Source organism: Wolffia australiana, chromosome 19, assembly GCF_029677425.1.
Source record: "Wolffia australiana isolate 7733 chromosome 19, ASM2967742v1".
Taxonomy (NCBI): Eukaryota; Viridiplantae; Streptophyta; class Magnoliopsida; order Alismatales; family Araceae; genus Wolffia; species Wolffia australiana.
Genome location: NC_135853.1, coordinates 1,284,972 through 1,356,038, shown reverse-complemented (window position 1 = coordinate 1,356,038; position 71,067 = coordinate 1,284,972). Strand labels below are relative to the sequence as shown.

Here is a 71,067-nt window from a genome sequence, read left to right as displayed (position 1 = left end):
CAAGAATGAATTCAACTCCATGTGAATTTCATATGCATGAATGAAATTTAATGCTGATTCATCATCATTTTATGTTGTTGTGATTGAAATAATGTATGTTATCATTTTGTGCTCATTTCCATACTCCATACATTTTTTGTTTACTCTTTAAGGTTAGAAAATATAAATTATTAAAAATGAAATAAACTAAAATAGGATATATTCCTGAGTGATTTGGATTTTTTAAGTTGTTTGGGTTTTCAAGAATTTGGAATTTATGGCATAAATGAATTATTTTATTGGATATGGAATAAGTATTCTAAATGATAACGCTTCATTCAAAGTTGTGCAGGAGTTTTGGATTGGCAATGTGGAATTGAGGGTTGTATTGGCCAATTGAGGATCAAGGGAGTGCTTTAGCACATCATTGGAGGGGGCTGATAATGTGTAACGACAGGTCGGGATAGAACGACCATTCCAGCATCAATTGGGCGAGTGAAATGCAAGTGGATGCCAGTGCTACTGCAATGAGAAAATTGATGAGAAGTACAAGCCCCGCGACAGACACTGGCGACCAGTAATTCATGGTAAGAGGGACCTAGGAATGCCACTAGGCTCCCAATGACCTGTTCGTCGGGTTGAAGACTGACATTGCGAGCACGGCCACTGCCGCTAGTGCGTGCACCCTTCACAAGTTCAACCACAGACATACGATAGAAATACCCCTATCTATCTAACCTAACCCTAGCGGAGGAGACGGATTCGGGAGGCAATGAAGGAAATAACAAGCGCCTAAATAGGGAGAGGTGTGAGCATACTAGAATAGATGCAATTTGATCGTCCATGATAGTGACAACGGGAGCCAGCATGCGACCCATTGGTGGCACAGATGGCAGGCAGAGTGGCTTGCGTAACGTTGGCATAGACCGTGTGCGGCAGCAGCGCAGACAGTGCACGTAGGGCTGGGAGTGATGGTGCGCAAGATGGCATGTATATCAGTGTGAGCAGTTGAGCAAGCTATGGCTTTGGTAGTGGCATGGCCAGCGGCTCGTGTGACAGCTAGACGGTGAAAAAAGTGATGGTGCCAAAGGCGGTGAGGCGGCTAATGGGGCGGCGATTATGGCACCAACCCAAAGACGACGGAACAACGTGGGGGGAACATGTGAGAATGGCACAGAGGACGGCGTTCGAATTGGCACAGTGGTGACACGGGCGGCACCAACCGAGTGGTGGAATGATGCACCGTGACGTAGCGGGCGATGTGTGGAGGCGGCGGCGAGTGACGCGAGCCGCACCAACCAAGCAGTGGTACGATGCACATTGACATAGAGGGTGATGTGCAGCAGCGGCAGTGCGCAGGGCGGGCGGTGATGGTGCATTTGGCACGGGTGAATGTGCATGGTGGTGAGGATAGCACAATTGGCATGGGTAGCGACCAAGAACATAGCAACATAGATGATGATGGCAGTGGCAGCTACGGCAATGGTGTCAACGGTACAAGCATGGCGATAAGGCGGAACGGCAGTCGCGGTGTGAGTGACGTGCGGGTGGGCATAGGTGATGGCGACGTGGGCACGATGGGCTTGAGCTGCGACCAAGACCGTAGTGGTAGTTACTGTGGTGATGGCGGCTGTCGTGGCAGCATCGGCATCAGCGACAATAGTGGCAGTGGTAAAGGCGCTACAAGTTGGCAGCTGCAGCAGTTGGCAGAGGTGCACGGGCACATGGGTGGTCATGCAACGATGACGTCGAGTTTGCTATGGCCGGCGTGGGGGGGGGGCATAACACATCTGGGGCGGCGACGGCGGCCATGGTGACTACAGCAGCAGCAGTGGGGTAAGTGGTGGTAGTGGGTTAGGGTTTTACAAAGGATGCCCCTTTCTCATAATGGCAAAATCATAAATATGACTTAAAAACTAAAAATAAAATGAAATGAACTAGACAAAAGTAATGTTTTTCTCTTCTCTTTTTTTATCCAAGGGGGGGGACCCCCCCCCCCCCCCCCTCTTTGCATAGAGGGTAAATATGGGCCCCCTAATGAAATAAGGAGAAAGCCCGCATATAAGGGTCCTAAGGGCCCCCCTAGAAGGAAGAAGCCCACACATCTGCCCAAACACATCGACCCAACTACATGAACACATGGGCCCTAATACATAGGCCCGACACACTAATGAACGCATTGTCCCACATACAAGGCCTAAAAATGAAAAGAGGTCATAAAAGCACGACGAAGATAGCGTCAACCTCTGGGGGTTCATTGACTAAGCTGAATAAATGAAGGCCGGGTCTTTCACCTCGGCCCTGGCTCCTCGAGATAATTGAGACCGTCTTCGAAGCTAGATGGTCCCCATCATCTGAAGGGTCAATTAGATGGGATATACCTGGATATATCATCGCTTTTTTGCTTAAGAGTACATAAAATTCTTGTTCTTTGATGGTTATCAAAACGCAAATCCATTTTTAAATAAATGTAATCTACCTCTCTCTTTCCCACTCCCATTTTTCCAGTGGTAGACTTCAAATTATTTTGGAGTGTCCAAAATTTTGTGGTGGGCTAGACCATGTTTTTAGATCACATATCTGGACAGATGTTTTAAAACAAATAAAACATGAATTAAACAAATATTAAAGGATCTATTTCTCTTAAAACCAAGGGCAGTGACTTCTAAAATGACATGTGTATGAATCAGATCCATGACTTCTTGGCTCCTTGAGTGATATAAATTGAGTTGTTCATATGTCCAACCTCTAAATGTATCAACACAATGCTTGACATGTCAAAACTCCTCCATTTTGACGAGCCCCGTTACCACTCCATTACCATTGCCAAGGGGAGAAAGTTAGGGCCCTAAAAAAACTAGGGCAAAGGAATTTTGTTCAGAGCCTTCCCCTATTTATACAAAGTAGGATTTTTTTCATAGAAACCAATAAACTTTAAATGTAAGCTTCTCTTATTGATCCTCTATCTTACGACGTCCAAAAGATCATTTGTGTGCGACCCTCTAGGGCCATGAATCAATTTAGCTAATTATTCTACTAGCCCAATAACCTTATGACCTTATAAATTAATTTTCTATATCATCATAAAAATCAAGTAATGAGAAATCAATTTAACCAAAATGATAGGTTGAGATTCTAGCATGTGGAATGCCAAGCTATACCCCATGCTCTATGAGATATAAAGGAATGTATTTAACCACTCGTGCAATCTTTCTATCATATTTTATCAGGAATCACATAGTTTCTCATCATCTTAATGCTCCAAGCATGAGTTAGGGTATGGTCAATTTTCAAACCCTAATTAGTCATCTAAGTTAGTATTCATTATTGGGAAATCATCAAAAAACTCTTATTTGATATTCCATTTCCTTGGAGAAGGACTTAACTACATTATTTTTCATTAAATTATCTCATCTTATACCAAAGGGAGATGATCACATATTTAACACTTAATCACCTTCATGAATTTCTTGTTGCACTCGAACTATGACTTTTCAAACTTCCTTGATTAGGAACTCTTAGGTAATAGTCAAGGCACAACATTCCATCTAGAGGAAGTCTTCAGCATCTCAGGTAAAATGATTTCTTACACAACCGTGATGTCAAACAACATGATTCATAGTTTGGTAGAATGCCATTCATGGATTTGAACATACCAACTTAGTGAACTTTTCCACTTAAGGACATTCGCTATCTATCCATAGTGTCTCCAATCATGGCTACAAAATCTTACAAACTCATCATATGAGTGACACCAGATCTAACTATCATATCCAGATATTTTGATATCCTTAAAAAGTATCCTTTTGAATGAGAATATTTCTAACACATGCTTAAACAAAAGTGAACTATGTATTATGATCTTATTGCACTTCAAAAAGACTGATCATGTATTTATGGATTTTATTATGAGGATCGCATGAGCACGATAATAAAAACTATATTATTAACTTTAAAGAAGTCTTGGAATGTTTGATTGGCTTGACAAACAGATATATTTCCCTCATCTAATGCATATTACATTGATATTGATGGATTTTATGTGGTTGTCAAGCCAAATCACACCACCATGTTTATTTAAGTTCATTGAAGAAAATATTACATTCATTATTATTCTATTGTGGTGTTTATAATTAAGTACATGAATATGTGCAATGAAATAGTGAATTACAATGAGATCATAATGTAGAGATCATTAGTTTTTAAGCATGTATTCTAAATATTCCAATTTGATGGATAATCAAGATGGACATTGAATTATCTTGATAGACTAATACTAACTGATACTACTAATATGATAAGTATAGCTGATCTTGTGGCTATTAATGTGACAACACTAAGGATATATAGTCGGTGCATTTGAGAGAAAGAGTTCACCAAATTGATCCATATGAATCCCCCAATGATATTATACCTTAACGTCAATTAGGTTGATTCATGTCATGGTTGTATAAATGATCCACTGACATGAGACACGAAGGACATCTCGTGAATGAATGACTACATTTTAACTACGACTTGTGAGCCTCTAATCATGGGATTCAAGCAAGTCATACCTTGGGTCTACTAATAAGCTCACAAATATATTGAGTGGTCAAGATGGATCATCTGCCCTCGGTATAAAAATAAATTGATTCAAGGAAGAAAATGCAGAGAATCTCTGGCCAAGGTAGTGAGGATATTGGAGAAGGCATTCTCGAATTATCCCTATTACACATCAATACTAATCAAATGACAAAATAGGGTTTGGTGATCAACCATACCCTAAGTCGTTCAAGAGTCTCACGCGGATGATGGATTATATATATACGGTAACGGATGATGGTAAAGGTTCCATGAGAGAGTTCAAACACTACTCGGTATTTTCTAGAGCATGAGGTGTAGCTTGGAACCCCACGGGCTGGAAACTTAACCCATCGATTGGGTTTAATCAGTCCTTTGTTAATTAATCTATATGTTGGTATAGTTAATTAATAAGGTTTGTCAATAATTTTTATTGGGCCAGTAAAGTTATTAACTAGTATGATACATGGGCATAGAGGGTCACATGCATAAGATCATAGAGGCATTGGTGAATATATTTTAGTTTATAAGAAAAAACTTAAGTAAAATATAAATAGGTAAGGGGCACTCACTTCAAGCACCCAGGCCGGCCATAATTGAGAGCCCCCCTTTCTCCACTTTATCTCTTCTCCACTCAACCAACGAGATTGTCTTTATGGCGAGAAGATCTTCAAGATTTTTAAGGAGAGTTGAAGAAGAAAAGGTGGATATCAAAGAGGAACGTGATCGCATGGGTACTTGTAGAGTCCGGGGACCTGAATGATTCAGAACGATCTCAAAATTTTCAGGTCAAAGGTGGAACAAGTTCCCCACAATGTACATATGATGTATTGTTTCATAGGTCCATTGAGAATCGGTAACACCTTTATGCATCATGGAAACCATGTTTTCCATGGATGAACCAAGGCACATAACCCATCAGATATAGCATAAAATCACATTACTTAGTGACGATACTTTGCTCCGTGATCAATTATCATTCAGAACTTAGCTACACACTGGTTTGATACATGGATTTTAGATGATTAAAAGAGCTTGATCACTATTTCTCACAACTTTTTGGTTTGATCCCATCACTTGTCCAAAACTCTTCCATAGTAAAAATGCATAAAATTATTCCTGTTTTATCTGATCTCACTTTGGATATCCCTTGTCCCATTGTTATAAATGATGTCTAATTTTATAAAGCCATTTCAAATTCTAAATTTCATTCCACTGGTAATCAAAAAGCAACTATCATAGTGTTTTCTAATGCATTCACTTGATGTGATTGTCAATAGATTGGTACTAATCTGTTTTCGGTTAAACTTTACCTTATAAAGTATTTTTATGTTTTTAAGCCTAAAATAGGTGTTTAATATTTTTTTAAGTATGAAATATTTTTCCAACAGATTTTCACAAAAATGATTTAATATTCTGTACATAAATTTTTCATTTTAAATAGGATAATATAGAATATAATTAACTATTTGAACCCATGACCTTTTTCCAATTATACATGTTTAAAAATATTTTTTCAAATAAAAAATAAGGTTTAAAGACAGGTTTTTGGCATGTGTTTGTAGTAACATATTCACTTAAACCCATTTTTATGATTTCAAGCCAAACAAGAATCAATCATTGTGTGTTTCGAATCTATACTTTTTATTTGGTTATGGAAAGTAAACGGGAACACTTTGAGAAAAATAATAGAAAAAAATATTATTATTTTTTAAATGATCCGCTTCATATGTTTCACTAAACAAAATCCCATTTAAATATGAATTGACCTTTTGAGCACATTTTCTAAATACATAATTTGACTAAACTTTTAAACCCATTACATTTAAAAATGAATTTAACTTATGAGTAGTTGAGCTAAATTAATTTCTAAAATATCTAAAGGTATTCAGGAGAGAAAAAATAAAAATATCTGCTCAAGCATTCTCTTTTGAATTTCCTGAAATTATCCTTTTTGTGAAGTGGTAAATTACCAAAATGTAATATATTATAAATCTTTCATCTGATTATTTAGCATAAAGATGTTATTTAATATCTGAATAAATATATGAAGTTATTGTGTAAATGCAGGAATAAAATATTAACAAATCTAGAACCACGGACTTAAATTTATTAATATATGTGTTATAGTCATACAGGTATAGGGAAGATAGGTGAGAAACTAGATATAAATAAAGGGATAATGATACATAGGGCATATTGATCAGTATTTTAAAAGATAAGGATAAGGTAATTGTAAGTGTATACAGATGATATGTATTTATGAAATAAGATAATAGATATAAAAAATAATATATTTATTTTATGACTATAATTTCTAAAATAAGATATAGTGAGAGATAATTAATAGCACACATATATAGGGTTATTTATGATCAAATTTACATATTTTATACATGTTATCAACCTTAAATGATTAAATCTATTTTTTAAGTTATATAATATTTTTTGGATTTAATGGTATTTTAAGGATTTTTTCAACATCATACTTTTAAATAAATTAAGTTTCTGGTTTGAAAAAATTTTCCCCACTTTTTGACCTTATATTTATGGAGATACAAATTTTTTAAGTCAAAATATATATTTACTATATTATTCTAAGATAGTATTCAATTGATGATAACTCAATTTTGCCTTAAATTGTGCATCCCCATGTGTTGCAATTCAATTTCATTGAAGGGCGACCAATCAAATGCATTCACAATGATTACCACGATAATCATTGTAAAAGGATGCAATGATGGTAGCATTAATCGTGATGTCATAATGCACTAATCATTAACTCACAGTTTTGAATTTATAATTATCAAGAGCAACAAAGAACAATAAAAAAAGAAAATATTTAAATCACAATAATTGTAATAAAAAAAGAGAGAAAGTTCAAAATTTCAGCAGTAGACGTAGTGAGCGTGTGTACGACTGCAATTGATAAAAAAAAATAGAGATCCTGACGACATTGATGTGGAATCTTTGGGGAATATTTTCCCTTAATTGATGTTAATGAGGAGAGGGAAATAATGGATGGCTAGGACTGCTCCATGTTCAAAGCTTGATATCTGACTATCCAGAAGATTGATTGTCAAAATCTTTTCACTTGAAGGGATGCTTTGCCTTCATCCACTCTTTCTATCCATACCCTCTGATATAGAATTAGAGACATGTATGAGTGTCAAAATAATTCTTAATTGTGCTTTGACTCATTTGAAAGATAGTGAGTTTCTGAGATCCATTAAGCCTATTGTTGGTGTCTTCAGTGTGTGGGAAGAGGCAACAAAGAAGAGGTTATGCTTACCTGCAATCACAAATCACCATGATCCTGGCAGAATATAAGGTTCTAAATTAAGTCTCCTCACCTTATGTTGTTATCCCTGAACATCGTTGTTAGTTTTGATCAATTTTGCCTTCATATCGCTTCACGTCCACACACTCTCTGGTCACGTCTTCCCATTTTCACCTTACTATCTTGCCATTACCTCCCTCATTCAACTTTTTCTATATGTCACTTCAGTGCATTACTCTTGTTCTTGTCATCTCATCGTTACTCTCGCTCAATTCTCTAAAATATTAATTATTAACATCCACTATCTACTATAACCATCTTAATTATAGTGCTAATTATCATTGTATCACTTTGGATTTTATCATCATTCTATTCTGTATTTTATATGTATCTCATCTCATCATACTAAGTAGATGCATTATTTCAATTTCTGTAATACACAAAATAATGATAATGCCATGTATACCCAAATTTGAAAAAAATTGTATATACAAGGGCACATACTTTTTGGGATGACATACCATGGAAAGTATGGCTAAAGACTTTAAATCCAGTTTTATTTTGGAAGGAAACCCAGAACTGACATTCCCTTATTTGTTCTTTTTTTCTTCAGGAAGCATCTATTTAAGAGTTTTATTGTGTGTCAGTTTTTTTTGAAGTAATAGTTTGAGAACTTAATAGGGGAGATACCAGAATATAGATCACAAATGAGAAGAGCTCTAACACTGAGATTTCACCTCCTTTTCTTCATATAATGTGAACACGGAACAATGCATGCATCCTTTATGTGACTAAGCCATCTTCACCATACTTTGGATGCATTAGTTAATATGCATTTTTCAAGTTAGGGAGGTTTAGAAAAATGCCTGAAAACTTATGTTTTTTCAAAATTACCTTCATAAGGAAATAAACTTAGCCTTTAAGTTTCTATGTAATGTAAAGACAGTGCTTGGTTAATGAAGTCTAGGATTTATATATTTATTGAGGGTGAATTCTGAATATGAAAGGGGGATAATAAGGAGAAACATGCTCATATATATTTTATATTCTCCACACACTTCGGCTTATTTTATATTCTCCACACATGTATAAATGAAACCCCACACAGTTTGAAAAACGTAGAGTGTGTGCCACTCCTTTGGCTTGTAATATTACTGACAAAGTGAAGCTTCTTTGGCTCCTACGCCATTCAAAACTTTCTTTTAGGAAGGAATAGGTGGTCAATCTAACAAGTAGATATGTGTGTTAGATAAGTATTATTCATAATCTATAAATTCTACATATTTCAATTCCTTTTTCCATTTGAAGAAGGAAGAAAATAATCAATCATTAATGATAAACATACATCCTCTAAACCACTTGGAAAATATAGTCATGTTTTAGGAGAGATTTTTGGCCATGTCTTTTAGCCATTGTACTTTTAGTTTTTCATACAAGAAAAAACACTTGTTCCATATTGAGTACAATCCGTACTGTGATAACAGAAGCTTAAATCTGCTTAAATTTATTTTAATTTATATTAATTTCTTATACTATGAAATGCCTTCAGATGCATACTAAAGATCATGAAGTGATCTGAAATTTACACTTGGGGTAAAGCCTAGATATTATGCCTTCAACATAGACCCTGAAATCACGAGACGTTGATGTCATTTCCCATGAATTCCAACTCTTAAATGTATTCAAATGTCTTATTGGTCTTATTATGTGTTTTATTTGCTAAATTTCTAACAGCCTGAAAATCATTCGAGCAGGGTAGTCCACCTAAGGTCCATATATATCATGTATTTACATATCAGTCATCGTTATTTTATGCATATGAGTGATTTCCATAATGCATGTTGTCATTTTTAATATGTATTTGCATTATTTGTGCATACATATCGATCCAATTTTTATTATTTAATAAAAAAATTTAATAAGTAAATAAAAATATTATGTTTGAAAAAACCCAAATTAGTCTATAAATTTCTGTCACTCATTATGATAGATAGATAGAGAGATAGATAGATAGATAGAGAGATAGATAGATAGAGAGATAGATATATAGATAGATAGAGAGATAGAGAGATAGATAGAGAGATAGATAGATCGATAGATCGATAGATAGATAGACAGCTTCGCTCTTTAAACACTAAAATTTCCCAGGACAGACTAGCAAGACCAATTTCAATTACCATGCTGACTCAATTTGATTAAGAGGGTAAGAGACTTTCTGTTTATCCTAGGTAGATAGAAATATATACTCTTTGAACATTAAAACTACCACGGACAGAATATGAAGACTGATCCAAAGACTATGCTGACTTAATCTGATTAAGAGGAGAAGAGACTAAAAAATATGCCTAATGGGTAACTGAAACACTTTCCTTCATCATAGAGCACACAAAATTTAAACATGCCTAGCTTGATCCTTAAGATGTTATAAGATGCCGCACAGATATTCTCAGTAAAAATATTTACATCTGATTAGAAGGAGATCCATTTAGAGTAGATATAGCAATATATCAGGAACATCAGGACAAGCAATCTTAATGTGGTTATGACACTCATGAAAGATAGGGTTGCCTATACTAATGACAAGTGTGTAATATAAGTGGTGCATATACCGATGGAAATATATGTGGCTAGAGACCAATCATACATTCCACATCTCAGTTCTTCTCCATTAATACATTCTACATTATCTAACTATGTGAATTATGATTAGATCATAATACAGAGAACATTAGTTACTCAGAATGCATTCAAAATATGCATATTCCAAGAATACTCAAGAAGGAGATCAAAGTATCATGATCGAATAATACTATCTTGCGTCACTCATATGATGAGTATTGCCGAATCCATAATCATTAGTGTGGATAAACCAAGTGATGGATAACCATCCTGAAGCCCGTCAACATGCATTTTTATTACCTTATATGATTTTATTTACATGTTTATTTGTGTTAAACTACTCATATTTGCATGTTATCAAGCTTAAAATGATTGAATCTATTTTAAGAACGCTGTTCTGAATTTTCTGGCTTTTTGGAGAATTTGCTGACAATAGATTCTAAAAGAATATCCTTTTTTGAGATAGAACATGATTTTTCTAGAATTTTTCTACATTAAATTTGGAATGTATATTTTTATAAGTCAAAATATGTATTTATTTGTACTTTTTGGGATTTAATTTTATTTAATATGAATTTTAGAAGATTTTTTCTAGCCCTTTTATCTCACGCTGCCACATGTTACTGTTCAATTTGTCGAACAACAACAAATCACAAATAGTGCTGATGATTTGCGACAGCCAATCATTTACTCATTTAATGATTGGCGTCAGCCAATCGTTTAGTCGACCACTCATGGCATTGCGATTAACAAAGCCGTGATTGCACTTATCACTAACGACTCCATTTTAGGGTTTTTCTGGCGCAGGGGCGACGTAGACCAATAAAAAGGACTTTTTTGCAATAAATGCTTGCTTGGACTGAGGCGCAAAAAGACAAAAACTGACCTTTTCCTTCTCTCTCTCTCTTCGAAGGCAATAATTTGGGGGGGGGGCACGTGGCGTAATGACATGGTGTCACGTGTACATGTGGCGCGCGTGTGTCAGCTGCCAGTTGGACAAATATAAGAAAGAGTTGACATGGTGCATGCTGATGCGACACTACTTCAATTGCGAGAAGAATAAAGTGAACCTTTTTAAGTAATATAAATAGAATGATTCTTTTCTTGTCTTTTTCCCCTACAAGTACATGAGACGACTCCAAAAAGCATGTGCACAGAAGATGAGAAGACATGTAATCTCAACGATTTAACAGTTAAATGGAAACGTTAAATGAGGAAGCATCAAAGACAATGACAAGGAGAGAGAAAAAAATCAAAGGCTAGAATTTCTCCAAGTTCAAATGGAAATTCTGACAATCTACAGCTCTGATGGAGCTGAAATTTTTGACACTGCTTCGTTTTCCCCTCCTCTTTCCATCCATACCCTCTAATCTATAAAAAAAGGCCTGAATCACTTGTGAAATTCATCTTGAATTTGCTTCCTACTTGTGTGAGCTGATTGAAAGATACGGAGTTTTGAGATCCATCAAGTGTGTTCTTTATGCCTTGGGTGTGTGGGTAGAAGCATTGGAGACGAGGGGGAGGTTACCTGCACCCGCAAATCACTGTGATCCTGGCAGAACATAAGGATCTAAGTTAAGCATCTTGGCCTTATGTTGTTTCTTTTCCCGATATCATAGGTAACTTAATTAGGGTTTATCATTGTCTTTTCATTTATCATTTCACTTACCTCCGTCCCCATTATTCTTGTCTCTATCTTTACCATCATACCATTTGTGCATTTGATCACTATTGTTCCGTCATGGCCTCTACCTTATTCTCATAACACTTCGCGTAATTCTAATTATATTTCCTCAATTTCATTAACTCGCCTATTCTACTCTCATATTTATCTCTTCTCATACTGATAATCACTATAGTGAGAAAATTACATCTTTAATCTGTGTTCCCTATGGAGACGATCCGTACTCATCACTAACTAAACATTCTTAAGTAAGTACGATTAAATACATTTTTACTGAATAATATCAACTACCAAAAATGAAGTAAAACCCTTAAATTGAGATTATCAAAGCCCAAGCCCGAGTTTGTGAGTAGTCGCATTGTGGAGCCCGAGCTGACACGAAGAACCCATGCTTCAAGCATCAGGCTTAATAGTGGGCCTGGATGGTTTATTTTTGTTTATGCAATTGTGTTTTATGGTTTTAGGGAGGCCCCCCTATTTTGGGCCTCCCATGTTTTTTACGTGTTTGTAGGATGGATTTGGGCTGTTAGGGGGATGTCCTTGCCACTTGGACATTTCCCCCTAATTTGGCCCATTAGGGCAACCTTCCCTATTCTATATAAGGGAAGTAGTGCCCCATTCAACCTTACGAATTCCATTGATGAAAATCTGAGTTTGAGAAACCACTTTTCTTTGTTAGGGTTCCCACCCTTCTCCATCGCCATGGAGAATTATCTTATTGCTTTCTGGAGTACCCATGAGGAAGATGGTCGTCGGACAACTCGCTACTGCCATGCTCTCCACTACTGAAGAAATTGTCCCCGCCAGAAAAATAGCCACTGCCACTCGCCACTCGCCGCTGCCTTCTCTCCTCGTATTACACTAGTGTAGCCTACCTCATCTGAGCCGCATTTGTCTGGCCGACCACCACTGCCGTTTTCGCACTCACGGCCCTCGTCGTTGCAACTACCCCAGTCTGAGCTTGCCGCCAGTCCTTGGCATCGCCCAATCGCAATTGCACCCCTTTGCAGCCACCGTCCATGCATCGTCACTCGCAGCCACTCCAACTGTAGCCATTTCCCTCGTGATCGCTGCCCGCGCCCCCGTCAACGTAGCCACCCCGATTGGAGTCGTCATTCCCAGTCGTCAATCCGCCCCAACGCCACTAATTCCGTTCATGGACTCTGTCCATGCACCTGATGGAAGTATATGTGGCCAGAAAGCCAATCACACATTCCACATCTCGTTCCATATTCATTAATACAACATATTCATTATAATGCACGTGTGATGCTTATGATGAAGTCCATAAATACATGATCGGACTTAGTGAATTATGATGAGATCGTAATACAGAGATCATTAGTCTTTGAGCATGTGTTCTAAACATTCCTATTTGAAGGATATGCGAGAAGGACATCGAAGTATAATGATTGAATTGCATTATCTAGCCTCACTCATATGATGAGTATGGCCAGTCCTATAGCCATTAGTGTGGAGACACTAAGGATAGATAGTTGGTGCTCTTTAGTGGAAAGAGTTCATTGAATTGATCCATACGAATCCCTGAATGGTATTATACCGAACTTTCAATCAGGTCGATTCACATCATGGTTGTGTAAGCGTTTCTTAAACCTGAGACACCAAAGACGTCTTGTGGATGGACGGTTGTACTTTGACTATGGCCAACGACTCTCTAATCATGGAATTCTACACGGTCTTAGTTTGGGCACATCAAGAAGTTTACGAAGATGATTGAGTTGTCAAGATGGGATCGTCCACCCTTGGTATGAGAGGTGACAACTCAAGGAAGACAATGCGATGAAGTCCTTTGCCAAGGCAGTGAAATATCAGAGAAGAATTCTCCGATGATTTTTGAATGCATCAATACTAACTCGGATGACCGATTAGGGTTTGACAGTTGACCATACCCTAAGTCATCCAAGGAGCGTCAAGTGGATAAGGGATTATATGTACGCAGTAATTGATGATGAACAGGTTCCATGAGTGAGTCGATACACACTCTGTTGTATCTTCTAGAACACGAGGTGTAGCTTGGCCCCCCACGTGTTGGAGACTCGACCCATTGATTGGGTTAAATCGATCTGACATTAATTAATTTATATGATAACGTAGTTAATTAATTTGGAAGGCCAATAAATGCTATTGGGCCTCTAGAGTCGTTAACTAGACGGATAAATGGGCCTAGAGGGTCACACGCAAATAATCTTTTGGACGTCGAAAGATATACTTAAGTTTTGGGGTTTTTTATGAAAAATACCCACTTAGTATAAATAGGGGAAGGTCTTGAACGAAATGCACCTAGGCTAGAATTATTCAGGGGCCTTCCTCTTCTTCTCCACTCTCCCAACACCCCTCTCCATGCCCAATGCGATTGGAATGGTATAACGGCGACGGTGGAGGTAGAACGGGGCTTGTTAATGAGAAGGAGGAGATTTGACGTGCCGAGGATTGTGTGGATACGTCTAGAGGCTGCACACTTGAGCGTCTCAACTCGTCTCGCTCTAGGATCGAAAAAATCATGGATGTGATCCGTGCAAAGGTACTTTGTTTTGTAGTTTTAATGATGTCATTTTGATTTCGTTCAAGGTTTCCGCTGTGGAATGTTTTGTTTTGTTCATCCATGTCAAGGCCTTTAGACCCCAACAATGCCACCTATAGCAATCGCTCCCAGATATCACTCTTGCGGTCGTTGCCCTTGTGCCTGCCAATAAAGCTGCCATTTCACGACTACTACTCAGGCGTCGGATGCCATAGCTGCCCCGAGTAAGTCTCCGGTGGCCGCTCATTCCTAGGCTGCCACCTCCTACACCCAGAGGTTTGTGATCGTTTCTCGCACACCAATCATCGTATACATCCCTATGTGGTCTGATAAGCCTAAAAATGATGTGTAAATACGTCGTCGATTGGGCGTTTAGACCTATACAATAAAATTTATAAATACCCTTAATCACTAAATACAGTGTATAGAGCAAGCAAGGGGTCGAACCACAAGGAGGCAGCAAGCGAGAATTTTTATCCAATTTTTAATAAATTAATTCTAGAATGAATTAATTTTGTATTCAATAAACCTTAATTATACTTAATGATGTTTTTAATTAATCAAAATTAAGTAAAAACTTAATTTTGACTTTAAATATTTTCGGTCAAAACACTCAAGATACTATAGTTTTAATTATCAGATCAGATTAATTTGGATTACTAATTTCCCAATTATTTTATAATTTTAAAAGATTTTTTATGAATTAAAATTGGGATTTAATAATCAAAAAGGGGGTTTTGAAATTGGATTTCAAGACGGACGAATTTTATGATGAAATATTATATTTAGATTTTTTATATATTGAATTGAATTTCCAAACAATCAATTTTGAAATCTAGAGAGAGCAAATAGACAAATTAACCTAGAGAAAGAAAGTGAAGAATTTGGGGGAAAAGTGAAATCCGACCCAAATTGAAAAATCTAAAAATGCAGAATTGTTCGAAATTTATTTAAAACTAAATATTAAAAATCAGATCTCAAATTGGACTCAAATTGCAATGCTAATTTTATTCAAATCAACTTCTACAGTATGTAGATTTTGCCCATGCCAAGGCATTTTAGAATCTCTAAAGAAGAAGTTCAAAATACAAATCAGAAACTTACAACTTTGAATGCAGAATCATGATCTGTCGACTTCCAAAGCAACTCATGTGTCCTTCTTGGCCAAATTTTCAGCCCAATCAAACGCCTAGATCTCAAGATATCAAGGTTTTATTGATGATTAATCCAGGCCGTTAGATCTTTTATTTCTCTTCAAAATATCTCATAAAATGCCCTTTTATGATTGGTCGACACTTTTATTTTCGTTTTCCCCCCTTCTCAGATCACGTTTTGACACATTTTGTGCACTTCAAAGGGTCGCAATCATCGCGAAATGATTGCCTCATTTGAATGAACAAGAGAACGCTATGTTGCCCTGTTTTAATAAAAAAACAGAAAAAGACAAAACACACTTTTGTTCGCATTTATAAACCGTAGAGTTGATTTCTGCGTACATTTAATGCACGCGGCGTATCGACTGCAGCTTTCATTATTTAAACTGTGCCGCAATTTTTTTGTTTTGTTTTATATTTAATGCATGTGTGTCGATTGACGCATGCATTAAATGCACGCGGCTTACCGACTGAGCGGACGAGGAATATTCTCGTTTATTAAATGCACGCGGAGATCGATTCTCTGCGTATATTTATTGCACGAAAAAGTAAAAGTAAGAAAAAAAAATTGTAGCTCTCTCTTGCTGCCCATGCCACGTTGATGCCTTTTAAGACAATCATTCGTTCATTATGGCATCGCGATTTGCGATGCCATGAGCCAATAATGTTCTTTCTCTCTCTCTCTTAATATTATTTTAATAATATGCATCCACTTATTCGTCCGAATTTTGGGCGAATGACATATATTAAAAATGCTTTCTAAAATGCCAAATAAATAATATATGTATTCTTTAAATTTGTAAAAATCATTTCTTGGCTAAATATTGGTCAAACAATTATATAAAAATATGGAAAAATTCCATAAAAATTAGGAAAGCCTTACCAACCTTTAGCCAAGTATTTGAGGCCTGTAAAATAATATTTCTTCAATGAAATGAGGTTAAATACCATGTAAAAATACTAAAAAATTAGAAACAATAATAAAATCAAAGTATAAGTCATTTATCTCCATTTATCTATGATAACATGCAAATATGGCCATTAAAACACATAAATATAATGTAATATTCATCAATTAAACATGACAATTTGAAATTTATCATGGTCACGAGCCGCCCATCCAAACCATTGTTGTCATCGCCATGGTTGTTGTTTGTGTCCATCGTCGTGCGCTAGAACACACGCAGCCGCCCAGGACGCAAATGTGACCGCTTGCAGCTGCCGTCACGCGTGGCCGCTGTTTCTCATGATCTTCGTCGCCCGTGGCCATGTTCATGGTCACCTGAATTCTGCCGCCATCACCAATCAACAGCCCACGCCATTTATTGATCCCACCTTGGGTCCCACCAGCTTCCTTGCTAGCACGGATCTGCATCTAGCCACGAATATTAAGCCCGGGCTCGTAGGTCACACATTTTTTCCCTTCCCAAATATTATTACTTCCTTTAGTGCCATCGTCGCTTGTTCCACCACCGGAGATTTAGTATTATAGGTTTAGATATGAAATTGAGATATAGGATTTTTTGTTTTGGGTATTGGATTAGGTTTGCTCTCATCGACGGGTATGGATGCCTGATAACGTCAAATTATATCAGTAAAATGATACTTTTATATTTAATTTTTAAAAAATATTTTTACATTTTCACTAGCATTGTTCACCATTTAAGGATAAAATGATATATTTATGATTTATTTTCCTAATTTCTATTTTTATATATGTTATTGATTTTTTAGACTAACCCCATTTGACTCTTTAGAGTCAAGTGGTTTTCTCACATCTTCTTGGAGTTTTATATGATAAACATGACTTAGGTAAATATAATGGTGAATTGGAGATACAAATAGAAGGACATTAGAAATCAAATGGATAATGAGAGGAGGCAAACTCCGGCAATTATATCTGACATGAGTTAGCAGGGAGAGAGGGAAATTCCACAAAGGAATAGACGCTTAAAAGAACACTATGAGCCAATTAGGGGATAATGTAGTATTTAAAGTGGATAATGCATTTGTAAATTCCTTAAAATATTTTCATGGTTTACCATTAGAGGACCTCTTGTCTTCTAATGAATTATTCGTTGTAGGTCAACGTTTTCTGGCGTAAATTTTCATTGATTTACCTACACTCACATCATTCATTCCATTGCATCTATTATTGTCCACCCTCCATGTGTTTCAATGAGAGCCGTTCGATCTTGGCGCCCTTATTTTAGTAGAAAGATTCACTTAATTGATTCATATGAATCCTTGAATGCTATTATACCAAACTCCCAAACAAGTTAATTCATGTCATGGTTGTGTTAGTGGTCCTCACACCTGAGTGATAACATGATAAATGAACGGATATTTAGATACATTCTTCATGATTATGGTATTATTAATTTACAGTTTATCATGTTATTATATGAATCAACTAAATATTTATGCATAAGCTATAAATTCTAATTTTCGCACATTATGGTTATTTTTTACTAAAATCCTTGACTGCTTGAAGTCAAGAAGTTTTAGTAATGATGAGTATTAAATATTTTTACATGTGAAAAAATTCACAAGAATGAGAAGATACAATTCTTCAAGAGTTGGAGAATTTTTCAGAGTTTAGTGATTCTCAAAAAGGGGCTTGAAAGGAGAAAATTGGTGTTTTAGGCCTTCAAATGAGAAATCAGAGGAAGATGGGCCACTACCTGACTTGTCCATTGGGCACTCAAAAGCCTTACAAAGAAAGAAGTTGAAGATTAGAAGGGGAAACTCTGGAGAAAAAGAGACAAAAATGGCAAGAAACAAAAATAGAAAATACCCAAAGGGGTATTTTTAGTAATTCTTTCAATCTATAAATACTCTTCTCTCCCTCATTTTCTCTCATTCTGGACGTGGTCTAGCAAGTGGCTGGCCATCAAGCCAAGGCATATTTCAGAATCCAGGTTGTTCAACCTGCTTAATGTAAGTTTATTGAAGTTTTCATTCAATCTTGTCTCTTTTTTGTATTGAAAAATGCCTGATCCTAGCAAAATGTAAGTATCCACACTATAGATGAAGCATTGAGGGCTCAACAGACTTGCATTGAGTTTTTAGGAACCTAGATTTCCATTTTCACAGCATCATCCATCCATTTACCCTTAAAATACATCATTTTCTCAGTCTAAATACTCATTTTCCCTACTTTCTCTCACTATAATTATTTCATTCTCTCTATATATCTCCATCCATATTCGAAGTTCATGCCCTCAAAATTTCATATAAAATATTCTTCATTTGCACGATCAAACTCCATCTCAAACTTCTTCTACACCCTCTCTTCATTTTCTCTCTATCTCTTCATTTCAGTCATTTTCTCCTTCTAAAACTGTTTCTCTCTCTCTATAATACATTCCAGTCTCTCTAGATCATCCTTCAAAAAAAAATCATGATTGAATTCAATCATTTAGGGCAAAAAAGTGGAGCATGCAAGACTTAGTAAAATTGACTAAGTCCTGACCATATTAGGTCAAGCCCAATAGGGCTTAGCCCATTTGGTTGTCTTCACTTAGTGGGCTGACCCATTAAGGTCAGCCCTATACGGGCCACACAAGGCCCGCCGGCCCATCCAGACTGCTATCGCCACCATCACCGCTCTACTGCCACCGCCTCTAGCGATCGCCGGATAAGGTATTTCCCTTATTATCCACATTTAAGAATTCCCAAAAAATTATAAAAATCCCTAGTATTAATATAATCGATTTTCAGTGTTTTTAACATTCTGAAAAAAATACTTGTTTCTAGTTTTCAGTATTTCTGGTGGTTTTTGGGGTTAATTAAATTCCATAAAATTCAAAAAAAATATTTTCTAGTTATAGTGTTAATTAAAATTATGATAATAAGTCTAAAATATTTTTAATGTTTTTTATTTGTATTTGTGCTTCGATTTACATCCTAGGAAATTTTATAAATTGACTAAAAATACATTAAAAATCTCAAAAACTATATTTCTTACTTTAAACTCATTTACTTCATTCCAAGCTTGAGAAAAATTCTGAAATTAAATTTCTTGCTCTCTATGGATTGAACCCTTACTTGCTCTATTAATTATTGAGTATTTAAGTGGAAATTTTTCATAAATATTGTTGGTTAAGTCTGAATCAAAACAACGACATAAAACTCAAATTTGGACTTATCATTGAGACATCAAACACGTGCTGTGGATGAATAGTTGCACTTTGACTATGACCATGGGGTTCCTAATCATGGAATTTAAAAAACATGCTTAGCTTTGGTTCAAAAAAAAAATTTATGAACAAAATTGAGCGTTCGAGATGAGATCTTTTGCCCTCATTGTAAGATGAGACAACTCAAGGAAGATGATATGAGGAAGTCCTTGTTCAAGCAAGTGGAATATCAAAGAAGATTTCTCTGATAATTTCTGAACGCACTAGCACTAACTTGGATGACCAATTAGGGTTTAACAGTTGACCATACCCTAAGTAGATGAGGGATGACCAGTGATCCAAGGCGAATTACGTAGATGAGGAACTTTACATACACGGAAACCAATAACAAACATGTTCCATGTGTGAGTCACTACAACTCCTTTGTATCGTCTAGAGTACCACATGTAGTCGGGAACCCCACTAGCTAGAGTTTGACATATCAATTGTGTTAAATCAACTTGTCATTAATTAATATATTTGATGATATAGTTTATTGATTTGTAGCCCAGCAAATGTTATTGTGCCATTAGAGTCATTAACTAAATTGATATATGGACTTAGAGGGTCACACACTAAGGTTCTTTTAGACATTGAAATAATATCGAAAGTTTGGTGAGGTTTTATGAAAAATACGCACATAGTATTTACTGGGGATGGGATTGAACAACATTCACCAAAGCTAAAATTATTGAATGCCCTTCCCTTGTTATACATACTCCCTTTGGCCCCCTCCATTATTGAAACTTTCTTTGCCTTCACTTCTTCTCCGAGGGATCACGTGGATATGTCTGGATGTTGCACACTTGACCATCTCAATAGGTTTCACTCAAAGATACAATAAATCAAATGTCTAATTGACCAATCAATTGGTAGATGTCATTTTGATTCTATTCAAAGTCTTCTGCTATAGGAATCACTTGAACTTCATCTAAATCAAGGTTGTAGAACCCAACATAAGCATGGGTATTAGTGATATGTAAACCAACAAGTATAGTAAGGAATGAAAAACCCACAACATATGTAGCGTCTACATGATGGAAATATATGTGGCCGACCAACCAATCACACATTAAATATCTCATTCGTGTTCATTAATAAAATGTATTCTTTATAGTTCACGTTCATACTTTTAAACAAGTACATGAATACATTATCATACATAGTATATTATGATGAGGATGTTTGGCTTGTATCACTAGTACAAACCTGTGAATTAGTCTGTATACCCATCTATAGATTTATTCTTTAGTAGGGTCTGCCGTGTTCTTTCTGCATGAAAGAACTGCTCACTAGCTAGTCGGACTACTGGTAGGGGGACTGACCATAACCCTGTCTTTTGAACTTCTTCAAAATCAAGAAAAATGGGCAAGTTAGTTCTAAAATAAAGATTAGAGTTAATCTTGAACTTTAATAAATTTCTTGAAATATTTTATGTTTAAGCTTACAGATTTTGTTTGATTTTATCACTCTCCAATATATTATAAGTATTGACACAATTATTTAAAATTGGGAAATTCTACCCAATATTGTGGCCAAAATAGCTTCTTATATATTTATTCTTAATTATGGTGTTGATCTTTTGATGATCTATATTTCATTTCAAGAAATAATAACTATGTGAGATTTAATACTCAAAAGAGATTGAGATCTTACAAGAAAATTCAATATTTGGTACACTCGTGAGGCCCTCCTATTGGGAGTTGTCATTATACTTTGATATCTTTTCTTCCTGCATCAGATAAATGAAGAAAAAATTCAATGGGCATAATGATCTCATACATGTTTTTTTATCATTTTTTAAAAGGATGAATTATAAGTTTTTTATGTTAAAAATTGATTTCTTGAGGTGCTGTGCATAAATCAAGTTTTTGGTAAGAGCAATAAAGTTCTAAGGGAAAGGGAGCGAGAAATTTCTCAAATGAGATACGTACACCTTAATCTCTAATTGAAATGGTTGTTCCATAGCACAAAAATGGACAATGTTCTGCAGATTTTGGTTGTTCAATCAACTTTTAAGCTCAATCTTTATCATATGATTTAAATAACTATATTGAAAACATCTAAATGATCATATCATCATCCAATATTTATCATTCGAATGAAATCTCTCTTCATGAATTCCATTTTTCATCTTCCACGTGAATAAGTGAAAGAAAGCAGCTAATTCTTTCATAAAGATATATGTCATTTCTAGTAAATATAAATTTATCAATATCACTTAAAAACCTCATAAATTTGGCCTGATAAACAACTCATTAAGTTTGAAATCATGAATCCCTAAATTATGTTTAAACTAGGCAGGATGTCCATTGAATGTTCCCTATAAAACTTAATCCCACATTTTAGTCATATATCAAATACTCATATGATTCAATTTATATGGATCAATCCTAGCATATGAATCTGTAAATTTTCATTTGACTGGTCAAATGAAGTTCTACTTATGTAAATATTTTAGAATAGTATTACCATAATTCATGTTAATAAAATTTTCATATCTAAACATTCCAGAATGACTATTATTCTAAAAAAAGTCAATTGTATCCATAATCATGAAGGATCTGGTACTAATTGTTGGTTTATGGGTCCTTGGTTGAGATGAAACCTTAGTGATTTATGTAGTGGTGTATAGAATACTAATAACATTCTAAAACTAATTATTGAATTACTCTTGAACAAATAAGATCTGTAGTTTCATAATTCTTTGACCAAGATAGGTGGAGTGTTCCTGTGTCCAGTCTCTAGTCATATCAACGCAATATCTGGCTTTTCAAACCTCCTCCTCCATCTTATTGGACCATGTTATCATGCCAGCATTGTCATCGTATTGTCTCAATAGCATTGGGATTGGAGAGGAGCTAAGGAGAGAAGGGAGAAGAAGGGTGAGGCACCTAAAAAATTATGGCCCAGGTAATTTTTTGTTCAGGGCTCTCCTTATTTATTCTTAATGGGAATTTTTCATAAACATCAATAACACCTAAGTATATCTTATGACATCCAAAATACCATTTGTGTGTGACCCTCTAGGCCCATATATCAGTCTAGTTAATGATCTCATCGGCCTAATGGCCTTCATTCTACTACCAAACCAATAGCATACATCATCATATGGATTAACAAATCACATATATATTTATCCCAATCAATTGGTTGAGTTTCTAACCCGTGGGTTGCCAAGCTACACCATGTGCTCTAGAAGATAGTCTCTCATCCATTTGGTGCTCCTAGGATTAATTAAGGTGTGGTCGACTTTAGAACTCTAATCGATCATCCAAGTTAGTATCAATTTGTTTGGAAATTATCGAAGAATGATTCTCTGATATTCCATTACATTGGCAAATAACTTCACTGCATCATCTTACTTGATATTATAAAAAAAGCATGTGATCCCATATTTACCATTCAATCATCTTTGTGAGCTTCTTGGTGCACCCAAATTAAGAATGTTTGTAATTCTGTGAATAGGAATCATAGGTCATAACAAAACTAAAATTATGTGTCCGCAAGACGTATTTGGTGTCTCAAGTCAAATGATCACTTATACCACCGTGGCATGAATCAACCTAATTGATAGTTTGGTATAACATCATTGAGAGATTCATACATATCAATTCAGTGAACTCTTTCCGCCAAAACGCACCCACTATATATCCTTAGTGTCTCTACAATAATGGCTATGAGTAAAACCATAACATATAACTGATATTAGATAATGTTGTTGTATTCAGCCATTTTGATTTCATTTGCAAGCATCCTTCAAAAAGGAATATTCAGAACACATGATTAGATATTATTGATATTTTAACTGTGATATCATCATAATTCACAAAAGCAGTTCAAGTATTCATGGGCTTCATCATAAACATGATATGTGCAGTATAATGAATAGATTACATGAATGAATATTGAACTAGACATGCAATGTAAGATTGACTGGCCGGCCAGAAGTGTTTCTATTACTGACTCAGTCCACTTTATTTAAAAATGATTTTATCTCACTATCATAGATGTCTATGGGTGCTTGACACATAAAAACATGGTTGATCATGGGGTGACCTTTATCATAAAATATTGCCCAAGTTCAATCGGCCAAATTAGGATTACATGTAATAACTACCCTATAGTTGAATAGTTATCGAAATATTCATCTTTTGAAGTAACACCTTACTTGTGATTCTTCTTACCTATGTCTACAAATGAGATGCCCAAAAACATTATATAAATTTAACACATTACTAATTTGAATGGTTGAATTATTAAAATTTATACTAAATATTTGAAGATGGAATCTTGATTTTGGTGTGACCTGAGTTAAATGTGCACATATATCCACATCCTTTTCCGAGATCTTGTAGAACATTTTCATTTATGTAGAAATGGATATTATGAAATATGCTTGCACATAATGTGAGAAAAATGGATAAACATAACTTGAACGTTGTAATATAAATAATGAGGAGATAATTATATCTTAACCACGAGAAAATGAGGACTTTGCATCCAGCTCTTAACAGCTCCTGCCAAGGGGTCCTCTTGACCAGGGTTTAATTTTCCTCTTAAACATTACTTTTGGTTTTGGGTACTTTAAACCATGAAAATTAATTTAAAGAAAAGGGTACCGGGAACATCATAGAGCCATATTATTACTACCCCTGAGAAATATAGGGGGTAATATCCAAATTAAATTTCAAAATCAAAACCTTTTTCATCCTGCAGTTCATGCAATCGGCGTGATATGCTGACTTCATACACCATTTTTTATAAGCTATCTTTTTTTGTGTAGGAATGAGCTGTCACAAAGATGTTTCAATTAAACTAAAGTCAATTAGCAAATTTGTGTGCCTAAACATATAAAATTAACCACAATCATAATAAATATCTATGTTACATATATATATATGTATCTCTTTTTAAAGGGGGGAGAGTGCCGTTTGCGGTTCAACCGTTCAAACCTGCAAGTTAACGGCGAGCCGTCTTCGGCCGTTATAACCCCCACTAGGAAAGACTGACGGCGCCGTTATGGCCGTTTAGTCCTTATTTTTCGTACTATTTAAATGCGTCTGTTTCTTCCCCGGAATGGGAATTCAACGGGCAACGCCTTGTTTGAAAGCTTCCGTCTCGGGATTTGCTGCAAGGACAAGGATCGCGCGTATTGGATCCAGAAATTGGCGATTGTTGAATCGCAGATTGAGTAGAAATTCTGATTCTGCATCTTCCGAAACGTAGGAGCACTAATTCTCAGGTTTTTCCGACGTTTCCTTCTCGATATTTTTCTTAATCTCCGCGTCAAGCCACAGTTCTGTCCGTCTCTGGATCACGGATTTTATAAACCTGTTCGTGTTATTTTCGGCTCTATATCCAGTGATTTTATGTTCGGAATTCAGTTGATTTTCGACTTTTAAGGCCTGAAATCGAGACGGCCGCTGTTTTGATTTGCTGCAAGGGCAAGGATCGCCATTCTTGGATCCTGTGCTTGAGAATTGTCTCTGAATAGAATCGCATATTCAGCTTCTTCCGAAATACTGGTGCATTCTCAGCTTTTTCCGTTGTTTCCTTCTCGATGTTGTTCTTAATCTCCGCGTCAAGCCGCAGTTGTGTCCGTCTCTGGTGTACGGAGTTTATAATCCTGTTCGTGTTACTTTCAGCTTCATATCCAGTGATTCTAGGTTCGGAATTCAGTTGATTTTCGACTTTTAAGGCCTGAAATCGAGATGGCCGCTGTTTTGATTTGCCGCAAGGCCAAGGATCGCGCGTCCTGGATCCTGTGCTTGGGAATTGTCTCTGCCCAGATTGATTAGAATCGCCGATTCAGCTTCTTCCTTAATAGAGGTGCATTCTCAGCTTTTTCCGTTGTTTCCTTCAAGATATTTTTCTTAATCTCCGCGTCAAGCCACAGTTGTGTCCGTTACTGGTGCACGGCGTTGATAATCCTGTTCCTGTTACTTCCAACTTCATATCTAGTCATTCAATGTTCGGAACTCAGTTGATTTGCGACTTTTAAGGCCTGAAATCGAGATGGTCTCTGTTTTGATTTGCTGCAAGGGCAAGGATCGCGCTTCCTGGATACTGTGCTTGAGAAATGTCTCTGACTAGAATCGCATATTCTGCTTCTTCCGAGATTTAAGTAGGATAATTCTTGATAATCCTGTTCATGCGACTTTCAGCTTCATATCTACTAATTCAATGTTCGGAATTCAGTTGATTTTCGACTTATAAGGCCCGAAATCGAGATGGCCTCTATTCCTGGAGTTCAATGATGAGGTATGCTGTGTTGCGTTGATTTCACTCTTTTTTTATTTTTTTATTCTATTGAGTTGTCATCGTTTGAAGGTTGTAGATATTTGTCGATCGGCATTGTGGCATCTGGCAGTGTTTGCTGGAAATTATGATGGATGAGGAGATGAAGCAGGCATGCACAGAGAACAGACAATTGGCTGTTGCTTCAACTTCCTCCCAATCGCAAGATAGCTATGACTTCTCGGGGGCATCGCCTTCCTATCGGTAGCGCTCCGTTTTCTCTATCGAACTGGTGTTTGATCTATTGTCTTTTATCATGGATGATAGATTTTGATTCAGAATGTTTTAAAATTACAGATGTCGAAATTCAAAAACAATTTTATGAACGTGGATCTATTCTAGCAAAACAATCCTGCCAAATTTACTTTGATCTCTATTGGGAAATGGAATTCACCATTCTTAACCTCAATTCGCATGCCAATTTTCTGTGGTATTGTTATTTAATAACACTATACCGTTGTTTTTAGTTGGTGGCCAATTGATGCTGGTGTACATCATTTGTAGGCGAACTACAGGTCCAATAAGACGAGCCAAAGGGGGCTGGACACCGGCAGAGGTGTGTGACCCAATTCTCTGTCGAATTTAGAACAAAATATTAGGAGTTTTTCATTTTATTAATTCAATCCCTTGACTTTACAGGATGATATTTTTAACTTTCTTCCAGTTTCAAATTAATTCTCAAGTATATCAAGCTTAGATATTTATGTGTTATTCTGGGGACGTTTATTTGATCATTGACGCATCTTTGTTTGCCTTTTTGTTTTCCAATTCGTTTATTTTTTTTACAAATACCTGCAGGATGAGACACTACGAAAGGCGGTTAAAGCCCATAAGGGAAGAAGTTGGAAGAAAATAGGTTTCCCCTCGTCGTAAATGGATCTTGGCTAACGGAATACTAAATTATAACATTAAAATGACTTAATTATGTATCTTGTGCAGCTGAATACTTTCCGGATAGATCTGAAGTTCAATGTCTGCATCGATGGCAAAAGGTTCTCAACCCTGAGCTTGTAAAGGGTCCATGGACCCCACAGGTATTTTGTAGAGAGTGTTTAATTTTTTGTTTCATTCTGATAGTCATAATTTAAGGTTTAATGCAGGAGGATGACAAAATAGTGAAGCTTGTGGAGAAGTACGGACCTACAAAATGGTCTGTTATTGCAAAATCATTACCTGGTCGCATTGGAAAGCAATGTCGAGAGAGGTAAACTTAGTCTCCAGTCATTAATTAAGCCTCATAATATCTTCTGATTTTTTCTAGCTGTTTAACCTAATGTCTTTCTTAAAGGGAAATTTAGAAGGAAAAGTCAGAAAAAGCTTTGGCATTTGTATGCACTGATATTCTAAAAAATATGGCCATATATCTTAAATTTCAATATTTCGATTTAGATTAACCTTTCTCTGTGAATTAATCGTTTGAATTCTACTTTCCCAACTTAATTTTCACAAAAAAACTTAAAATGCATTTTTATTTCATTATATTAGGATCAAACAAACATTTTGGGGGCTTAGTAAAAGGGTATACTTTCTTCACATAATAATGTATGTATAAAGACGCAAAAAAAAAAAACGATGCCTGTGTCACATCAGTCAATCACTTCTATTATCTGCTCAAAAATACCCATCATTGTATTAAATAAACTTAAAGGCCATAAATTCTGTTCTTAATCAAGGTGGCACAATCACTTGAACCCGATGATCAAAAAAATTGCCTGGACTCTGGAGGAAGAAATTCAACTCATCAATGCACATCACATACACGGGAATAAATGGGCGGAAATCGCAAAGCTTCTTCCCGGAAGGTATGGACTGGCTCTTAACAATGGCAGTTCAATTTTATTAGTGATTAAGATTTTTGGGATTCCCTCAACACTAACAAAATATCTTGATCCAGGACGGACAATGCGATTAAAAACCATTGGAACAGTTCCCTGAAGAAAAAATGTGATCTTTATTTGGCAACCGGAAAGTTATCAGGCGCTCCAATACCCATTTCTTCAGTACAAACACCTCAGCCCATTCCTACTCCAAATGGGCCTACATTGGAGCCCAGCCAGGAAGAATCCAGCCCATTTATAAAATCCAACTCTCAGGAACTTGATCATCATAACAGAAATTCCAGTGGAGAAACCCAATCAAATGGTGGGGAAGACACACAAAGAGTTGGTTCTCTCTTCTACAAGCCGCCAGAGTGGGAAATGTGTGACGTGTCTGCCACGTCAGCACTTCTGGACAAGTACTGCCGGATCCTGCTTAACGGGTCGGACCCATCACTTTCTTCTCTGGATCCGAGGCGAGCTGCCGGGCTCAGCCCAGAGTTTATTTTGAGAATTGCAGCAAATAGCTTTCCGAGTACACCATCAATAATTAGGAGACGAAACGTGTTGACCACTACGCCACCTGATCAAGTGAAGCCTGCAAGGAAGCGGCTTGACTTTGCAGTTGAATCAGAGGAGCATAACCAAAGCGGCTGCCCGGTTGGATCCGATATGTCGAGCAACTTAACCCATTCCCAGATTTAATAAACTGTAAGTATTTTATTTTTCAATATTGTGATTAATCTTGGGCCAGAAATCAGCATGTAGGAATCTCAACTGTCCAAACAAGTATTATCTGCCAAGATTTAAAAGTAAATCAATAAAAATTGCCCCTTAGGATTTGATACGCATTCCCAGGAGATGATGTCATCACTGAGGTTTTCATCGTTACGAATATTTTACTTTTAAATCTTGTGATCGATATTGGGCCTGAAATCAGCATGTTGGAATTACGACTATCCAAGAATTATTATCTTCCATGGTTTTTTTGGGGTTCATGATTATCGAAATCCATAAAAATAGCCCTTTTAAATTGTAGACGAGTTCCCAGGAGATGATGTCATCACTGGTATAAATATTTTACTTTTAAATCTTGTGATTAATCTGGGGACAATGATCTGCATGTTAGAGATATTGTAATTTTTTCATTGTTATAAAATTACAATAAAAGTATTTTCTGCCATGGTGTCTTTTGGGGTTTCAGATTATGAAAATCACTAAAATAGCCCCCCAAATATTTCACATTTGTTCCCAGGAGATGACGTCATCATTGTGGTTTAAATTATTGCTATTATTTTATTTTTAAACCTTGTGATCAATGTTGGGGCGGAGATCATTATGCTTAAAGATGCCCATTATTCTTATTACACACGTGTGGGAGCTGTAAGTTCATAGTTAAATTTCCAAATCACTAAAAAATAACCCTTCAGAACTTGATATGAGTTCTCAAGAGATGACGTCGTCATGGTTTTCATCTTCTACTGGTTTGAAGGTCATGTCTGATATTATGAACTCTCTATAGTCGATGTGCAGGAACCATTCTTTATATTGTTAAAATAAAAAACTTTGATGTTTTAAATGCATGTATTTCATTCAGAGTGTACATTAGGGAGTAGGGAAGGACGGTTTCGGTCTTGGTGTTAGGGAACAGCACGTCCGTGACGGACGTTGACGTGACGGAAGTTTCGTCGTGTCACCATCCCGTCACATGTCTTGGGATTTCGGAAAAATCCGTCAGGTTCGCGTCACCGTAATGGTTTGTCGCATCGCCGTCACATCCCCATCACCGGACGGCGTCACCGTCACGTGTGACAGGAAGAACAACTATGCGGAGGAGAGAGAATTGGAGGGGCATATCTCCAATTATCTTTAGACGGCATCCTTTGGTGCACGCAAATTAACGCAGTAACTTTTCTGCAAAATGCGAAGAAGTCGAGTTAGCGACACCATGGGCGAAATCTTGGCCGCCAAAAAGCTTAAATCTCACGATTTTTAAGCTTTTTGTCATTTTTAAAAATCCGTCACGGCCGTCATGTGACAGCCGTCCCATCGTGTCACTCGTCCGAGGCCCTCCGTCACCGTCACCGTCACCGTCACAGGCCCCTAATTTCGTCACCGTCACCGTCACATCATCCACCACGTTGCCATCACAGCGACATGTGACGTGATGGATGACGGCTGCCGTTCCCTAATTGGTATCACTTGTGGCAAAAACCTGAGATATAACTAAACTTAGGTAGGGTCTCAATTTCATTAAAGATCAGTTACTGTTTGTTGAAACATATAAATTCAAGACCAAAATACATTTATGTGACAAAAGAAACTCAAAATGCTTAAAAAATCAAAGCCTAATTTAAGGTCAGTATTTAAAATTATTAATTAAACCGGGTAGCTACCACTTTGTCAGGTGACCGACCTAAACTTTTTCAAAGAGATAAGTATTAATTAAACAATCAACATTATTAAATGGAGATGAAATTTCTATCATAGATTCACTTCAACTTTATTAAATAAAATTTGTTTTCTCTATATATAGCTCAAGTGAATATGACATAGAGCGAGGAATCAAAAGTTTGCTTGCATAAAGTACTCTTAAGGCTTGATCAAACCTCTGAACCTATACTACAACTATATACATATAGAGGGAGCGAGAGGGCAAGAGAGAGACAACTGGCAAATAGGTTAAATTAGGGTTGTACCACTAGTCAGGCATAACAAAGCAGATAAGGAAAAGAAAGATAGACAGGGTACAAAGAAGAGACAGACAACTAGCAAATAGGTTAAATTAGGGTTGTACCACTAGTCAGGCATAACAAAGCAGAGAAGGAAAAGAAAGATAGACAGGGTACAAAGAAGAGAGAGACAACTGGCAAATAGGTTAAATTAGGGTTGTACCACTAGTCAGGCATAACAAAGCAGATAAGGAAAAGAAAGATAGACAGGGTACAAAGAAGAGAGAGACAACTAGCAAATAGGTTAAATTAGGGTTGTACCACTAGTCAGGCATAACAAAGCTGAGAAGGAAAAGAAAGATAGACAGGGTACAAAGAAGAGAGAGACAACTGGCAAATAGGTTAAATTAGGGTTGTACCACTAGTCAGGCATAACAAAGCAGATAAGGAAAAGAAAGATAGACAGGGTACAAAGAAGAGAGAGACAACTAGCAAATAGGTTAAATTAGGGTTGTACCACTAGTCAGGCATAACAAAGCAGAGAAGGAAAAGAAAGATAGACAGGGTACAAAGAAGAGAGAGACAACTGGCAAATAGGTTAAATTAGGGTTGTACCACTAGTCAGGCATAACGAAGCTGAGAAGGAAAAGAAAGATAAACAGGGTACAAAGGGTTCCATGGTTGCCACAGCTCACAACTGCCTTCTTCATTCGCTGCGAGCAGGAGAAGAGTTGCCGGAGGCTGAACGAGATCGAGACCGAGACCGCCGCTGGCGGGTCGCCTCCACCCGCCTTGAAATTAACCAAATTAGTTAGTTTTAAGTAGTTATTTTGGACTTGACATTAAAATGTGCGACAAAGGCCCACGCACCCACTGATCCCGATATCGGGACGGTTGCCAGAGGGCGAGCGAGAACGAGACGGCGACCGTTGGCGGCAAGTCCCTTCCACCCGCCTGAAAAGGATCACCAAATTTGTAAGTATTAAGTAGCTAAATTGGACTAGACAGTAAAATGTACAATGAAGGCCGACGCACCCATTGAGGCCAATATTGGCCTGGTTGCCGGAGGGTGAGTGAGACTGAGATGGCGACCGCCGCCGGCGAGTCCCTTCCACACGCCTGGAAAGACACAAAATTCGGTAGTCTTAAGAAGCCATTTCGGACTCGACAGTATGATGTGATATGAAGGCTGACGCACCCATTCATCCCAGTAGCGGGCCGGTCAGAATCAGATGGTTTTTCCACTCCGGGAGAGCGAATGCCGCCACCACGACCCTCAAAACGCCGCCTCGTCGCCGGAGAGTATGATCTTAATATACATCAAAACAAATAAGATGTTGATTCAGCAGATTATGCTAATTATGGGTCAACCTGCATACCTGGATCGGTGACGAGATTTTGGAGACGTGGATCGACGAGGAGGGGACTGGGAACGTGATGGGGAGCGAGAGAGAGAGCGTCCTAAGTTCAAAGGTTTGACTATTAGAAACATGAAGTCAACGTTGCTGGAAAGAGGTGAAAAAAAGTAATAATATTGCAATCAGAAAGAACAGCTCACCGCGATGAGATGAACGGCGACCACCATGGCTGGAAGGCTCTCTACGAAGGAAAAATATTCATTACTAGAAGATTTTAATAACGCAAAACTGGACAAAATCCACCAAAATTCCGAAAAACAGATTTGTAAGTACTGCTCAATTAATTACAAAGTCCCATGAATGATAATCTATGCGTGTGAAATAAGATAAAACTTGTTCCATTCCCTTAAGAGAAGATTAAACAACATTTCAGAGGATATTAATAAGCAAAAAAACGCAAAAACCCGTCTAAATTTCCAGAAAAGCAATCTATAATCAGCAATGAATGAATTAAATGTAATTTTCAAAGTCAACATGAAGAACAAATCACGTAAAAAAAATTAGACGTCCCTACTTCGATTCTTGGGATAGAAGGGTATAATACACTATAAAAGATTTGCATATGCAAAAACAGGGCAAAAAAACCCCAGGATTCAGAAAAAGAGAATTGTAACCAACGTCAAATGAATTAATAAAATGACTAAATTCGAACAAAAGGATAAACCACATAAATAGGAAATCAATGATAAATGTTTCCCTTCCTACAAGAGAATATTATAATACATTTATCAACTACATCAATAATTTGAAACAGGGCAACAAACCAGCAAAAATTTTGCAAACGGAATTTTTAACAAGCATCAAATGAATTAAAAATAATCTTAGAAGTAACACCGAGAGATAAACCGCCAAAACATAAAATTTTAAATGCGCTTTTTTCTATTTTAAAGATGATTGAAAGAAAGCGGTCACACAACAAAATGGAAACCACCCAGACACTGGAAATACGCTGATCAATTGCTGCAAGAGATCATTATAATTTTAGAAGATTTTTTAACTAAACGTGGCAAAAAAAAATCATAATCCTTTAGAGAAAATAGGAACCAACATCAGATATATCAAATATAATTAATTTTTTAGAAAATTTATTTAAGGCTGTTACCCAATAAAGCGGTAACCACCCAATCGAATTTAATTCATAAAAGTCAACATGAAGAGTAAACCATGCAATTAGACGCCCCAAGAGAATAAAAACCACCATAATAATGAAAAAAACAGCCCGAAAGAATAAATTAAATTCTACAAAGTCAGGCAATAAGAGAGTTAGACGAACCCAATCGGACTCATCAGAGAGAGTATTAAAATATAAAAAAACATGGTAAATATATCGATGGAGTAAAAGAAAGAAAGAAAGCTACAACCATTGACAAATGAATCAAATATCAATTTCAAATTAAACAAGAAGAATGATAGAAAATTAGATATACCTAGTTCTATTCCTGCGACGCATATCATCGGGTCTCTTCCTGTTCTCCGAAGCAACGACCACAGTTATCCGCCGGCCTCCAAACTGTTGGCCGTTCATGTGGTACTGAGCCTCAGAGGCATCTTGGGCGTCCACAAACTCTATAAATGCAAATCCACGAGGTTCTCTGTAGAGAAAGATATATATATAGATTGCATAAGCCAATGAGTGTGATGAGGAAAAAATCAGGGAGAGAAAGGTTACAGGTTACGCCTCGCTTGCAAATCTTCCTAAATTTTCCAATAAAGACTTTAAGCAATACCCAAGAAATTCCTCATAGACAGAAGGAGGATTCGTCATTGCCTGGACATTCCCCCTCTATAAACTTGGTAAAATAACACATCGTTGCTTCCAATCTTCTTCATTCTTGGGGTTTATCCTCAGACGTTAGCTTCTCACGATGATCCACCCTTCTTCAATTGTACTAGATTCAGACCCTCGATGAAACGAAAGTGGAAACCAATTGTAACAGCAGTCTTCGACAAATGCGAGGCTTGGTTAAACGTCAAATGAAAACAATCCCCTGAGAACCAGGTCAGCAAAAGGAGCTTATTACAAAGTCCAATCATTTATTTGAGGTCAAAATTAAAACCATTTTCCTCAACAGAGGCGACATTTCGCTCTTAACCAGCATAAAGAAATCATGTCAATGATTCATAGGCTGGGGGGAAAGTAGCATTAAATTCAAGAAATTCCTAAATGGCTAAATGGAGGCCTCAAATCTTCCAAAAGAACGGCCAAACTGCGCTGGTAACTGGACAGGATATCAAATCAAATAATAAGGATAAATAAAAGCACAACGAAAGCAGTAAACGGACCCCGAGTGGAAGTCTTTCGGCAAGTAGATATCTCTCACTCGCCCATATCTTTCGAATGGAATTCGAAGATCGTCTGGCCTGCAAAGACAGAAGAGATTTATCTCAAGATGGATATCTTTCTAGCTGAATTTAAAGAGGAAAGGCATAAATAAAAGCAAAAACAAACAAAAAACCACAAAATCTGAATTAGCTAGAAAACGTAACCATCTCCGGTGGAGTTCTTGCCTGCAACTTAAGGGAATGTTACGGACCAAGAGACTGACGTGATTCTGTTCTCTGCGACCACCGTAGCCCCTTCTGGGTGGGCTCCTCCCTCTACCCTCATAATCCCTCCTTGGTGGACTATTGTACGAGTCGTATCTCCTCATCCTGAAACTCTGAAAAGAGATCAACTTGATCAACAAAAATACCAGACCCATTATCAAACATCAAGAGAACTTGAGCTAAATGAAAGGGTAGCGTCAGTTTATCAACAATCATGACATCAAAAGGTAAATTAATGAGGCAGATGAACGATTCTCTCTCCCAGCGAATGAAATCATTGAAACTCCCCAACAAAAACAGCGATCGACGCGGGAAAATACCATAAAAAATATGAGAGCAACATCAAGAGCAGCCTGATTTTGCACAACAAAAACGCGAAAGCTAAACGGCTAATAACGAGGAAACGTACCTCAAAATCCACAACCCGAATAGAAAACTTCGAGACAGCCCCCGCCTCACGCGATCAATCAAAGATTCGAAAAGGGGAAAAGCAGCCCTAATTTATTTCTAAAATCGCCATCTCGGACATTCATCTAACCCTCGTTTCCTCGCCATTCGATCATTCTGCTCCATCGGACGGTTGTCGTCAATCCCCGCTTTAGATTTAACTTTTTTTTCTTCTCCCCTTTGGAGATAAATCATTATTGGCACTGAACTTTAAAGATAAATATTAATAATCTGAATAAATCATAAATATATGTGTGAATATATATCGCGGCCTAAAAACACATTAAAAATAATACATATACATATGAACATATACTGTGTTTTCCCTAAACACATTAAAAATAACAATAATTCACAAACAGTTAGGGTTTGCCATTTTGGACTGAAGCAACAGTGACTGCCGGTCTGCCATTTTAGGCAGGGCTAGCCAGCCGGTCCGGCTTTGTTCTAGGGTTCGAATCAGACAGAGGATTAGTAATGTTTATTAAAATATTTATGGTATTTTGTATACCAAAATACAAATAAAATTATACTATGTAAAACAAGGAATCAGTAGGAGTATGGGGAGCCAACAAGAGGACCAGGAGCAGAGAGGCAGACAAATACACAAGGGAGGAAATCCAGCTTTATAAAATATCATATATTTTATATTTTAGTTTATAGTAACAGTGGGAACCTAGGGGTATTAGCAACTGTTTACAGTTATTCCCCTCTCACAGGCAGGTTCTTACGTGCTACTCACCATCCGCCCCTAGAAACACCACTTCACATTCAACTTGCATGTGTTAAGCATGCCTCCAGTATTCTTCTTGATCCAATATCAGATTCTCTATAACTTTCTTGTTCTTATGATATTTGTATTTGCATTACTTATAGCTTCCTTGTCTGTGGGCAAAGCTGATTTGGAATTCCATATCTTTCATAGGCATAACATGTATCCATGTGCTTCATATATTTATAAAAGATATGAGCTTCCGAAATAAATAAAACAACATTCATTACGATTGTGATAAAAAATCTTAGGTTCTGTTGAGAAAGATCATTATGAACTAAATGACAACCTTAGTTTGTAAACTTAAATGAAGATTATAAGCTTATCCACTCTTCCACACGAGCAACTTAAGAGAGACTTTATGAGAGGGAGAAAAGGATGAAACATTGTGAAGCCAGTGTATCCAATAAATATACAAATAAAGAAAATAAAAACGAAGTAAAAAAGGATAGAGCCCAGCTTATTTATTAGGAAGCAACATCTGACTCTGGACACACGTGGAGTGACTGCATAGATTATTTTTAAAATTCATAATCCATTGCACGGGACGCCTACGCCATTTGTTTGCTTATGATATTCATAATTCGACATTGACGTTTACTAGTCCATCTAATTGGACTTCAACTGGACCAAACTTTAGGTAAGGTTTAGGTCTATGCTAAAAATCGAGCCTTTCGGCAAAAAAAGAGCCCTCATTGGCTCCATACCTAGTTGCCGCTGCTAGAGGTATTGAAATTTTGAACAAAATATAATATTAAATGACCGAATTCTGTTGACGAGTAACTGCCCAGTTCTGGATGTCACCGCCTTACGATCCAGTGCTATGGAGAACCATGAACGGCTCACGGTCTAAGAATGGCCACTATCTAACAACCCAGGGCAAGGCAGAACCGGATAGTAACTTGTGATATTAGATCAGGTAATTAAAGAATTAGCAACATATATTCAGCCCAAAGAAAAATATTTTTATATATTTCACATGTACACTATGGAAAGGAGGAGGATTGGGAGTCAGCAAATAGTTGACTTTGAATCATGGGAGATCAGGAAAGGGCAGGAGATATCTGAACTCAGGATCGTACGGCTGGATTTCCACCATCTTCCTGAGTCTATCTCGTTTCAGGCACTCCATTATCCTTCTCTTCAGCGGCGTTGACCTTGGAAGTTGACTGTAGACCCATTCCACCAGAGAGTCCACGTCATCGGCAAAGTCGCTCATGTGCCAGCTCAGCAGCTTCGGTAAAATGATCCGCCTCCTGCTCGTAACCTGCACCGCCGCCTCCAAGTACTCCGTCTTAGCTCTCTCCAGCTCATCCACCACATTCTCTGCTGTGTAGATCCTCAGCTACAACAAGAACACACATATTTAGTCAAATTCCTATGAACACATAATTTTTATTTTCAAAACCGAAAAAACGCATCTCTAACTCTATCTCTATCTCTATCTCTATCTCCATCTCTATCTCTATCTCTATCTCTATCTCTATCTCTATCTCTATCTCTATCTCTATCTCTATCTCTATCTCTATCTCTATCTCTATCTCCATATCCATCTCCATCTCTATCTCTATCTCTATCTCTATCTCTATCTCTATCTCCATATCCATCTCCATCTCTATCTCTATCTCTATCTCTATCTCTATCTCTATCTCTATCTCCATATCCATCTCCATCTCTATCTCTATCTCTATCTCTATCTCTATCTCTATCTCCATCTCCATATCCATCTCCATCTCTATCTCTATCTCTATCTCTATCTCCATATCCATCTCTATCTCTATCTCTATTTCTATCTCTATCTCTATCTCTATCTCCATATCCATCTCTATCTCTATCTCTATCTCTATCTCTATCTCTATCTCTATCTCTATCTCTATCTCTATCTCTATCTCTATCTCTATCTCTATCTCCATCTCTATCTCTATTTCTATCTCTATCTTTTTCCCTATATCTCTCGCTCTATCTCTATTTCTTTCCTTATATCTCTATCTCTCTATCTCTTTCTCTATCTCTATCTCTATCTCTATCTCCATATCCATCTCCATCTCTATCTCTATCTCTATCTCTATCTCTATCTCTATCTCCATATCCATCTCCATCTCTATCTCTATCTCTATCTCTATCTCTATCTCTATCTCCATATCCATCTCCATCTCTATCTCTATCTCTATCTCTATCTCTATCTCCATATCCATATCCATCTCCATCTCTATCTCTATCTCTATCTCTATCTCTATCTCCATATCCATCTCTATCTCTATCTCTATCTCTATCTCTATCTCTATCTCTATCTCTATCTCCATATCCATCTCTATCTCTATCTCTATCTCTATCTCTATCTCTATCTCTATCTCTATCTCTATCTCTATCTCTATCTCTATCTCTATCTCCATCTCTATCTCTATTTCTATCTCTATCTTTTTCCCTATATCTCTCGCTCTATCTCTATTTCTTTCCTTATATCTCTATCTCTCTATCTCTTTCTCTTTCTCTATCTCTATCTCTATCTCTATCTCCATATCCATCTCTATCTCTATCTCTATCTCTATCTCTATCTCTATCTCTATCTCTATCTCTATCTCTATCTCCATCTCCATCTCTATCTCTATCTCTATCTCTATCTCTATCTCTATCTCTATCTCTATCTCTATCTCTATCTCTATCTCTATCTCTATCTCTATCTCCATCTCTATCTCTATTTCTATCTCTATCTTTTTCCCTATATCTCTCGCTCTATCTCTATTTCTTTCCTTATATCTCTATCTCTCTATCTCTTTCTCTTTCTCTATCTCTATCTCTATCTCTATCTCCATATCCATCTCCATCTCTATCTCTATCTCTATCTCTATCTCTATCTCTATCTCCATATCCATCTCCATCTCTATCTCTATCTCTATCTCTATCTCTATCTCCATATCCATCTCCATCTCTATCTCTATCTCTATCTCTATCTCTATCTCTATCTCCATATCCATCTCCATCTCTATCTCTATCTCTATCTCTATCTCTATCTCCATATCCATCTCTATCTCTATCTCTATCTCTATCTCTATCTCTATCTCTATCTCTATCTCTATCTCCATATCCATCTCTATCTCTATCTCTATCTCTATCTCTATCTCTATCTCTATCTCTATCTCCATCTCTATCTCTATTTCTATCTCTATCTTTTTCCCTATATCTCTCGCTCTATCTCTATTTCTTTCCTTATATCTCTATCTCTCTATCTCTTTCTCTTTCTCTATCTCTATCTCTATCTCTTTCCCTATCTCTCTATCTCTCTATCTTGACCCATATCTCTATCTTTATGTCTATCTCAATCTCTATCTTTGGGTGTTTTTTTATCTAAGAATGCGAACTCCAGAAAAAAAAAATTATGAAAAACTAGATAATTATTAATGTTCTGAACTTACAGCAGGTGAAGACCAAGTTCCTCTGCATAATGCAAATGTGATGTTCGGTTCCGGGTAACTAAGACCGTAGGAGTGCTGCAGAAGGCTTTCTTTGCTGCCCCTAATCCCCTGTAATAATGGACAAATCTGTGAGTAATCAAATGTTAATTTTTAGTTATGATAAATTTAATTTGTTTGCAGCGATGATCTCACAAGTTTTGTGTTAGTATGGTGTCTAAGGATGAAATGCTCAATTGCGAGGGCGTTCAGAACGATACCACCGACATTCAGAGCGGCCTGTTCCATGGCAGAAAAAGATAAAAATTCATTAAGATATGAATGACTCTTAACTAATCCTACATTCCTGACGAAATAAATACCTTATTTAAAAGTTCAAGCACCTTCTCCGAAGAGGAGGGTAAACCATGCTGAAGAAATACCTGAAAGGATCCGCACTAACATCACCTCTCCATAATTCCTCAAAAAAAAGGAAAAAAATTCAAGAAAATTACATTCATGATGCAGGCGTTGTAGATGTTGATCCAGAACGCCAGCTTCTGCTTGTTATTCAAGGAAGAAACATCCACTTTCCTCAGCCGGTGGATTAACCCCCTGAAGAAAAAGTTCAAAATTATAAAAATTTTACTATCCTGAAACTTCCCAGATGAAAATTTCTTCCACTATCGGCGCACCTAAGATCACCGATCCTGAAGAAGCAGTGGCTCATGCAGCCCATATCTAACGAGTTCTTGGTAATAGAGATGAAATTCTTATAAGGTCCTCTCTCTCCGACTGTTCCGTCAATACCAGGCAGCAAGCCGTGAGGATTTAGCGCGGGGTTTGACTCATCTGAGGAGAACGCGGGTGTCTTACAGCTGATGTTCGATTTCGACGTCGACCCTTTTGAACTCATGCAAGAGAGAGTCAGTTTAGGAAGGAAGTTTGATGGGTCTACGTTGCCCCTTCCCGATGTCTGATTCAGCTTGTGGAATATGCTAATAAGACATTGAACAAGCTCCTCTGAGAGCTCGTTCGGCGTCTTCTCCGACGTCTCCTCCTCCTCAGAGAAGGACCTCCCCGGAGTTTGTATGGAGCTTTCTGAATCTGATTCTGCTCGAAATCGTAGTAGAATAACATCAGAAGCGTTGGAGAGAGAAGTTTAGCCCAATTCAACGGGTTAAAATCAAAGGAGAAGGATCTTACGGCTGTTATCGGAGATAATAGATTTAAACGGCAGGGTTGTTCCTTTGATGAGCCGCCCCCGCCTTCTTATGTTCTTGGAGTTGATCTCGGGGAGTTTATGGAGGGCGTCTTCGAAGCCTCTGCTTCGACTGAATCTACGGAAGAATCGGCCGCGTCGTCGCCGTAGCCATCTCTCTTCGTGGTGCAACTTGAGCGCCTCGGTTCTCTTCCCCTCCTCGCGTAACCAAAGCTTCAAGTCCTTCATCTTTCCCTCCAGATAGACGATTTCTTCCTCCACCATGGCCAATTCCGCGAGGAGCACTTGGACCTGCGTCGAAATTTCAATAATTCTGATGAAACCCACTTGATTTTTTGAGCGTTTTTTGTCCGGGAGTACCTGAAGAGGAAGGATAGGAGAGAGGGTACAGCGGGAGACGAGAGGCCCGCGGAGAGCGCACCGCAGGACTCCATTGAGCGTTTTTTCCTTCTCCAGCACTTGGTGTAATTCGGCAACCTGAAGAGAATTCGAACGCGGTTGAGAAATTCTCGTTCTTCGTAAGAAGAAATTGGGCCGTGTCGCTGCGTTACCTCCTCTTCCAACTCGGATCTTCTTCGGTGTTCTTCCTGGGTCTGCATGAGAAAGTCTTCCAACTTCATCACTGCTTCGCCGAAAGACGGGAAGAAGCATAAATGAGCATTTTCCGGGGAGCGGTGGCGCGGTGGCGCGGGGCGGAGCATTGAAAAGTACGTGAAGTGTAGTCATTTAAGTGACTCGGTGAAAAGGGCGGAGAGATTGAGGATATGATTGGAGGAAACCTACGGACGGAGATCTCCTTGTTGGGGTTTAGCCGGTGCTTTTAAAGGTGCTTCACATGAACACATGTCGTCCCCCTTTACGTGGAATGAGGCCGTTTCCCATGATAAGTGTGAAAGACTTGAAGGCGCACGAGCAGCGTCGATGGATGCCCCCTCTCTCTCTCTCTCTCTCTCTCTCTCTCTCTCTCTCTCTCTCTCTCTCTCTCTCTCTCTCTCTCTCTCTCTCTCTCTCTCTCTCTCTCTCTCTCTATACCTCCCCGCTCTCTTACTTTCTGTCTCTACCTCTCTTCCTCTTACTCTCTCCCTCCATTCCTGTCTCTACCTCTCTCCCGCTTACTCTCTCTCTCTCTCTTTATGTCCTACCTCTCTCTCTCTATCTATCTACCTTTCTCTCCCTTTCTGTCTCTCTCTCTCTCCCTTTCTGTCTCTCCCTCTCCCCCTCTCTCCCTCTCTCTCTGTGTCTCTCCCCCCCCTCTCTCGTCTCTCTCTCTCTCTCTCTCCCTTTCTGTCTCTCCCTCTCCCCCTCTTTCCCTCTCTCTCTGTGTGTCTCTTCCCCCCCCCTCTCTCTCATCTCTCTCTCTCTCTCTCCCTTTCTGTCTCTACCTCTCCCTCTCTCTCCCCCCATCTCTCATCGCTCTGTCTCTCTCGCTCCCTCTATCCCCTCTCTCTCCCTCTCTCTCCCCCTCTCCCTCATCTCTCTTTCTCCCTCTCTCGCTCCCTCTCTCCCCCTCTCTCGCATCTCTATTTCTCTCTCTCGCTCCCTCTCTCCCCTCTCGCATCTCTCTTTCTCTCTCTCCCGCTCCCTCTCTCCCCTCTCTCTCATCTCTCTTTCTCTCTCTCTCGCTCCCTCTCTCCCCCTCTCTCTCATCTCTCTTTCTCTCTCTCTCGCTCCCTCTCTCCCCCTCTCTCTCCTCTCTCTTTCTCTCTCTCGCTCCCTCTCCCCCTCTCTTTCCCCTCTCTCTTTCTCTCTCTCGCTCCCTCTCCCCCTCTCTCTCTCATCTCTCTTTCTCTCTCTCTCGCTCCCTCTCCCCCTCTCTCTCTCATCTCTATTTCTCTCTCTCGCTCCCTCTCTCTATTATCTCTCTATCTCTGTATGTGTGTCTCTCTCTCTTGTCTCTCTGTCTCTGTCTCTGTCTCTCTCTCTCTCTCTTATCTCTCTGTCTCTGTCTCTCTATCATCTAATCTATCTGTCTCTGCCTCTCTCCTTTGTCTTTCTCTCTCTCTCTCTCATCTCTCCGTCTGTCTCTCTATCATCTTATCTATCTGTCTCTCCCTCTCTCCTTTGTCTTTCTCCTCTCTCTCTTATCTCTCTGTCTCTGTCTCTGCCTTTCTCTCCTTTGTCTCTCTCTCTCTCTTATCTCTCTGTCTCAATCTCTGCCTCTCTCATTTCTCTTTGACATCGCTCTGTCTGTCTCTGCCTCTCTCTCTCTCTGTCTCTCTCCCTCCCTCCCCTCTATTTCTCATCTCTCAGTCTCTCACTCCCCTCTTCTCTCTCTGTCTCTCCCTCCCTTTTCTCTCTCTCTCTCATCTCTCTTTTATTCTCTCTGTATATTACTCTTTCTCTCTTATCCCTCTCTTTGTCTCTCTCTCACTCTCCCTCTCATTCTCATCTCTCTGTCTCTCTCTCCCTATCTCTCTCTCTCTCTTATTCTCTCTGTCTCTCTCTCCCCTATTATCTCTCTCTCTCTCTTATTCTCTCTGTCTCTCTACTCTATTCTCTCTCTTTGTCTCTCTCTCGTATTCTCTTTGTCACTTATTCTCTCTCTCATCCCTCTTTGTCTCTCTCTCTTTGTCTCTCTCATACCTCTGCGTCTTTTTCTCTGCCTCTCTCCTTTGTCTCTGCTTCTCTTTCTCTCTTATTCTCTGTCTCTTTCTCTCTCTCATCTCTCTCTGTCTATGCCTCTCTCCTTTGCCTCTCTCTCTCTCTACCTCTCCCTCTCTCCCTGTGTCTCCTCTCTCTTACTCTGTCTCTCTCTCTCTCTCCATATCGTAATCTCACTCTCTCTGCCTCTCTCTCCTGTCTCTACTTCTCTCTCTCTCAATCTCTCTCTCTCTCTCTTTCTATTTCTCTCTCTCTCTCTCTTACTCTGTCTGTCTGTCTCTCTCTCTCCATATCGTAATATCACTCTCTCTATACATCTCTCTCTGCCTCTCTCTCCTGTCTCTACTTCTCTCTCTATCTCTCTCTCTCTCTTTCTATTTCTCTCTCTCTCTCTTACTCTGTCTGTCTCTCTCTCTCTCTCTCTCCATATCGTAATCTCACTCTCTCTATACATCTCTGTCTGCCTCTCTCTCCTGTCTCTACTTCTCTCTCTCTCTCTCTCTCCCAAAATATAACCATTGTTTTGTAAAGGGTGCTTCTCACTAGTTGTACAATAAAGTTGATGTAAAAGATATGACGCATTTATAAATGGCAGAATGGAAAAGAGTGAAAAATAGTATATGATCAAATATCAAATGAAGTATGACAGAAGGAAATAATTTGAAATAAAAGTAAGATATTGTGCATAATAAATGGGGTGGGAAATCATAATATTTCCTATATAGAATTTACAGTCTCATAGGTATCTTTTGGATTATTTTACAAATAATTGAATTTTATTTGTCACATTTACCAAGGGCCCATCTTATCTTTTACATATGAACTACTACCTAGTCACTAGAGTCATCCAGAAACCCAGTAACTTTGAGAAATACTTATTCTGAATCAAAATTTTATTTTGGGATGAACCTAAAATATATGATCGAAAGATTGAACATGTCGTTTGAGATTCAGTTCTTAAATAATAAAAAATTTGCAGAATAAGTATGGTATTCCCATTGAAAAGTGGTGGAAAGTTTCATTTGGTGAATAATGGATAAAACCGTTTACAATATGGGTCTCCTTGGACTACTTTAATAGAATGTTTTGATTTTTCATAAGTATGCTCAAAATTACAGTAAGATACAAATATCTATAATTTGGTGGAGATATATTCCAAACCTATTCTGGAAGTTAAAATGTTTTATATGTTTGGGGTAGATTCTATGGTCCTCTAATTAGTTATTAAATATATTCGTGGAAATATTTTCTCCTATTCAAAATCCAATGACCTTTTGAATGACATCATTACCCTATAATCTCCCTTGAGGCATGTCCACAAAAGCTAGTTCTTTGAAAACACCAACATTTTCCAGTTGAATTATAGCAAAAAACCAATTAGACTGTGAATAAGCTCAACTTAGATCTTCACCAAAAAATTAAACGACATCATACTCCAGATTTGTGAACTCTATAATCTTATCAATGGATCCTATTAGAGATCTCATGTGCCAATGTTAAATTAATATCTTTTATGATTAATTAATTTCATGGAATAATTTATATATACATGAAAAGCTTTATTCTTATATGTTAAACCACAAGTTATTTCCAAGGAATTCAAGCTCTCTATGGATCTGTGGATATATAATTAATACTTAAATACCGACATTACATTTTAAATTTTAAAATATAAAAAAAAATATATAGATACATAAATAAACATAGGAAACTGTTGGCCATCTACTTAAGACAGTGAAAAATGAAAAGTTGGTTTATCAAATTGAGCAAACTACTTTAATTTAGATAAACCGATAAACTTGGGATAGTTAACATATACTATTACTTTGTTGGACCTTCATTACGTCCAGATTTGGATATGTATGGATGACTTACATTGATCAAGATCGTTTCCTTATTTTTATAACTGATCATTTGAGTTTATTATACCCTGATTTAATAAAATGAGTATCATAGAAAAGTAGAATCAAAGAGAAGATATATGAAGATATATGGACTTGATATCATCAAATTTTGGCAAGGGAAATTAATATGCATTGATAAGCTGAGAGAAGCTTCATAATATGATAAATATTTTATTTGTATTATGCCCAAAATGAAGTGAACCGACACTTGGGTTGAATTATCTCTGCAGAAATATATTCAACTATATTACTAGGTTGATATACAGGATGAAGATAATTAGATGAATTGATGATCTTCATAAGTCCAAGGGGCCCAAAGACCCTAGACTTTACTTTTAAGTTTTTTGTGTGTTTTATATTTTAGTTGTATCACCCTAATCTGGTGCACTTTGGCTCGAGGGCCAGTAAAATTGGGTAGATATATGATGAGTTGCATCCAAAATATTAATTTAAATGTCATTACCATTATTTTATCCTCACAAGTGATTTATGTATGTTATCATTAATTATTTGCTTTACTCGTGCATAAACATATGGTTTCCTATTTATATGGTTGTTAAAGATAAATAAATTGGAAATATCATGCACCAAATGAAATCCAACATTAAAAATAAAAAAAATCAAACAAAACTTCATTAAAAGTATTTAATATCTTTCAATATTTAAAAATATTTAAAATATTTGATTAAAAATTATAACTTTCTTACTTATAAAACTACTTTATTTATGAATTTAATATAATAAAATTCAAAAAAGAACCATAAAATCATGAAAAATAAGAATGTCGTTCTAAAAATATAATTTAACAAAATCTAAATTTTTATTTTATAAATTTTAGAAACATGTTTAAATGAAATTTATGTCATTAAATTTATCCCATAAAATATAGAAAACTTTGAACTTCATTCTAAAAAATTAATAAAATATTTTAAGCCTTCATAACATGGATTTATGATAATTTCAATCAAAATAGACACGTAAAAATAATTTGTAAATTAGCATGGTATTTGTGATTATAACTTTTCCATCTAGGATTAATAGTTTTTAAGTTTCCTCAATTACACGTGGAAAAATAGACGACAAGTTTTTAAAATTTTCCATAATATTTATATGTGTAGTTTATTAAAAAAATTAAATATTAGTCACCCTCAATTCCTTGTAAGTCAACGGGTATGTCAAAGTCAACACTTTGAATTATATATTGATTTTATTACAAGAATATTTCTTATAATCTTTGTACTATCCTATTTCCGAAAATTTAAAAATCAGGATAAATCTTCCTAAAAGATGATGAGTTGACTTGGTGAACTTATTGACATGGGTTGAATTTTTTATTTATTTTAATTTATTAAAACACTTTGATTAAATTTGATTAAAATACTTTTATCAAAGAATATTTATTATAATATTTGTACTATCCTATTTCAGAAAATTTAAAAATCAGGATAAATCTTCCTAAAAAATGATGAGCTGACTTGGTGAAATTATTGACATGGGTTGACTTTTTTTATTGATTTTCATTTATTAAAATACTTTTATTAAATTTGATTAAAATACTTTTCTAATCAATTATATGAATATTATTTTCATCGTTACCTCATTATTTGTCCAATTTGATCAAGTTTGACTGAATAATCCATTTTAAAAGTCAAACCTTGATCACTGTGGTTCAAACCACGCTCATCATCATAGTCAAGTTTTTTACATTTTAGTGACTTGGGCTTAAGCTAAGATTTAGGAGAAGAATCAGATGAAAAATTATAGGAGGAAGAATAACAAGAATAAGAAGTAGAATAAGGAGAAGGAGAACGAGAAGGAGAAGAAGTAGGAAGAGGAGGAGAAGAAGAAGAAGCAGAAGGAAAACGAGGATGTGAAGATGGCAAAAAATTTCAGTAAATAACTTCATAAAATTTCAAGAAAATTTAACACTATTCCATCTGATGTGTGCTAGTTTACGTAGACTGATAGTCTTATGTTTGTGTTGGTTCCTATATTTGGAGAAATGTCCCCAAGAGAGCATTCCATTAAGATTAAACATAGATTATGACTGAATTTTATTTTGGTATGAAGGATAAATTCTTGTGTAGGTATGGCTAAGTAAGAGGTAGATTCTCAAGGAGGTGTTTGTATTCTCTACTCGATACTAAGGCCACTTAGTACATCCAACTATTTTTAATTATAGGTTTAGGGAACTATCACAAATAATCAATTGTTTGAAAGATCCGAAAACCAAAGAAATGGGGTTTAGGGTTCGAGGTATATTTTCAATAATTTTATTTATGTTTCTGAGACGCCATAGTTAACCTTATTCATCATATCTTCTTTGTATTCTAGTTACATAATAATTAGCTAAAATAATATGTACACAAGTACACAAAATCATACACAGAGCCAGATAGAATGCACATCCCATCCTTTCAATTTCAATTTTCTACAAATAGGATTGACTTCTCCTCCACATACCTGATGAACCACAAATTAGGGTTAGAGCTTATATTTTTGGAATGACATCTAGTTTAAGGTATCTACTTTATCCAATAAAATTTATTCTTTTCCTTACGAGCATATGGCGAGTACGTGTCAAATCCACAGAGCGCAGGTATTGAATAAGTGAAATTTAGCATTAATTCCTAGTTCTTGCTTTTTGAACATTAATTTTAGTAATTAAACCTAACTTGCTACAATAAAAATGGTGAAATTAAATTAAAAAATAAGCCTGAGATGATTAGAAAATATTGTCCTATTTAACCTAATTTATTCAAATTTGATAGAATAATTTTGAGATTTTTAATATAATTGATAGTAAAAATAATAATTAGCTCTAAGTTAAGTATCTTTGTCGATGCCTTGGGAGCACCGGATGATGGTTGTGATCGTGAATAGAGTGGAGTGGAATGGATGGAAGGGATACCCTGCTGGCTGTGATGTCTCTTGATCTGAACGTCGCTCCTTCATTCCGTTGCTCTTAGAGTAGAAGAATGGACCCAAACAAGATTTTGAATGAGCAGATGACTTCATTGATCTTAATTAGTAAAAAAATTCAAGGGTCCCTTTCTTAAAAGGATGGGGTTTATATTTATAGATCCAAGATGGGGATCCTATTTATAGACCCTCAAAGTTTCAGGCCCCACCTCCTTCTAGCTCGTTAGAAAATTTCCTTTCAATTTGGTAGTAGATTTTATTTTTAGGGTTTCCTCGGGGTGACTTTCCCTCTTTCAAAATATAGGATTCCCACAATCTGAGCCATCCAATTTTTTCTCTCCTCCAACTTATGTGGCAGATTACTTGTGTGGAACACAATTAGAGGAGTTGAAAAAGTCGACAACTTCATTAAAAATATCTAAATAAATTCATAATTATATTTTTTACTTTTAAAATTATGTTCTTTTATGAAATTAACATCAGAAAATTCCATAAAATTTTCCATATAATCCAAACAAGTCGTAATATCATTCTAAAAATATAGTAAACCCTTAGGAAGGTTCAATTACATCTACATTTATATTTTCTGACTTGTAAATTTATTTTCTTTATGAAGGTTATGTCAGAAAATTAGGTTAAAATGCCATAAAATATAGAAAACTTATAAATTCATCCTAAAAATGTAATAAATCATTTTAATCCTCAGTAACATGGATTTATGATATTTTTAGTGACAATAAGCACATAAAATACATGAAATTACTATGGAAACTAGTATGTTGTTTGTGATTACGAATACCTTACAAAACCAAAATCGCTAACAGATTCCTAATCATTCTTGAAAGAAATTATGAGGAATAATTATGGTTTTAATTTAAGTTAAATCAGTAAAAAATATTTCAGCATCGTTCGACCTCAACATAAGCTAGTTCAATTAAATCACTCACTTTTACCCAACAAGATGTCGGAACGAATGCCAATTTAAGATCACATAAATAAGATACTGGTATCAAATAATTTTTAAACATCAATTTTTTCAATGTTATTCCAGCACAATCTAGTGAGACAAACATGTGATTAAATGTCAAGGAATAAAGTTCAACCCATCCCAATCCATCAAAATAAGTATCCAATTATTTCCTCCTACAAATTAAAAAAGATCATGCCAATATTTTATGTTGCCTATTATTGTATCTGAATTCAATATATGTATTAGAAATATCCTTTATGCTCAATTACGCAAAGTTTTCCAATTTAGTATTAAATTTTTAATTTTAAATCACACAATATGTCCAATGAAGTGACCGAACCGATGTTTATAATTAATGATAGTATAACTTTCAGCATTATTTCCTTTCCATGTCTACTTTCCTCATTTGGATTAATGCGTAAATATCTCATAGTTTTATTGTTTCAACATTAAACAACTTCCTAGAGGTTATTATGGCAGAATACCCTCTCTAATCTTTTATTTGTTCTCACAACCAAACTTGGGATGTACTTCACTGTATTGATGTGGGAAGTAATCTTAGATGATTGGAAAGGGTGATTAAGAAATGAATGAATTTTAATTTTGATTAGGGGATGAGAAAGACTATTTTACAGGCAAAGAAACAGAGAGGATTATGGGGCATGAGAAGGTGATATATAATAATATGTTTTAAACGACAGAGATTAAGAGATATCAAAGAGATGATGGATAAATTGGACGTTGCTATATTGATATGGATGGATTTGGATTGATGGAGGGATATGGATCGGATTGATGTATGGATGTGAGTAGCATTCTCATTATTAATTCACAATTTGTCCAATTCTCATTAAGGTGGACAAGGGGATTGCACTTCTGAAAGAAAGGAGGAGCAAGTCAGTGGGGAAACAAAAAAAAAGAATAAAAAGGATAAAAAGAAAGAGAGGGAGGAGTCTGTCAAACAATCCCGCGGTCGTCCCGAGCACGCCGGCAAAGGCGGGCCGAGGAACGATCATCTGCATCGTCGCGGCCGCTGGCGCGAGCCGCAGAGCGACGCTACTCACGCTCTGACCACGAGTAGCATTCTCATTATTAATTCACAATTTGTCCAATTCTCATTAAGGTGGACAAGGATTGCACTTCTGAAAGAAAGGAGGAGCAAGTCAGTGGGAAACAAAAAAAGAATAAAAGGATAAAAAGAAAGAGAGGGAGGAGTCTGTCAAACAATCCCGCGGTCGTCCCGAGCACGCCGGCAAAGGCGGGCCGAGGAACGATCATCTGCATCGTCGCGGCCGCTGGCGCGAGCCGCAGAGCGACGCTACTCACGCTCTGACCACGAGATCACGTCTCATCAACCAGACTTGGTGGTCTGTCTCCTTTGTGCTAAAGGATACAGTTGTACGAGCCTATAGAACAGATCCTGTTCAAGTAAGGTCGTACTAAGTAACGACGCCTCTCAAATATATACGCTGTTGCTATTTTAGATTTTCCCATATGGGATATTTAAGACCGGACCCTCCCACCCGCCCACGCTCCATAGTAATCCATACGGTAATGGTAGTCCAACAAATACGACGGCCCGTCCTTTTCGCCGCTCGTCGAGGAATAAAATACCATCTCCCGTCGTCTTATTGTCCTGTTCCGTCAAATATCGGAACCAGCTCCTCTGAGAGCTCGTTCGGCGTCTTCTCCGACGTCTCCTCCTCCTCAGAGAAGGACCTCCCCGGAGTTTGTATGGAGCTTTCTGAATCTGATTCTGCTCGAAATCATAGTAGAATAACATAAGAAGCGTTGGAGAGAGAAGTTTAGACCAGTTCAGCGGATTAAATTCAAAGGGGACGGATCTTACGGTTGTTATCGGAGATGATAGATTTAAACGGCAGGCTTGTTCTTTGATGAGCCGCTCCCGCCTTCTTATGTTCTTGGAGTTGACGCCTTTGCTTCGACTGAATCTCTACCTCTCTCTCTATCTATCGACCTCTCTCTCTCTCTCTCTGTCTCTACCTCTCTCTCTTTCTGTCTCTACCTCTCTCTCTTTCTTTCTCTACCTCTCTCTCCCTCTCCCTTTCTGTCTCTACCTCTCCCTTTCTGTCTCTACCTCTCTCTCCCTCTCTCTCTCTCCCTCTCCCTTTCTGTCTCTACCTCTCCCTTTCTGTCTCTACCTCTCTCTCCCTCTCCCTTTCTGTCTCTACCTCTCTCTCCCTCTCTCTCTCCCTCTCCCTTTCTGTCTCTACCTCTCTCTCTCTCTCTCTCTCTCTCTCTCTCTCTCTCTCTCTCTCTCTCTCTCTCTCCCTCTCCCTCTCTCTCTCTCCCTCTCTCTCCCTCTCCCTTTCTGTCTCTACCTCTCTCTCCCTCTCCCTTTCTGTCTCTACCTCTCTCTCCCTCTCCCTTTCTGTCTCTACCTCTCTCTCCCTCTCCCTTTCTGTCTCTACCTCTCTCTCCCTCTCCCTCTCTCTCTCTCCCTCTCTCTCTCCCTCTCTCTCTCCCTCTCTCTCTCTCTCTCTCTCTCTCTCTCTCTGTCCTCTCTCCCCGCTCTCTCTCATCTCTCTGTCTCTCTCTCTCTCTCTCTCTCTCTCTCGTATTGAGGAGTCAGCCAACTCAGAGTCAACCGCCAGCTAGGCCATCTGCATGAATCAGCAACAGCCAGATAGATAGGAATCTTAAAAAGATTAGCTAGTAAGAAAATGACACGTACCCTATACTTGTTAAGAGAAATAGACGACTAGGATTAAATCTAGGACTTCGCATAGTTAGGATCAAACCTAGATGGTCAGGATTCAACCGTTTTACAGGAAAAAATATCCATTATATCTAACGGCTCAGCTTTGTTTTAATATAGCCGCTATACCTGTTATAACGGCTATGATTAAAACTTAAATTTTCTATATGTAGTATCGCATTACACTATAAATACTAACCAATTTAATTGTAATGAGCACAGATGAATACAACGATCTAATTCAAACTTGCTTCGGTCTCTCTCTCTCTCTCTCTCTCTCTCTCTCTCTCTCTCTTCTCTCTTCTTCTTCTTCTTTATTTCTGCAGAGATAATTCAATCCAAGAGTCGGTTCACTAGCTTTTGGGCATAATACAAGTAAAATATTTGTCATATTATGAAGCTTCTCTCAGCTTATCAATGCATTTAATTTCCCAAGCCAAAATTTGATTACACCAAGTCCCCTAGATATTCAGATATCGTCTCTCTGATTCTAATTTTCAATTATACTCATTCATATCAAATCAGGGTATAATAAACTCAAATGATCAGTTATAAAATAAGGAAATGATCTTGATCAATATAAGTCATCCATACATATCCAGATCTGAACGTAATGAAGGTCCAACAAAGTAATAGTATATGCTAACTATCCCAAGTTTATCGGTTTATCTAAATTAAAGTAGTTTGCTCAATTTGATAAACCAAGTTTTTATTTTCACTCTCTCTTAAGTAGATGGCAAACAGTTTCCTATGTTTATTTATGTATCTATATTTTTTTTATATATTTTAAATTTAAAAATGTAATGTCGGTATCTAAATATTAATTATATATCCACAGATCCATAGAGAGCTTGAATTCCTTGGAAATAACTTGTGGTTTAACATATAAGAATAAAGCTTTTCATGTATATATAAATTATTCCATGAAATTAATTAATCATAAAAGATATTAATTTAACATTGGCACATGAGATCTCTAATAGGATCCATTGATAAGATTATAGAGTTCACGAATCTGGAGTGTGATAAGATTCAAATTGAGCTTATTCAGTCTAATAGGCTTTATGCTAGGATTCAACTAGAAAATGTTGGGGTTTTCAAAGAACTAGCTTCTTTGGACATGCCTCAATGGAGATTTTAGGGTAATGGTGTAACTGAAAAGGTCATTGGATTTTGCATAGGAGGGAATATTTCGAGGAATATATTAAATAACTAATTAGAGGACCATAAAATATCATGAAACATATAAAATATTTTAACTTCCAGAATAGGTTTGGAATATATCTCCACCAAATTATAGATATTTGTATCTTACTGTAATTTTGAGCATACTTATGAAAAATCAAAACATTCTATTAAAGTAGGCCAAGGATACCCATATTAGAAAAATGGTTTTATCCATTATTCACCAAATGAAACTTTCCATCACTTTTCAAACAAAGTAACATACTTATTCTGTGCTTTTTTATTATTTAAGAACTGAATCACAAAGGACATGTTTAATCTTTAGATAATATATGTTAGGTTTATCCCAAAATAAAATTTTGATTCAGAATAAGTATTTCTCAAAGTTATTGGGTTTCTGGATCTCTAGTGACTAGGTAGTAGTTCATTATAAAAAAAATAAAATGGGGATGTGATAAATTTGACTAATAAAATGTAATTATTTGGAAAATACTCCAGAAGATAACTATGAGACTGTAAATTCCAGAAAGGAGACAGATTTCCCACTCCATTTATTATGCACAATCTGATGGCGACCACGACAACGCACCAATACCGGATGTGCCTCCACCTTCTCACGAGACGTCCCCCATCATGACACGTAACCAACGCCAACTTCAGAACCGTCCTTTGACGTGGCAAGTCGCCAACGTCGATTAATATTAGGTTTTTTAAAAATTTACAGTTATCTTATTTTCTCTTTCCTCCAATGCCAATACATAGGTCAATGTTGTAAGAAAGACTTGGTGAATTTCTTCTTCTAAAAACAAGTTTGCCCTAGCCATCTCTCGTGGAGCCGTCGCCGTCGCCGCTGCCTCTTGCCGCCGCCACAGCCATTGAGAGAATGCCACCTGTCCTCCTATGCCCGCGCACACTGCCAACTGCCCGCGCCTGCTGCGCGCACGTCCACGCGCGCCGGCCACACACACACCTGCCTGCTCGCACTGACAACACGCACAACCACCCGCCCACGCAGACGCCCGCCCACGCGGACGCCCGCCCACGCGGCCGCCCGCCCACACGGCCGCCCGCCCACGCAGCCTCCGCATTCAGTACCCTGGGGCTTCAGATCCTCGTTCTGCAAGTGCACGCCCCGAACCCCGCAAGGGGCCGACTCCCCCCTTGACCCCCGCCAACTGACTGCGTAGTTGGATCCGCGACACCCTATCGAAGCGCACGCCACTCGCCCCCCACCAACGATGCGTCAAGAATTGCCCGCATTGCCACGACGCATTGCTCTAGTGTCGAGGTAATTCTACCCTCTTTGGTGTTGGGGTTCTTGCTCCAGTGTTCCTCGATTGTTTTTCCACTGTTGACGGATTAGTTGATCAGGCTTTTGAATCTTCCCATGATTAGTTAATTAGGCATTTTTGAATCTTCTCGAGATCGACCGTTTGATTTATTGAATTGTCGCTTGCTTAACCACGGTGGTTGAAAGACAGTACTGATAAGCCTAAAAATGCACGTAAAGATGTCGTTGATTTTGGATTTAGACTTATACAATAAAATTTATAATTTCCCTTAATCACTAAATATAGAATACAGAGCAAGTAAGGGGTCGAACCACAGGGAGGCAACAAATGAGAATTTTTATCCAATTTCAATGAATTAACTCAAAGATGATTTAATTTTGCAATTAATAAATCTTAATTATCCTTAATAATATTCTTTAATTAATAAAATTAAGTAAAACTTAATTTTAATTTTTAATATTTAGGTCAGAAAATTCAAGATATGAATATTTTAATTTTAATCTCATATTAATTCAGATTATTAATTTCCCAATTATTGAAAAAAAAATTAAAACAATTTTTATGAATTAAAATTGGGAATTAAATAATCAAGTAAGGGATTTTTAATTTGGACTTCAAGATAGATGAATTTTCGATTCAAATTTTATATTTAGGTTTTTTATATATTAAATTAAATTCCTAAACAATAAAAACCGAAATATACAGAGAGAAACTAAACAAATTAACCTAGAGAGAGAAAGTGAAGAATTTGGGAAAAAGATGAAATCCGACCCTAAATAAAAAATCTAATGATGCAGAAATATTCTAAATTGATTTATAATTAAGTATCAAAAATCAGATCTTGAATTGGAATCAAAATGAAGTGCTAATTTCATTCAAAATAAACTTCTAGGGCATGTACATTTCGCCCATGCCTTGGCGTTTTAGAATCGTTCAAGAAGATGATTTAAATACAAATCAGAGACTTACAAATTTGAGTTCAGAAGAAAGATCTGTCGACTTCAAGAATCCCTCCTGTGTCCTTCCTGGCCAATTTCTTGGGGAGAGCCTCCAAAAGTCATTTTCGCCCATTTCTGGACCTCTATTTAAAGATCCAACCGTCCAGATTGCAGAGGGAGAAAGGACGAACCTACACTCAAAATTTCAGCCAATCAGACGTCTAGATCTCAAGATATCGTCATTTTACTATAGATTAATCTAGGCCGTTGGATTTAATTTATCTGTCCTCCAATAAGTTAGGAAAATGTCATTTTCTGATTGGTTGCCATATTCTTTCTCGTTTTCTGCTTCCTTGGATCGAATTCTGAGGCTTCGTTGTCCGCGTCCAAGGCGCGCAATCATTGGATGATGATTACAGCCTTTAAATGATTCAAAAATGATCCATGTCGTCTCGTCAGCGCCTAAAAAAACCAAATACAGAGAAAGGTAAGCTTACCCCCTTTTAGTCACGTTTTACGGCGTTGATTTCCGCGTGCATTTAATGCACGCGGCAAATTGACGCCGTAAAGCGTCGACTTTATTTTTTTTTTCAAAAAAAAAGAATGTCGGTTAGCGTGTGCATTTAATGCACGCGCTAACGACCTTAAATATATATATATATCTATATGTATAAGTGTTACACGTGTGTCGGTTAGCGTGTGCATTAAATGCACGCGCCTAACCGCCCACGTGCAAAACTTTATGCATGTCGGTTGCCGCGTGCATTTAATGCACGCGGCTAACCGACATTTTATTAAAAAAATAAAATCTACCTTTTCGCCGACTTTCCTGTTTATTTATTTATTATTATTATTATTTTCATATGTATAAAAATGCATCCACGTGTTTGCCCGAATTTCAGGCAAATGACGCGGATGCCCCTTGATATATATATATATATATATATATATATATATATATATATATATATATATATATATAAATGCTAAATAAATGATAAAAAATCATTTATTGGGTAAATATTGGTCAGAAAAATATATAAAAATATGGAAAAATTCCAGAAAAACTAGAAAACCCTTACCAAGCTTTAGCCAAGTATTTAGAGCCCTGTAAAAAATATCTCTTCACTAAAATGAGGTTAAATTCCATGTAATAAATGATAAAAAATCAGAAATAATAATAAAATGAAAGTGTAAGTGATTTATCTTTATTTTAATATGATAACATGCAAATATAGTCATTAAACTACATAAATATAATGTAAAATTCATCAATTAATTATGTTGATTTGAAAGTTATCAAGTACTCCCGCCCTCAATCAAGGAAATGAGCTGCACCATCAGCATTTACACCGGATTTAAATCTTTGAATTTGATCGTGTGAATTGTGGTCTGATTTATCCTACCCTAGTCAAGCTAGTCTGCCCTACCCGGTCAGTCCCATCATCCTGCATCACCTATCATCTTGCATCACCTATTATCCTATATCAATTTGGTATCAGAGCCTAACCTATGTCAGCCTACCCACTCCGCATTTGTAGACATCGTCCATCTTCATTTCATTTGCATGCATCTACATTCAGGCAAATTCGTCGTCGCCGGAATGACTGATCCTTCCCTAGGTAACCGTGAGGCCTCTATCTCTATCCAAGATTCTTCTCGACCTGCTCCACCATCCTCATCACGTGGGGATGCTGACCGCATGTTGGAGGTTGTCCAAAATGGTTTTCATGATGTAAACACACATCTAACCAACATGGACAGCCGCCTAACCAATTCTATTGATGCGGTTAGTGAGCAAACTCACCAGTTAGAAACTCGCGGTCGTGATAGGAATCACCATGGTCACGACGACCCATACCCACCTGAACCTAGACCTCGAGAGTACGATAGAAATCATCTAGAAAATGATGATCCATATCGACCCAAGAATATATTCAGAGGTCGTAATCAGAATCGTCCTGAACGTGACGATGTGAATTTTCTCGAGGTTAGAACCCTAGGTCACGATAGGAATCATCGAGACGATCCCTATCAGCCTGAGAATAGAACCTTGGGTTGTGATAGGAATCATCCTATGCGGGATGATCACTACCCGCTTGAGGATAGACACCTAGGACAAGATAGAAATCATTTGCCCCGTGACGATTACTATCCACTTGAGGATAGGATCCCAGGTCATGATAGGAATCATCCACCGTAGAATGATCCCTATCTGCCTGAGGATAGACATCAAGGTTGAAATAGGAATCGTCCTGAACAGGACGATCCCTATCCTCCCAAGGATCGGACACAACCTTGTGATCACCATCGTCCAGATCACAACAATCATTGGCAACAGATTCAAAGGAGTGTCAAAGTTGATGTCCCGTATTATGAGGGATCTAGAGACCCTAAGGAATATCTTCATTGGGAATCCAAGATAAATACTTACTTCAAATGGTTTGATATGCTTGAGTGGCAAAAAGTTCAATATGCCGAAATGAAATTAGGGGGTCAGGACAAAATCTTTTGGGAGAACCTTGAGTTTTCAATCTATAACTGACAAGAGACACCCATAGACATGTGGCCCCAAATGAAAGATATGCTGCGTGAGAAATATGTACATGTTGCTTATTTAGATAGTCTCTTGGATCAATGGCATAAGTTACAACAGGGTAGGTGCCCCGTATCGGGATACAACACCCAATTCAATGAATTTTATATGAGGTGTCGAGTTGAGGAGAACCCTCGCGTTGTCATATCCCCATTTAGAACCGGACTTAATCCTTATTTAAAGACAGAGTTACTTGTTCGAAAGGCTGCGACACTTGAGCAGGCATATCAGATTGTAGAGGATCTCAAACTCTTTCAAACTCTTTACAATAACCCTATCATTAGTGGCCGACCTGCTTTATTAATTGCAAAATTAAATCATCTTTGAGTTAATTCATTGAAATTGGATAAAAATTCTCATTTGTTGCCTCCCTGTGGTTCGACCCCTTACTTGCTCTGTATTCTATATTTAGTGATTAAGGGAAATTATAAATTTTATTGTATAAGTCTAAATCCAAAATCAACGACATCTTTACGTGCATTTTTAGGCTTATCAGTACTGTCTTTCAACCACCGTGGTTAAGCAAGCGACAATTCAATAAATCAAACGGTCGATCTCGAGAAGATTCAAAAATGCCTAATTAACTAATCATGGGAAGATTCAAAAGCCTGATCAACTAATCCGTCAACAGTGGAAAAACAATCGAGGAACACTGGAGCAAGAACCCCAACACCAAAGAGGGTAGAATTACCTCGACACTAGAGCAATGCGTCGTGGCAATGCGGGCAATTCTTGACGCATCGTTGGTGGGGGGCGAGTGGCGTGCGCTTCGATAGGGTGTCGCGGATCCAACTACGCAGTCAGTTGGCGGGGGTCAAGGGGGGAGTCGGCCCCTTGCGGGGTTCGGGGCGTGCACTTGCAGAACGAGGATCTGAAGCCCCAGGGTACTGAGTGCGGAGGCTGCGTGGGCGGGCGGCCGTGTGGCGGCGGCGCGGCGGGCGCGTCCGCGTGGGCGGGCGTCTGCGTGGGCGGGTGGTTGTGCGTGTTGTCAGTGCGAGCAGGCAGGTGTGTGTGTGGCCGGCGCGCGTGGACGTGCGCGCAGCAGGCGCGGGCAGTTGGCAGTGTGCGCGGGCATAGGAGGACAGGTGGCATTCTCTCAATGGCTGTGGCAGCGGCAAGAGGCAGCGGCGACGGCGACGGCTCCACGAGAGATGGCTAGGGCAAACTTGTTTTTAGAAGAAGAAATTCACCAAGTCTTTCTTACAACATTGACCTATGTATTGGCATTGGAGGAAAGAGAAAATAAGATAACTGTAAATTTTTAAAAAACCTAATATTAATCGACGTTGGCGACTTGCCACGTCAAAGGACGGTTCTGAAGTTGGCGTTGGTTACGTGTCATGATGGGGGACGTCTCGTGAGAAGGTGGAGGCACATCCGGTATTGGTGCGTTGTCGTGGTCGCCATCAGATTGTGCATAATAAATGGAGTGGGAAATCTGTCTCCTTTCTGGAATTTACAGTCTCATAGTTATCTTCTGGAGTATTTTCCAAATAATTACCTTTTATTAGTCAAGTTTATCACATCCCCTTTTTATTTTTTTTATAATGAACTACTACCTAGTCACTAGAGATCCAGAAACCCAATAACTTTGAGAAATACTTATTCTGAATCAAAATTTTATTTTGGGATAAACCTAACATATATTATCTAAAGATTAAACATGTCCTTTGTGATTCAGTTCTTAAATAATAAAAAAGCACAGAATAAGTATGTTACTTTGTTTGAAAAGTGATGGAAAGTTTCATTTGGTGAATAATGGATAAAACCATTTTTCTAATATGGGTATCCTTGGCCTACTTTAATAGAATGTTTTGATTTTTCATAAGTATGCTCAAAATTACAGTAAGATACAAATATCTATAATTTGGTGGAGATATATTCCAAACCTATTCTGGAAGTTAAAATATTTTATATGTTTGGCGCATATTTTATGGTCCTCTAATTAGTTATTTAATATATTCTTCGAAATATTTCCTCCTATGCAAAATCCAATGACCTTTTCAGTTACACCATTACCCTAAAATCTCCATTGAGGCATGTCCAAAGAAGCTAGTTCTTTGAAAACCCCAACATTTTCTAGTTGAATCCTAGCATAAAGCCTATTAGACTGAATAAGCTCAATTTGAATCTTATCACACTCCAGATTCGTGAACTCTATAATCTTATCAATGGATCCTATTAGAGATCTCATGTGCCAATGTTAAATTAATATCTTTTATGATTAATTAATTTCATGGAATAATTTATATATACATGAAAAGCTTTATTCTTATATGTTAAACCACAAGTTATTTCCAAGGAATTCAAGCTCTCTATGGATCTGTGGATATATAATTAATATTTAGATACCGACATTACATTTTTAAATTTAAAATATATAAAAAAAATATAGATACATAAATAAACATAGGAAACTGTTTGCCATCTACTTAAGAGAGAGTGAAAATAAAAACTTGGTTTATCAAATTGAGCAAACTACTTTAATTTAGATAAACCGATAAACTTGGGATAGTTAGCATATACTATTACTTTGTTGGACCTTCATTACGTTCAGATCTGGATATGTATGGATGACTTATATTGATCAAGATCATTTCCTTATTTTATAACTGATCATTTGAGTTTATTATACCCTGATTTGATATGAATGAGTATAATTGAAAATTAGAATCAGAGAGACGATATCTGAATATCTAGGGACTTGGTGTAATCAAATTTTGGCTTGGGAAATTAAATGCATTGATAAGCTGAGAGAAGCTTCATAATATGACAAATATTTTACTTGTATTATGCCCAAAAGCTAGTGAACCGACTCTTGGATTGAATTATCTCTGCAGAAATAAAGAAGAAGAAGAAGAGAGAAGAGAGAGAGAGAGAGAGAGAGAGAGAGAGAGAGAGACCGAAGCAAGTTTGAATTAGATCGTTGTATTCATCTGTGCTCATTACAATTAAATTGGTTAGTATTTATAGTGTAATGCGATACTACATATAGAAAATTTAAGTTTTAATCATAGCCGTTATAACAGGTATAGCGGCTATATTAAAACAAAGCTGAGCCGTTAGATATAATGGATATTTTTTCCTGTAAAACGGTTGAATCCTGACCATCTAGGTTTGATCCTAACTATGCGAAGTCCTAGATTTAATCCTAGTCGTCTATTTCTCTTAACAAGTATAGGGTACGTGTCATTTTCTTACTAGCTAATCTTTTTAAGATTCCTATCTATCTGGCTGTTGCTGATTCATGCAGATGGCCTAGCTGGCGGTTGACTCTGAGTTGGCTGACTCCTCAATACGAGAGAGAGAGAGAGAGAGAGAGACAGAGAGATGAGAGAGAGCGGGGAGAGAGGACAGAGAGAGAGAGAGAGAGAGAGAGAGAGAGGGAGAGAGAGAGGGAGAGAGAGAGGTAGAGACAGAAAGGGAGAGGGAGAGAGAGGTAGAGACAGAAAGGGAGAGGGAGAGAGAGGTAGAGACAGAAAGGGAGAGGGAGAGAGAGGGAGAGACAGAAAGGGAGAGGGAGAGAGAGGGAGAGAGAGAGAGGGAGAGGGAGAGAGAGAGAGGGAGAGAGAGGTAGAGACAGAAAGGGAGAGGGAGAGAGAGGTAGAGACAGAAAGGGAGAGGGAGAGAGAGAGAGGGAGAGAGAGGGAGAGAGAGAGAGAGAGAGGGAGAGAGAGGGAGAGAGAGAGAGGGAGAGGGAGAGAGAGAGAGGGAGAGAGAGAGAGAGAAAGAGAGAGGTAGAGACAGAAAGAGAGAGAGGTAGAGACAGAGAGAGAGAGAGAGGTAGAGACAGAGAGAGAGAGAGAGAGAGGTAGAGATTCAGTCGAAGCAAAGGCGTCAACTCCAAGAACATAAGAAGGCGGGAGCGGCTCATCAAAGAACAAGCCTGCCGTTTAAATCTATCATCTCCGATAACAACCGTAAGATCCGTCCCCTTTGAATTTAATCCGCTGAACTGGTCTAAACTTCTCTCTCCAACGCTTCTTATGTTATTCTACTATGATTTCGAGCAGAATCAGATTCAGAAAGCTCCATACAAACTCCGGGGAGGTCCTTCTCTGAGGAGGAGGAGACGTCGGAGAAGACGCCGAACGAGCTCTCAGAGGAGCTGGTTCCGATATTTGACGGAACAGGACAATAAGACGACGGGAGATGGTATTTTATTCCTCGACGAGCGGCGAAAAGGACGGGCCGTCGTATTTGTTGGACTACCATTACCGTATGGATTACTATGGAGCGTGGGGCGGGTGGGAGGGTCCGGTCTTAAATATCCCATATGGGAAAATCTAAAATAGCAACAGCGTATATATTTGAGAGGCGTCGTTACTTAGTACGACCTTACTTGAACAGGATCTGTTCTATAGGCTCGTACAACTGTATCCTTTAGCACAAAGGAGACAGACCACCAAGTCTGGTTGATGAGACGTGATCTCGTGGTCAGAGCGTGAGTAGCGTCGCTCTGCGGCTCGCGCCAGCGGCCGCGACGATGCAGATGATCGTTCCTCGGCCCGCCTTTGCCGGCGTGCTCGGGACGACCGCGGGATTGTTTGACAGACTCCTCCCTCTCTTTCTTTTTATCCTTTTTATTCTTTTTTTTTGTTTCCCCACTGACTTGCTCCTCCTTTCTTTCAGAAGTGCAATCCCCTTGTCCACCTTAATGAGAATTGGACAAATTGTGAATTAATAATGAGAATGCTACTCACATCCATACATCAATCCGATCCATATCCCTCCATCAATCCAAATCCATCCATATCAATATAGCAACGTCCAATTTATCCATCATCTCTTTGATATCTCTTAATCTCTGTCGTTTAAAACATATTATTATATATCACCTTCTCATGCCCCATAATCCTCTCTGTTTCTTTGCCTGTAAAATAGTCTTTCTCATCCCCTAATCAAAATTAAAATTCATTCATTTCTTAATCACCCTTTCCAATCATCTAAGATTACTTCCCACATCAATACAGTGAAGTACATCCCAAGTTTGGTTGTGAGAACAAATAAAAAGATTAGAGAGGGTATTCTGCCATAATAACCTCTAGGAAGTTGTTTAATGTTGAAACAATAAAACTATGAGATATTTACGCATTAATCCAAATGAGGAAAGTAGACATGGAAAGGAAATAATGCTGAAAGTTATACTATCATTAATTATAAACATCGTTTCGGTCACTTCATTGAACATATTGTGTGATTTAAAATTAAAAATTTAATACTAAATTGGAAAACTTTGCGTAATTGAGCATAAAGGATATTTCTAATACATATATTGAATTCAGATACAATAATAGGCAACATAAAATATTGGCATGATCTTTTTTAATTTGTAGGAGGAAATAATTGGATACTTATTTTGATGGATTGGGATGGGTTGAACTTTATTCCTTGACATTTAATCACATGTTTGTCTCACTAGATTGTGCTGGAATAACATTGAAAAAATTGATGTTTAAAAATTATTTGATACCAGTATCTTATTTATGTGATCTTAAATTGGCATTCGTTCCGACATCTTGTTGGGTAAAAGTGAGTGATTTAATTGAACTAGCTTATGTTGAGGTCGAACGATGCTGAAATATTTTTTACTGATTTAACTTAAATTAAAACCATAATTATTCCTCATAATTTCTTTCAAGAATGATTAGGAATCTGTTAGCGATTTTGGTTTTGTAAGGTATTCGTAATCACAAACAACATACTAGTTTCCATAGTAATTTCATGTATTTTATGTGCTTATTGTCACTAAAAATATCATAAATCCATGTTACTGAGGATTAAAATGATTTATTACATTTTTAGGATGAATTTATAAGTTTTCTATATTTTATGGCATTTTAACCTAATTTTCTGACATAACCTTCATAAAGAAAATAAATTTACAAGTCAGAAAATATAAATGTAGATGTAATTGAACCTTCCTAAGGGTTTACTATATTTTTAGAATGATATTACGACTTGTTTGGATTATATGGAAAATTTTATGGAATTTTCTGATGTTAATTTCATAAAAGAACATAATTTTAAAAGTAAAAAATATAATTATGAATTTATTTAGATATTTTTAATGAAGTTGTCGACTTTTTCAACTCCTCTAATTGTGTTCCACACAAGTAATCTGCCACATAAGTTGGAGGAGAGAAAAAATTGGATGGCTCAGATTGTGGGAATCCTATATTTTGAAAGAGGGAAAGTCACCCCGAGGAAACCCTAAAAATAAAATCTACTACCAAATTGAAAGGAAATTTTCTAACGAGCTAGAAGGAGGTGGGGCCTGAAACTTTGAGGGTCTATAAATAGGATCCCCATCTTGGATCTATAAATATAAACCCCATCCTTTTAAGAAAGGGACCCTTGAATTTTTTTTACTAATTAAGATCAATGAAGTCATCTGCTCATTCAAAATCTTGTTTGGGTCCATTCTTCTACTCTAAGAGCAACGGAATGAAGGAGCGACGTTCAGATCAAGAGACATCACAGCCAGCAGGGTATCCCTTCCATCCATTCCACTCCACTCTATTCACGATCGTCAACCATCATCCGGTGCTCCCAAGGCATCGACAAAGATACTTAACTTAGAGCTAATTATTATTTTTACTATCAATTATATTAAAAATCTCAAAATTATTCTATCAAATTTGAATAAATTAGGTTAAATAGGACAATATTTTCTAATCATCTCAGGCTTATTTTTTAATTTAATTTCACCATTTTTATTTTAGCAAGTTAGGTTTAATTACTAAAATTAATGTTCAAAAAGCAAAAACTAGAAATTAAAGCTAAATTTCACTTATTCAATACCTGCGCTCTGTGGATTTGACCCGTACTCGCCATATGCTCGTAAGGAAAATCATAAATTTTATTGGATAAAGTAGGTGCCTTAAACTAGATGTCATTCCAAAAATATAATCTCTAACCCTAATTTGTGGTTCATCAGGTATGTGGAGGAGAAGTCAATCCTATTTGTAGAAAATTGAAATTGAAAGGATGGGATGTGCATTCTATCTGGCTCTGTGTATGATTTTGTGTACTTGTGTACATATTATTTTAGCTAATTATTATGTAACTAGAATACAAAGAAGATATGATGAATAAGGTTAACTATGGCGTCTCAGAAACATAAATAAAATTATTGAAAATATACCTCGAACCCTAAACCCCATTTCTTTGGTTTTCGGATCTTTCAAACAATTGATTATTTGTGATAGTTCCCTAAACCTATAATTAAAAATAGTTGGATGTACTAAGTGGCCTTAGTATCGAGTAGAGAATACAAACACCTCCTTGAGAATCTACCTCTTAACTTAGTGTCACATGGTCAAATCCCGAGCTAGGTCTCTTGCTCGAATTTGGTGTGTGCCGGCCTCAGTGCTCGGAGCAAAACACTGAGCAGCCTTGATCTCTTGCAGCGGAAGCTTTGTAAATGCTTAAGATCGCATATAAGGGGTTAGAGGAGATGGTGGGGACTCAGCCCTGTCAAGGAATAGGGTCATTGCATTAATATCATAAAAGAGTACATCATCATGGGGACCATTACATAGGGGAAGACGAGAGGTGATACAACGAACGAGACGAGGCGCCTCGTGTTTGGGTAGTGTCGCCGCACCGCCTCGAAGCCGCTGCTCCGCGCACGCGGCCGCTATGCCGCTACACTAGTGCCCCGGGTCGGGCGCCGCGCACCCGCGGGCGTGGCGATCACACATGCCACCCCTGCCTTGGCGATCACACATGCCACCAGCACCCGTGCCAACACCATCGCGCGCAGACTGCGCGATGCTGCCGCATTCGACGCCCCCAAGCTGGGCGCTACACGCCCATCACTACCCACGGGAACGCTACGCGCCCTCTGTGCCATCTCAGCACTCTCAGCGCGCCACATGCCTTAGTCTCCTAGCGGGATGTCTCCCAGCCCCGCGCCCCGCACGCGCAATGCGCGCGCTGCCCACGCGGCCGCTGCGCGGCACCCCGGACAACTCCGCGCGCTGCACCTGCGGCACGCCGCCCGGCTTGCGCGTCCCGCACCCGCGCGCAGCACTTCCCGCTAACGCGCGGCGCTTAGTGCTCGCACTTAGCATTGGCACCCGCGCGTGGCGCTTGGCACTAGCGCGCGACGCTTGGTGCACGTGCGCACACGCCTATCAGCCCGCGCGTCCAGCATGCGCAGACCGTACCTGATCCGTCCCGCCTTGGGCGTGGACGGGCACGTGCACCGTCTGTAGTGTATCACCATGTATAGGGGCAATGGCCTGAAAGATCAGGTATTTGGGTATCGCCACCCATAATGACTTAGTCCTTTAATGTCATGAGCCGAAAAGGCGGACACGCCCTCCCAATAAGGACGCAGGCCTCTGGGCAGGGAATGCCGCCTAGTTAGGGGCCTAACACTTAGCTATATCTACACAAGAAAAATTCCTTCACACCAAAATAAAATTCAGTCATAATCTAAGTTTAAGCCTAATGCAATGCTCTCTTGGGGACATTTCTCCAAATATAGGAACCAGCACAAACATAAGACTATCAGTCTACGTAAACTAGCACACATCAGATGGAATACTATTGAATTTTCTGGGAATTGTATGAAGTTATTTACTTAATTTTTTTGGCATCTTCTCCTCCTTTTCCTTCTGCAACTTCTTCTCCTTCTCCTCCTGCTTCTTCTTCTCCTCCTCCTGCTTCTTCTTCTTCTCTCCTCCTCTTCCTTCTGCTTCTTCTTCTCCTTCTCCTTCTCCTCATTCTACTTCTTCTTCCTCCTATTATTCTTCATTTCATTCTTCTTGTCCGCCTCTCCTTTATCTCCCTCTGAAAAGGCACCCAGCTCTTTTCGATTGCCTCTGTTCAATTTATGATACATCTGAAAGCAAAAAACATGGATCATAGAAAAAAATGTTTTCGTGGGCCTAACTCCAGCTTTAGATAGGGTTCTTAGCGTACATTCACAGATCATACTCATGAGCAGGGAAGGGAGGGAATAGCTTGGCCCACTTGTTGAAAGACAAAAACAGCCACTTCACTTGTCAATCTGGCCTACCTTGCCAAGCCCATTACAGTTGGGGCAAACGATTTGGGCCTGGTCTTTGCGAGCCGCATTGGCCCGGAGAGTCACTCCAGACTTCCGAATGAACCCGGCACCGTCACACTCTGGGCACCTAAGAAAACAGGCCCAATAACATATGGATACAGCCCATTAACAGGTCAAAAAAGATAAAAATAAAGACAGTAAAATGGCAGATAAAGCACTTGGCAAATCGTAAAAAGGGATATAATTCAATGAATCCAATGAGGCACGACTTTAGGAGCGAAGAAGCGACGGAGCCGCATAAAACAATTCATCTGTATTCTTCAATCGGAAACTTTAGGAGTGAGCAAGTTTAAGCACAATTTTATGAGAAGTGAGTTAATGACCTGGAGTGAGGAAGACGGTTGAAATGTACTTTTTCACATTCAACAAATCCTCAATGTTTTGGAAGGCGCGACTTTACGAGCAGAAGCAAGTTGATGAATGGAACAGTGACAAATGACGGATGAAATGTTCTTTTTCGTATAAAACATATAATCAACATTCTGCAAGGCACGACTTTAGGAGAAGAAGCGAGTTTACGAGCCAGAGCAACGACGGATGACGGACGAACTATTTTTTTGTTCTCATAAAATAATTCATCATTATTCGGCCCCTGAGACTTTAGGAGCACGCAAGGCACGAGCGACTTCAGGAGCAGAAGTGAGTTTACGAGCAGGAGCAATGAGGGACGGCAGATGAGATCATGCGTTCCGTCCCTTACCCATTTACCCTCGTTCAATTGTGCTCTAAGTTCCGTTCCGTTCCGTTCCACAGAAAGGAACGGCAGGTCTAAGTGACGGATGACTGCCCAGAACGCCGTTCCGTTCGTGGTGTTCAGTCATCCGTCGTCCGTCCACGAGAGTGACTTACAGGTCCTTGCGAGAGAAGAGGATGGGAAAGGCAGTGCCGACGAGAGCTACGGCGATGGCGCCGGCGATCAAGTACGTCGTTCCCTCTGCCGACACGTCGCCCACTGCAGCTACCACAGCCGTCGATCTCGCCCTCCTCTGCTTCCACAGCCCAGGAACTCTCACGGCCTTCTCCGCCGCTCCACTTCCCCCCACTCTTCCTCTGCCGCTTTGGAACGTCAGCGACGTCAACTGTGCAGCTGTGCAAGCCATTCTTCCCTCCCTTCTTCTCTCCTCTCTTCCTATATCGTCTTCTCTCTCTCGTCTTCTTCCTTCTTCTCTCCTTTCTTCTTGTACCTTCTTCTCTCCACTCTTCTTATCTCTTCTTCTTTCCTCTCTTCTTATCTCTTCTTCTCTCCTCTCTTCTTCAGTCTTCTCCTCTTCTATCTTCTACTATGTTTGCTATTTCTCTCTTGTGTTGGGTTTTGTTGTAGGATAGGGGATACGTCAGGGAAAATCTTGAAAGTCTGGGGAGATAAGGAGCTTCGGTGGAAGAATGTGGACCGCTGGAGATGACGAGGGGCTTATATTGGCTGGATGTGAGAATTGACTTGCTTATCTGAAACTTGGAAGCTCTGTGGGCTGTCTGGGCCTACCTCTTGCCCCTAGTTTATTGCTTTTCACAGATGAGAGAGAGCGAGGGAGAGAAAGAAACCTAAGAGTTTTCAGGGGGAAAATAGGAAAAGGAATAATTAATTTCTCGGAATTTCTACAAATAATAAATGCATTTCAAGAGAAGGTAAGTAGTCTTCCGTACTTTCTATCCCTAGTATATTGCTTCCCACAGAAGAGAGAGAGAGTGAGGGAGAGAAAAGAAACCTCAGAGTTTTCAGGGGGAAACTAGGAAAAGGAATAATTAATTTCTGAGAATTTCGACACATAATGAATGCATTTCAAGAGAAGGTAAGAAGTCTTCCATACTTTCTATCCCTAGTATATTGCTTCCCACAGATGAGAGAGAGAGAGTGAGGGAGAGATAAGAAACCTCAGAGTTTTCAGGGGAAAATAGGAAAAGGTATAATGAATTGCTCAGAGTTTCTGCACATAATAAATGCATTTAAAGAGGAGGTAAGCTGTCTTCCGTACTTTCTATCCCTAGTATATTGCTTCCCACATATGAGAGAGAGAGAGAGAGAGAGTGAGTGAGGGAGATAAAAGAAACCTCAGAGTTTTCAGGGGTAAATAGGAAAAGGTATAATGAATTTCTCAGAATTTCTGCACATAATAAATTCATTTCAAGAGGAGGTAAGCAGTCTCACAATCTTATTGTTCGATTTAAAACAATAGTAGTACGCTTATAATGATTTCCCCAATGGTGACATAAATGCGTCTGGAGATATGACATACAGACGGAGTTATAGAGTCTTATACTGACTATGTAAAATAACAATATTATGAGATATAATGGGATATTTCCAATAATAAGATTGAATGTTAAGTTGTGGCTAATGAATATCTCAACTTAGAGCTTTGTTACAGGAAATCCTAAATGGACTGGTCACACATGGTCAATGTATTTTGACTTAGATATATTATTGTTGAGCCATAATAACGTATTCAAACCATCTCTAGAACCCAAATAATTGATAAGTCTCCCTAATATAAAACACACAAAGGTAGTAATCACCTGCATTGCTAAGAAGAAATGAACTTTTAAAAGATATATGAACAGGTAAAACCTTTGTTTGGCGCTAAGACTTCCAAGGCATTATGTTTGTAAGGCATCTATTATTGGCCAATGCTTTAGATCAATCTGGTTTAATTTGATCAATTGAATGATCATATCAACACCAATACGTATCACTTAGTGTATGTTGAGTAAGTAATTTGAAACTATCTCCAAAACAATAATTTCTCATCAAAACCCATCCACAATATAATAAAAAATTATGTCTCGTTTACCTTGGAATATCTATTAAATATTTGGAGAAAAAATTAATAAAATTTTGTTGTTATTTGCTTCATTTAAGAAGGGCATTTTATGAAGTTAATAACTAGATTATAGTAGCTTGTGCTGGTATCATAAAACTCATCATTTGCCAACCTAAGTGCAAAGGGTCATGAAAGGTGTTTAAAAAATGCTTGATCTCTCCTTTGGATGGAAAATTATTTATTATCATTTTAAAACCAAAAATAAAAAAATACAGTTAATGACACAATTTGGAATCATCATTCGCATAATTGGATGTCCACTGGTTCCCAACTATTGGTTTCACACAACATGTCACCTTCTGATTGGCTATAAACCAATGTTCAATGTTCTCTCTCTCAACTATTCTTTCACGTGAAAACTAATGTTCAATGCTCTCTCTATCTCTCTCTCTCTCTCTCATTGAACTTCATATTCCAGAAAACAAGCTCACAAGATATGATCCTGCATAATAAATACTTGCACAATATTTTTCAAAAAGAGATCCATTTCTAACATTATTCCATATCTTTGTGGATTATAATCCATGTGATAGTGTTTTTGGGTCTGAAAATTCAAGAGAACCTCATTGTTATTTATTATTAGATATTTCATTATTTTTTGTGTAGTCCAAACTAGCATGAAAGCAGATCGGAGTTAAAGTAACTCTCAGAAATAAAAGAAGAAGAAAATATTAAAGACTTATTGGGAATTTTTTTCCTGAAGTAAAAGCCTTTTATTGCTTATCACTCATTTGAAGATTCAATGATTTCCTTTTTGTTCTTTATTCTCTGACATTTTAATAAAAATATATTATTTTAATATTCCTATGTTTTTTTGCACTCTAAAAATGCCAAATAAAGAATTAAAACATGAAAAAAATAAAATATTCATCATTTTCCCCTGAATTTGACAGTAAAGGAACTTCTGGAACATGTATGAAATACTCAGATAATGGCATCTAAGAATAAGGAAGAGATGGAGAAGAAATTATGCAAGGAAAATAAATAGTAAATGAGTACTTTTGGAGAAGAGTACTACGTATTTTTATTTAATTCAGATTTAGGCTAAAATAATATAGAAGATGTTTTATTAAACTAAGAAATAACTCAATATTGAATATCTGAGATAAGTATCAAGATAAAGAGCATGTGGAATGTAACTAGGAGGCTTGAGATGTATGCACTAATGGGTGGTCTTTAGTGACCTGATAAAATTTTCAATGACCTAAGTGAGGGTGATTGAGGAAGCTTGATTGGATATGTTGGAAAAAAGTGAATGATTTCGCCTCCTTTTATTTGACTTGTGTTCAACTCAAGTAGTGAATCCTATTCATTTGTAACTCCAAAAAAGAAAAAGTTTGATAAATAATGTAACGTTGAAAGGAGATGTATTTTTCGTGAGCAAATAAAATGAAAATTTCTTGGATCACAAGTGAGATAAGAAGTAATTGAGAATGAAGAAAACTAAATATCA

The 71,067-nt window shown here is 37.7% G+C and overlaps 4 protein-coding genes, 1 long non-coding RNA gene and 2 other non-coding genes across 27 annotated transcripts; 3 read left to right on the top strand and 4 right to left on the bottom strand.

Moving 5' to 3' along the window:
• Positions 1-25,091: 25,091 nt before the first annotated feature.
• LOC144715782 (transcription factor MYB3R-5-like) lies at positions 25,092-28,964 on the top strand. Of its 16 annotated transcripts, none has more exons than XM_078590779.1 (10): positions 25,098-25,247; positions 26,048-26,086; positions 26,170-26,266; positions 26,376-26,506; positions 26,807-26,858; positions 27,101-27,158; positions 27,242-27,336; positions 27,403-27,506; positions 27,976-28,104; positions 28,197-28,964. In XM_078590779.1, the coding sequence occupies exons 4-10, from the start codon at positions 26,391-26,393 to the stop codon at positions 28,822-28,824; spliced, it is 1,182 nt and encodes a 393-aa protein (XP_078446905.1). In that variant the 5' UTR covers positions 25,098-25,247; positions 26,048-26,086; positions 26,170-26,266; positions 26,376-26,390; the 3' UTR covers positions 28,825-28,964. The 16 variants fall into 16 exon arrangements, with proteins under 16 accessions (XP_078446901.1, XP_078446894.1, XP_078446905.1 ...); XM_078590767.1 differs by having other exon boundaries at positions 26,336-26,506; XM_078590776.1 differs by having other exon boundaries at positions 26,048-26,129; positions 26,204-26,266; positions 26,343-26,506.
• Positions 28,965-31,370: 2,406 nt separating this feature from the next.
• On the bottom strand, positions 31,371-34,860 carry LOC144715622 (serine/arginine-rich SC35-like splicing factor SCL30A). 3 transcript variants are annotated; one of them, XM_078590569.1, is made up of 9 exons: positions 34,711-34,860; positions 34,493-34,563; positions 33,637-33,801; positions 32,350-32,390; positions 32,171-32,252; positions 31,990-32,100; positions 31,827-31,910; positions 31,662-31,745; positions 31,371-31,582 (listed from the first exon to the last, which is right to left on the bottom strand). In XM_078590569.1, the coding sequence occupies exons 1-9, from the start codon at positions 34,858-34,860 to the stop codon at positions 31,498-31,500; spliced, it is 873 nt and encodes a 290-aa protein (XP_078446695.1). In that variant the 3' UTR covers positions 31,371-31,497. The 3 variants fall into 3 exon arrangements, with proteins under 3 accessions (XP_078446695.1, XP_078446697.1, XP_078446696.1); XM_078590571.1 differs by lacking the exons at positions 34,493-34,563; positions 34,711-34,860 and adding an exon at positions 33,879-34,177; XM_078590570.1 differs by lacking the exons at positions 34,493-34,563; positions 34,711-34,860 and adding an exon at positions 33,937-34,177.
• A 2,000-nt stretch (positions 34,861-36,860) lies between these two features.
• On the bottom strand, positions 36,861-41,595 carry LOC144715874 (uncharacterized). Of its 3 annotated transcripts, XM_078590879.1 has the most exons (10): positions 41,370-41,594; positions 41,138-41,208; positions 40,947-41,063; positions 40,571-40,877; positions 40,060-40,477; positions 39,880-39,979; positions 39,748-39,807; positions 39,581-39,664; positions 39,389-39,496; positions 36,866-37,320 (listed from the first exon to the last, which is right to left on the bottom strand). In XM_078590879.1, the coding sequence occupies exons 2-10, from the start codon at positions 41,204-41,206 to the stop codon at positions 37,009-37,011; spliced, it is 1,575 nt and encodes a 524-aa protein (XP_078447005.1). In that variant the 5' UTR covers positions 41,207-41,208; positions 41,370-41,594; the 3' UTR covers positions 36,866-37,008. The 3 variants fall into 3 exon arrangements, with proteins under 3 accessions (XP_078447006.1, XP_078447004.1, XP_078447005.1); XM_078590880.1 differs by lacking the exon at positions 41,370-41,594 and having other exon boundaries at positions 36,861-37,320; positions 40,976-41,063; positions 41,138-41,277; XM_078590878.1 differs by having other exon boundaries at positions 36,864-37,320; positions 41,138-41,595.
• An 8,601-nt stretch (positions 41,596-50,196) lies between these two features.
• On the bottom strand, positions 50,197-50,421 carry LOC144715965 (small nucleolar RNA U3). Its single transcript, XR_013584789.1, has one exon. It is a non-coding gene; the product is annotated as a small nucleolar RNA U3 (small nucleolar RNA).
• An 11,096-nt stretch (positions 50,422-61,517) lies between these two features.
• LOC144715612 (uncharacterized) lies at positions 61,518-62,288 on the top strand. Its single transcript, XR_013584668.1, has 2 exons — positions 61,518-61,633; positions 61,727-62,288. It is a non-coding gene; the product is annotated as an uncharacterized LOC144715612 (long non-coding RNA).
• Positions 62,046-62,270, top strand: LOC144715964 (small nucleolar RNA U3). The gene has a single exon (XR_013584788.1). It is a non-coding gene; the product is annotated as a small nucleolar RNA U3 (small nucleolar RNA).
• Positions 62,289-66,129: 3,841 nt separating the features above from the next.
• Positions 66,130-68,096, bottom strand: LOC144715416 (uncharacterized). Of its 2 annotated transcripts, XR_013584630.1 has the most exons (3): positions 67,645-68,096; positions 66,648-66,862; positions 66,130-66,567 (listed from the first exon to the last, which is right to left on the bottom strand). XR_013584630.1 is itself a non-coding variant. In XM_078590321.1 (2 exons), the coding sequence occupies exons 1-2, from the start codon at positions 67,893-67,895 to the stop codon at positions 66,724-66,726; spliced, it is 390 nt and encodes a 129-aa protein (XP_078446447.1). In that variant the 5' UTR covers positions 67,896-68,095; the 3' UTR covers positions 66,591-66,723. The 2 variants fall into 2 exon arrangements, 1 of the variants encoding a protein (XP_078446447.1); XM_078590321.1 differs by lacking the exon at positions 66,130-66,567 and having other exon boundaries at positions 66,591-66,862; positions 67,645-68,095.
• Positions 68,097-71,067: the final 2,971 nt, after the last annotated feature.

What these genes read in the sequence shown, in the direction of transcription:
- LOC144715782 (XM_078590775.1), top strand. Translation starts at nt 26,391, where the DNA reads ATGATGGATGAGGAGATGAAGCAGGCATGCACAGAGAACAGACAATTG. An exon ending in GGGGCATCGCCTTCCTATCG is followed by an intron (nt 26,507 to 26,806) that starts GTAGCGCTCCGT and finishes CATCATTTGTAG; the next exon opens with GCGAACTACAGGTCCAATAA. An exon ending in GGGGCTGGACACCGGCAGAG is followed by an intron (nt 26,859 to 27,100) that starts GTGTGTGACCCA and finishes AAATACCTGCAG; the next exon opens with GATGAGACACTACGAAAGGC.
- LOC144715622 (XM_078590569.1), bottom strand. Translation starts at nt 34,860, where the DNA reads ATGAGGAGATACGACTCGTACAATAGTCCACCAAGGAGGGATTATGAG. An exon ending in CGTCGCAGGAATAGAACTAG is followed by an intron (nt 32,391 to 33,636) that starts GTATATCTAATT and finishes TTTCCTTCGTAG; the next exon opens with AGAGCCTTCCAGCCATGGTG. An exon ending in CCCGCTACTGGGATGAATGG is followed by an intron (nt 31,911 to 31,989) that starts GTGCGTCAGCCT and finishes GTGTCTTTCCAG; the next exon opens with GCGTGTGGAAGGGACTCGCC.
- LOC144715874 (XM_078590878.1), bottom strand. Translation starts at nt 41,287, where the DNA reads ATGCTCCGCCCCGCGCCACCGCGCCACCGCTCCCCGGAAAATGCTCAT. An exon ending in TATTATCTCCGATAACAGCC is followed by an intron (nt 40,478 to 40,570) that starts GTAAGATCCTTC and finishes GATTTCGAGCAG; the next exon opens with AATCAGATTCAGAAAGCTCC. An exon ending in ACAACGCCTGCATCATGAAT is followed by an intron (nt 39,808 to 39,879) that starts GTAATTTTCTTG and finishes GGATCCTTTCAG; the next exon opens with GTATTTCTTCAGCATGGTTT.
- LOC144715416 (XM_078590321.1), bottom strand. Translation starts at nt 67,895, where the DNA reads ATGGCTTGCACAGCTGCACAGTTGACGTCGCTGACGTTCCAAAGCGGC. An exon ending in CTCTTCTCTCGCAAGGACCT is followed by an intron (nt 66,863 to 67,644) that starts GTAAGTCACTCT and finishes CTGTTTTCTTAG; the next exon opens with GTGCCCAGAGTGTGACGGTG.